The sequence below is a fragment of a genome, unplaced genomic scaffold (assembly GCF_019419815.1).
Source record: "Pyrus x bretschneideri cultivar Hongxiangsu unplaced genomic scaffold, Pyrus_bretschneideri_v1 Contig14, whole genome shotgun sequence".
In the NCBI taxonomy this organism is placed as follows: Eukaryota; Viridiplantae; Streptophyta; class Magnoliopsida; order Rosales; family Rosaceae; genus Pyrus; species Pyrus x bretschneideri.
This window is the reverse complement of record NW_025999435.1, coordinates 216,633-288,721: the sequence shown is the minus strand read 5'-3', so window position 1 is coordinate 288,721 and position 72,089 is coordinate 216,633. Positions and strand designations below refer to the sequence as shown.

Here is a 72,089-nt window from a genome sequence, read left to right as displayed (position 1 = left end):
CGAATTCCCATGCTCACCCCAAATAACCTTGCCTAGCGATCATAAAGCGCAATTTAAATGATCGCCCGGATTTTGGTGAATGTACCAAGTTTTCGGTTTCTACCTAGGGCTATGCAATATTGTATGCAATTATATTGGTCTACCTTGAGGCCTATTGCCACCTAACCATCTCAACGTTAAGTTGGTTATTGGGTACGAACCTGACGATTTTCGTATTTACGCATTTGGGTGTGCATTTCATGTGCCAAGTTGCGCCGCCACAATGTACCAATATAGGTCCTCAATGAAAGATGTGAATCTTTGTCGATTATGATTCTTCTTCACACTAGCTCTCTTAGAGCCCTTGCACACGATCTTTTTACCGCTCATTTGCGGGTTGTCACTTTAATAAGATAGTTTTCCCGCCATTAAGGGGAGATAAGAATGTTAACGTTTCTGTAGAATGGCACGAATTTGTGTGGATGTTGCCCGCTATGTCTTATCTCGATCCCCATACCGCACAAGTGTGATAAGCAAATACGATGAATTCTAGCTTCAGAATGTTGCTCTAAACACATTCCTTTGATCTAGCTAAAGTGACGAGATCATATACCAGCTGCAAACATGCTTATAAGGATAAATGTACTTAACAGACATCGAGTCAACATTCATGGAGGGTGTGCCGCCCCTGTTGGACGGTTTGGCCGTCGCTGTTGGATGGTCCGGTACACTGGCAGATAGTCAATCAATCTGTCTTAACCTGGAGTAGGACAGATCACTTGGTTCATAGGATTCACTTCCCTAGAAGAAGAAGAAGACACGGCACAAAATGAATCTACACTTGATCGTTGTCTCAAATCATTTCCATCTCATGAGATTAATCCGGATTACTCCCAAGACATGAAGTTCTTGGTCCAATATATTAGTTGGGGTGAGCTAAATGGAATTAAAATGAGATTGCCATCGATATTGTTTTCACTTATATGGTAGTTACGGATATAAATGAAAAGCGACGATATCGAACTGTGTTCTGTTTATTAAGTGACAACGTAGAACTAATTGGACAACCGAAATCATAATCCAAGTCAAATTCCTTACCAAAGTGTGTTTTGGACCTATCGTTCATACACTGCCCAAAGTAACCCTGTTGTGTTACAAGTGGGAAAGGAAGCATTATGAGATGAATGAAATAGTGCGATATGATGCATGCCTACGATGCAAGGTTTCTCTCAAAACGTCATGTAATTGATAACAACATTATGAAATGTGGTTAGTGTTTTCTCCATGGGGATATTGATACGGAGATTTACATGTAAGTTCCCAAATAATTACATAGACTGGTTCAAATAGTTCTAAACCACAAAACACCCTCTTGACTCGTTTGAGGCGTTCACCTATGGATTGAAGCAATCTGACGGATGCCAAGTGATTATTTGATCAATCATGGATATGAATGAATGCCTTTGCGTGTTAAACTATGAAGTCTTATTCCAAATTGCTAGAGTTACAGTTTATGTCGTTAACATGAGTCTCACTAAGACTCTAGAAGAGCTTGAGAAAATTGCCTTGCACCTGAAAATGGAATTTGAAATGAAGGATCTTAGGAAAACTCATTTATGCCTTGATCTAAAGTTGAAGCATTGTTCTGATAGTAGCTTGGTCTACTAGTCGAACTACACCCCGAAGATGTTACTTTTGAGTATACCTATGATTGTCCATATGTTATATGCAAATGAGACCCTTGAAGAGGTTATGAAATCCGAAATTCCATATCTGAGTTCAACTTTACGTTTCGTTGCATTGTATTAGACACGACATCTCATTCGTTGTTGAGATGTAGCATCACGCCTACACGCAACCACCGAATTGGTATTAAAGATGTACCCTGAAGGTACTACAAGGGCAAATCCCAACGCATCTTGAGTGGATCCAAACCCTTAATCCTCGAAATGATGCTTACCTTGTTTGTTATGCTGATGCTGGTTATTTATCAAAGCCACACAAGGCAAAATCTTCAAATGGTTATATCTTTACCATTAGCGATATCACAATATCTTGGAGGTCCACGATATGACCTTAGTTGCAACATCTTCGAATCATTCCAAGACTCACCTCACTTCACTACGCCACAAGTGATACATGGTTAAGAGTTCTTGTTGAGCATATTCGAAGTACTTGCTGTTTTTCATCCATCGTTGAGTCCTAACAACAATCCATGAAGATTATGCCTTATGTATCAACCCGACCAAGCCATGATACATCAAGGAAGTCAACGCCAAGACATATTGATTCCACATCTACATCAGCAAAGCATTAAGAGATTGAAGTCATGCAAGCTGGTCCCAGACAACCTTGTTGATCTCTACACAATGTCACTGTCGTAGTCAATCTTCCAGAAGCTTGTCCGAGGAATTGGTATACCTAACTATTCATATGCAATGCTTGTAGTTCTCATTTGGAAGTTATGTCAAACTCAGGGGGAGTATCCATAAGTATACTCACTTGATCATAATGTACTCTTTTTCCCTACGATTAGGAACATTTTTCCCACTAGGTTTTTGCTACCTAACTAGGTTTTAACGAGGCACCCATCCTGGGCTGATCATACCTTTGTGAGCTCTTCTACTTGCGTCCAGAAGACGTATAGTTTTAACTTAATGCAACTTCTCGCTTTTCTCCTTAGTCTATGGATTTTTCTCCCACCTTGGGTTTTACCATAGGGATGTTTTGTGAGTTTTACTTTTTATGCATTCTTCCATTGATCTGAGACTCGCATTCGCTCATTGTATCGACGACTTCATCAACTGTACTTACTTCATCGCTGAAGACTTGATGCGTCATTTACTTGAGTATTTACACACTCAAGATGAAGTGATGCAGTCCTATTAGATTAGGAATATGATTGTGTAAATCCTAGTAGATATAGGAATATCTCTCGTATTCCTATTAGGAGTTGATTACCTATTAAGAGTTGTAATCCTAAAAGGGTAAGGAATTAACCTTCCCTACTACTATAAATAAAGGCATAATGGGGTGGAATAGAACACACCTCACAATTACACATCTCTCTCTTCTCTCTATGCCGCACCATCTCTCTCTATATGGCCTCCATAATTGTTTAGTAAATTATGCTTGCAACAAAATTGAAATTTTTGAATCAAAGAAACATAATTAAAATTTAATGAAAATAATTTAAAATTCCGAATTTGAAAATGCGGCAATGAATAGTGAAATATAGATGGTATTTCACACAAATGCCATCATAATAGGAGCAGTTAAAGAAGAGATGATCGTGGGACTCAAAATATTAGAGTTACAAGAAGACATACGAATCCTACGTACCTTGGTAGCCAACCAATCTCTTATATCAAGCCAAAGAATAAAAGGGAATAATTTTATTGAATCATACCAGATTAGCTCAAGAAATTTCAAGTTTAGAGGCATGAAATGGCTGTCAAGAAGATCAAACTGAGGAGGAGAAATTTTGATGTGTTCTCGCCACTTGTGCCAAGTGGTATTTCCCACCTAAATTTAGATAATTGAAAAGAAAATAAATAATATCTAAGTGTGAAATTAGGAACACTACGTAGCACAAGTGTCGGCACTATTAAAATGACTTAACACTGAAAAGGCTATAAGAATGGCAGATTGAATACCTCGTATATCACATTGTTGTACAATATATACAACACAAGTCAACTATTCAATCCTACATTAAAGGCTAGGGAAAAGTGACCTATATTTAGTGGGATTTGACTCAAACCTATTTAGGTAAATATGATACAAGATATTTACATATAATATGTCCTAATACTCCCCCTCAAGTTGGAGAGTGAATATTACGAAGTCCCAACTTGTCGCGTAGTGTCACAAAGTAATCTTTCCCCAAGGCCTTAGTAAATAAATCTGCTAACTAGAAACGTGTAGGTATATGTGAATGACTAATCATTTCAGCTTGCAGTTTTTATCGAACAATGTGACAATCAATTTCAATAGGCTTCGTCCGCTCATGAAAAATAAGATTAGCTGCAATATACAGGGCATCTTGATTGTTGCAAAATAATGGTGCGAGAGCCTTTTACGGAACCTACAAATCTTGCAATATATAGCACAACCAAGTTAATTCTAAACATGTGTTCGCCATAGCTTGATATTTGGCTTCTACAGACAATCGAGAAACATTGTCTTGTTTCTTGGATTTCCATGAGATGAGAGAATTTCCAAGAAAAACACAAGACCCTATAACCGACCTTCTAGTGGCACAACAACCTCCCCAATCGGAATCACAAAAGGCCTTCAACTCAAGATTATCGGAGGCAGGGAATAACAAGCCTTGACCAGGAGTGCCTTTGATGTACCTGAGAATTCGTAAAGTTGCATCCTAATGAGATTTGCGAGGCTCATGCATAAATTGACTCAATGTGCGAATTGAAAATACTACGTCAGGGTTGGTGACAATAAGATAAATCAATCGTTCGACTAGTTTTTTGTACTTAGTGGGATCATCTAACAATGCTCCATCAATGGGAGTGAGTTTCAAATTTTGTTGCATTGGAAACTTGTCTGGACGTGCCCCCGTAAGTCCAAAATCCTGCAAAATATTATCTAGTGCATATTTTCTTTGAGACATGAAAATGCCTTTCTTAGAACGAGAGAATTCAATCCCCAAAAAATATTTTAAATCCCCAAGGTCTTTGATGCAAAAGCGTGTGAGAAGAAATGTTTTAAGTCATTCTATCTCTTGAAGATCATTTCTTGTAAAAAGTATGTCATCCACATAGATAAGGACAACAGTGACTGAAATACCTTGAGCCTTAGTAAAATGAGAATAATCAGCTTTTGATTATTGATAGCCAACATTCTGAATGATAGCTGAAAAGGTGGAAAACCAATTTCTAGAAGCCTGTTTGAGTCCGTAGAGATATTTGTCGAGCCGACACATAATGTTCTCTCCCTGTCGGCGAAGACCAGGAAGAGGTTCCATGAATACAAGCTCATGCAAATCACCATGTAAAAAGGCATTTTGAATTTCTAATTGATTGATGAACCAATGACGGGCAGCAGCTACCGTAAGCAGATAACGGAAAGTGGTGAGTTTGGATGTAGGAGAAAAAGTTTCCTGATAGTCAACGCCCTCAACTTGAGTGTATCCTTTTGCAACAAGATGAGCCTTGTGCCGTTCAATGGTACCATCAGACTTGTATTTGATTTTATAAACCTATTTGCATCCAATGGGTTTGTGACCAACAGGCAAAGGAACCATGCTTCAGGTATTACTGTGTTGTAAAGTCTCGAATTCAACATGCATAGCCTATCACCAATTGGGATCAAGGATAGCCTGAGCATAGGAAGTGGGTTTAGTGGGACCTGTAATCGTAGCTAGAAAAGCACACTATGTAGTAGAAAGACGTGAGTATGAAAGAAAATTAGAAAAATGATACCAAGTACCTGAGGTAAGATGAGGCTGCGAAGGAAAATGACTGACTTGGTTAGTCACGTGATATTCTTTATGCCAAACTGGAGGTTGCTTAGGATAATGGGACTGTCGTAGGGGTGGAGATGATGATGTGGCGAGATGAGAAGAGGTGTCTGACTGGATGGGGATGGAAGGGTGGGTAGGTTTAATGTAGATAAGGAAAGAGTCTGATGGGGGGTTAGAAAAGTGACGTGGGGGTGAAGAATGACTGATAGAGGGATAGGGTCCAGGGGAAGATGGGAAGGCTGGAGATGGCAAACTCATTTCAGAATGAGATAAAGTGTGTGAAGTGATGGGAGGTGAGATATTGATGTGGGTGGAGTCCATGGGTGGTGGAAGGGAGCGGATATGTGGTACCGTGTAAGAGAGGTCATATGTATCAGTTGAGATGGGAAGGGACGGTATGGTAGGGATGTCCTCCCGGGGGGCGGTAAAGGGGACACAGAGTGGAAAGGAAAGGTATTTTCAAAAAATTTAACATCACGACTGACAAATAAGGTTTTAGTCTCTAGATCATAAAGTTTGTAACCTTTCTGACCAATTGGGTAACCAACAAAAATACAACGCCTAGCACGAGGGTCAAATTTGTGTGTGGGGTGAACAACAATGGAGAAACACAAACAACCAAAAACTTTCAAGTGATCAAAAGACGATGAACGCTTGTATAATAATTCGAAATGAGCTCTATTGGATGACAAAGGGGATGGTAATCGACTAATGAGGTAGACAGCAGTGGAAACACATTCGCCCCAAAAAGAAAGGGGTAAGTGAGATTGGAATAGTAAGCTATGTGCAATGGTGAGATTGTGCCTATGCTTACGTTCGACAACCCCATTTTGTTGAAATGTGTAGACACAAGTGCGTTGATATTCAATGCCATTGGTTTGGAAAAAACTTTCATGGACAAAAATTCAAACCCATTGTCGACTCTTATGGATTTGATTTTGGCATGAAATTGAGTATGAGCAAAGGTAATAAACGGTTTTAAAAGGTCTTGAGTTTCATATTTATATTTCATCAAAAATATCCATTGCATCTTGTAAAATCATCCACAATGGTGAGAAAGAATCGAGCCCCTGAGTACAGTGCTCCCATAAGGAAGTTCCTAGGGCATGAAGAAAAAGCTCAACCAGTTCATCATGTTCTTAAACAAATACATGAACACTTAGACAATTCAACCAGAATGAAAGCATGTGATCGAATGGAGAAGATTACCAACCTGAAGATGATGCAAAGCAATGCCGGAATCCCTTTCAACTAGAGAACACTCTATCTTCCAAAATTACTACAAAATAAGCAAATGAAGGCAAGTTCAAGAGTGAAGACTTATCCTTCTTATATAAGTTCAACAAGACCAAACAAATTCAAAATTCAAATTCAAACCATGAGAAAGTCCCGCATGGAAAGTCTTCAAACTTCCACAAGCTAGGGAATTTCAAACTTCAAATTTTCTGTTCCCCCCATTCTCAAAAAAAATAAAAAATAAAAAATAAAAAAAAGGGAAACGCAACAACTTCATCAATGGAAGACAACAACAATTCTCAAAAGCTTCACACACTCTTGATCAAGATAGTGTGAAGCAAAATCAATTTATGGTGCCCAACAAAGCTTCAACACAAAAGCTTCACCTACAAAGTTTCAACATCAAACAAAGCTTCATCAATGGAGAGCAACTATAATTCTCAAAAGCTTCACACACTCTTGATCAAGATAGTGTGAAGGAAAATCAATTTATGGTGCCCAACAAAGCTTCAACACAAAAGCTTCACCTACAAAGTTTCAACATCAAACAAAGATTCATCAATGGAGAGCAACTATAATTCTCAAAAGCTTCGCACACTCTTGATCAAGATAGTGTGAAGCAAAATCAATTTATGGTGCCCAACAAAGCTTCAACACAAAAACTTCACCTACAAAGTTTCAACACAAGAGCTTCACCTACAAAGCTTCAATACAAAAGCTTCAACTACAAAGCTTCAACACAAAAGCTTCAACACCAAAGTTTCACTACAAAGGTTCAACTCTCAACTACAAAGCTTCAACACCCAAACTTCACCTACAAAACTTCAACATCAAAGCTTCACCCATTAAAAAATTAAAAAAATAAAAATAAAAATAAAAAAATAAAAAAGTAAATAATTTCGAAAATTCAAAAAATAAAAAATAAAAAAATTTCAAAAATTCAAAAAAAATAAAAAAATAAAAGAGCCTAGGCCTCCCTTTCATGCCAAATATATATGAATGAGAAGTTTTAGGCAACCACTTAGAAAGGAAAATGGTGAATTTTTTTTTTTTTTTTTGTGGAAAATTGCCTACTAGCAAGACACCTCCCTCGTCAACTCCCTCGACCGGAGACTTGGGGGACTCCTACCATATACCACTACACCTTGGTACTCAGAAATTTCGCGACTACTCAGTGCCTTGGATTTTTCAAGTCCCCAACCGAGAAGTTTTCCTCACTCAAGAAATTAAGGGAGCACTACTTTAACCCACACCACCCACGAAGTTTCAACATGCAAACTTCAACAAAATAAAAAATTCAAAGAACTTAGTGAAGGATACCTTAGTGTATTTAACACAACACGTTGAATGAAGTAAAGCTTATTTATTGATATCTTCGATAGATTACAAATACGTGCATACACATGAATCAAAATAAACAAACAGGAGGGCGCCTTCACAAAGGCTGCTCAGGAGAAGTCTCAACACTCGGCAAAGTCCCAGAAATAGGAAGCACCGGAGGGTGATTATTTAGAGCCTCAGTACTGGGCAGAACCCCATAAAGAGGAGGCACCAGAGGCTGATCATTTGGAGCTTCAGTATGTGGCACAGCCCCAGAGGACGAAGGCAACAAATGCTTTTCGAACAAACTCACAAACCTCTGATAATCATTTAAAATCTGACCCTTAGATTCCTGTAACTGGTCAAGCTTTCTTTTCATGGTTGTAGCATAGCTATGTGCGAGCATGTGCAACTGTCTATTCTCGTGCTTAAGCCCTCTGATCTCCTGTTTGAGACTTATCACTTCAGCCGCCAACGATTCAACTTGGCGGGTTCGAGCAAATAGGCGTTGGGCCATATTAGACACAGAACCTACACATTGAACACTGAAGGCCAAAGAATCCTTAACAGCCAACTCATCGGATCGTTTGGAAAGTAGTCTGTTGTCTTGGGGAGTAAGAAGATTCTTGGCCACCACCGCAGCGGTCATATCATTCTTCATCACAGAGTCCCTAATAGTAAGGGGACCAGTAGGAGATAAGAAGGATGAGCGCTATATGTTATCTTGAGGAGACATGGCTACCTCTTCTACAACATTCAAGTCCAAACGACGGTATGAGGGGCTAGACATTCTCAGAAAAGATGAAGAAAAAAATGAAGTACAGTAAGTCTCAGAAGTACGAAGATAAGGGAAAAATTCCTACAAGCAATAACTTTCAGAACATACTCCTTGAACTTAATTGGTGCTCCTATAAAAGAAAGAGCCAGATCTTTAATAGGGCTGCTTGTTCAAAAAACGAAGAGGCACCACTCTCCAAATTTCGAGAAGCAGATTTCCTGGGTTAAAATTTATTAGCAATCTCAACACGCGACATTAGTTCCTCGGATACCAAGGATAACTTTGCCAAAGAACTCTGACAAAGTTAAGACAGGTAAATGTTGAAGGCCCAGTTACCTTACTATTACCCACAAGGATAAAGGAATAGCACCACTACTTGATTATTGGAAAATCCTTATATGTGTCAACCTCTGTGCTCCGTGGCAAAGCAGACTTGCAAAAATGCCCAACCTTTCTTCACATTTGAGAAAACACTCCCAACAGGATTGCTTGCCTAGAAATCAAAGAGGCACCGCTCTCCGAATCTCGAGAACCATATCCCCAACAAGATTGTCTGCTCAGAAATCGAAGAGGCACCGCTCTCCGAACTTTGAGAAGTCGGATTTCATTGGATAAAATTTGTCCACAATTCTTACACGCAACATCAGCTTTCTGGATACCACAGAACACTTTTTCAAAGTGCTCTGACAAAGTTAAAACACGTGAACCTTGCAGCGACTACTACATTGCTTTGACCGAGAAGAGTAAAGGAACAGCATTACCACTCGCTATTGGGACAATTCCTATATATGTCGACCTTCATCCTCCACAGCCAGGCAGACCTGCCAAACAAAAAAAAAATGCTCAACCCTTCCCTACATCCGAAATGGCACTCCCAATCTAGCCTCTCGAAATACTTCGTTTTCTTCTCTTTCGATAATACCCATGCCAACCAGCCACATCAGAGCAAGAATATCTCATATCATCAGGGTTGAAAGCAAGAGTATCCCATATCATGCTTTTTCCCTGTCTTTTCCTTTGCCCTTGCTCTTACCTGCAGGACAAGGAGAAAGAATGCAATCAGTCGGAACCTGAAATCAAACTTCTGATCTAAAACTAATTGCCCGGAACCTTTGCCTGGTCACTTGCCTAGCATTGCTCTCGAGTACTCATCCTCAATTGTTGTCAAGGTCATGAATTCCTTCGGCAAATACCTCATAACAGTTGGTACGATATTGGCTCTTTACACTGAAGCTGCCAAGCATGGATGAGTCACTGAGAAGTAGTGCTCTGAATGACCATTTAAATGCAAAGGTTACGCACCATTTCTGCTATACAAAAGATTGAAGCAGAAGGTTCAACGGCGAGCTAGAACAGATCACTACAGCACAACACCCCTTCTTGTGGAACCGCACAATCCAGACGGAAGAGTCTAAGGACGGAAGAGTCTAAGTCAACTCCAAGCTTAGCATCATTGCTCTAATTGAAGAGATCAAGAAGCCTCAACAGCCTTTTACTAGCACCGTCGTCGAAGAACAAAGCTTTGCCATACCACACCTACTACTTTGTCAAACAGCAAAAGTATCCCATATCATCAGGATCGAACATACTCCAGGTTTGACGGACTTGTTTTGACCCTCAAATTCTGGAGTCGGCTCGCTCCTTTGGAGGAAACCAGAAAACCCTCCAGCCCAATTCAAGAATACACCTGTGGAAAGTCAAGTACAACAAAGCACATGCCGATTCGTCCGTCTTCTCCAAAAACAAGAGTACCTCATATCATCTCTTCTCCCTGTTTCTTCTCTTTATCCTTATTGCTGAATGAGAGACAGGGAAAATGGGTACAATCAGCCGGAACCCAAGATCAACCTACCGATCTGAGACTAATTGCTTGGAACCTTGATTGCTTACCTTGTCTGTCACCTCATTCGGCAGATCTCCTCGCTTAGAGACTTGGGGGACTCCTACTATATGGTTTTTATCGCACTTGACCAAACCCGAAACTACAAGTAAGCTTCAAATGGAAATGATATATTACCTTGTGCGTCAACGCCAACTAAAGATACCACTCCTAGATGAAGGAGAAGTACTTCCAAGAGAAGTTGCCACATCTACTTACAGGACAGAGAAGGTAAGTGAAAGTGACACCACACTTCGGTACTTGGAAATTTCATGATTACTCAATGGTTTGGATCTTGCAAGTCCCCAACTGAGGAGCTTCCCTCACTCAGGAACTTAGGGGAGCACTGTTTGTACCATACTTGACCAATCCCGAAACTACTAAGCACCGGTCAACAGCATACCGTCAAGGACGCACAAGACTTTTCCTCCAACCAGGAGGCCAATCACAACATGACACATGTCTGTATCAGAGGCTAATCACGGTGCAACACGTGTCGATATCGAGGCCAATCACAACACGACACGTGTCAATGTCAGAACAAAGCTAGAAACTCTCTTCTATAAAAGGGGATCATTCTCCCACAATAAGCCCTAATGTCATTTGTACTAAACTATTCACTAGAACTCACTAAAAGAGAGCTTGAACCTATGTATTTGTGTAAACCCTTCACAACTAATGAGAACTCCTCTACTCCGTGGACGTAGCCAATCTGGGTGAACCACGTACATCTTGTGTTGCTTGTTTCCCTGTCTCTATTCATTTACATACTTATCCACACTAATGAACAGAGCAATCTAGCGAAGGTCATAAACTCCACACTTTCTGTTGTACCAAAGTCCTCGTCGATTTTGTGCATCAACAAAATGGATTATGAGTTGATATAAAACTTGAAGGAAATGGAAGTCTAGTTTGTTTGGCTATAGGACAAACGTTACAATTATTATCAAAAGAAATATTATTCGAGAATAATGAAGGAAATACTAACTTAAGGCGAGTAGGCAAAAGATCTCCAAGTCGCATATGCCATAAATTGGAGGAGTGGGAAACTTGACAGGAGATGGGTGTCTGTTGCAATGGCGACATGTAATAAAGACCATCACGTTGCTTACCCGATCCAATCATCTTCCCCGTAGCCAAGTCCTGCAAGACATAAAAGGTGGGAAACAAAAAGGCACAACAATTTAGAGAATCAGTGACTTGGCTATCAGACATGAGATTTAAGTGAAAAGAAGGAACACACAAAACATTATCTAATGCGATATCAGAATTGAACGATATGGTGCTAGAGGAAGTGATTGTGGCGGAATAGCCAATGGGTAATTTGATAGTAGATATTGGTGAAGGTTCAGTTGTATTGAAAAGTGAGAAGTCTGAGGTGATGTGATTGGTGGCCCCGCTATCCAAAATCCAAGGCTTTATAAATATAGAATTAACAGAAGTAACAGTAAAATGGCACAGACCTTCAGCGTTTACATAAGCACTGTTATTACCAGGAGCATGGTTTCAATTTATCTTGGATACAGCTTGGGCCAATTGTCGAAGTTGTTATGCTAAAAGTCCTTGCATAACACTTTGATTGAGACATGTGTGGTTGAGAAAGGGCAACTAATGTATTAGCAGCAAGATGAGGACCATGTGCTGCGTTGGCAGCAAGAGAAGAGAATGTAGCAGCTGCATTTGCAGCACGTGAATTGCTGCTATGGGAGCCACGGGAGTGTGACTTGTTGATGTATTTCTTATCTTGGTTTCCCCCGTGACTAGAGCCCTCGGTCCCATTTCTTATTCAACATATGTCTTCAATGTGGCCTCTATTGTCACAAAACTTGTAATAATATTTTTGAGTCCTACAATTTTCAATTGTGTGCCCATCTTTATCATAGTATTTGCAGTGAAGATTCTTGAAACTATCAAAGGAATGGTTCGATCGACTTTGGACTGCAGTAGCGATTGAGAAATGTTCGGTTGGTCCCGATGTCAGTTGTCGTTGTGTTTCATCTTGAATGACAAGTGAATATGCTTGACGAACTTTAGGCAATGGTGTCATCAAAAAGATATTACTACAAACTCCATTATAGACATCGTTGAGACCCATAAGAAATTGCATCATCCGATCTTCTTTTATTTGCTCATTATGTGCCTTTGTCTAATCACAGATAAGAAGAGGTCGATATGTCTCTAAGTCATCCCAAAGGCCTTTAAGTTTTGTAAAATAAGCCGAGACTGTCATGAAGCCTTGTGAGAGAGATGCGATTGACTTCTGAATTTGATAGATTGTTGGTGCATTCTTCTGTGAAAACTAATCTTTGAAATCTTCCCACACCTTTTAGGCGTTTTCGGCATGAACAACTCCTTTAGATAAATCAGATGCAACTGATTAAGCAAGCCATGACAAAATCATACTGTTGCATTGATTCCAGAGAGTATATTCTTTTGGTTGGTCTGTTGCTAAAGGGGGCTGAATGGAGCCATCGATGAAACCAATTTTGTTTTTGGCTATGAGAGCATGTATCATGGATTTACTCCAAGATGGATAATTAGGTCCATTCAATTTTTCTAAAATGATCATATGACTGGGGTTATCTGAATGGTGAACATAGTATGGACTTGATGAATCCATGCCGATATTGCTATTATTTTGATTTTTTTTTTGTGTCTGACATGATGTTTGGAAATAGGATGAGAGTTGAAAACGTGGGCAATCAGGCACCTATATTTAGTGGGATTTGACTCAAACCTATTTAGGTAAATATGATACAAGATATTTACACATAATACTGTATAATATTTCCTAATAGGTACTCCTAAAATTTTCCCACTGCGAAGAGCCCAATACACGCCCCAGGAGCCACCTCGCTTTATCATGACATCAAGCTGGCATTAGGAAAAATATCCTTTATGAAAACTCTAATTCCAAGACTCACCACAAAGTATCCTTAGGCCCCCTCCATTGATCGCCTTTTACACATTACGATCAATTTCAACACGAGCAAAGACTTCCCGAATCCCAAATCAGGGGCAGGGCTTTACCACAATGTTTGAAATGGAGATGCAGCTAAGAGATTATACTACATGACAGATCAAAGAGTAGTATTATTCATCAATCAATATTTTACTCGATCGTTACATTCCCCAATCGGGCCCTTTTTTCATCAATATTGCAGTAAACAACATGAAAGTAAGGGTCCTTCCTTGCACCAAGTTAACCCCATGACGCCCACACACTTTTCAAACAAAAAAAAAATCCGAAAAGACAAATTATAACCAGAAAAGGCGGAAACAATACATATACGAAGCAGCAGATAGATAAATCAACACTGATTTTCATGTCATCAAGCACCCACACTGTGAAGCACAACAGTCTCGACAGTGAGGCCAGGCCCAAATCCGAAGAGTACACCCCACTCCAGTCCTTCTCCAGTTGTTTTGAGTCCTTTCTCAGCAGACTTCCTCCTCACTTCGTCCAAAATAAACAAGACACATGCACTCGACATGTTTCCGTAATCAGACAGCACTTTCCTTGTAGCTTCTAGTTTCTCCGGCTTAAGTGCCAACTTGGACTCTACTTGGTCCAGAATAGCAGGGCCACCTGGGTGTGCAATCCAGAAGAGCGAGTTCCAGTCCGAAATGCCTATAGGCTTGAAGGCCTCGTTAAGGCTCTTTTCGATATTCTTGGAAATAAGGCCGGGAACGTCCTTGAGAAGGTGAAATGTAAGTCCTACTTCACGGAGATGGCCGTCAATAGCCCCATCACTGTCGGGAAGAATGGTTTGTGCTGCTGACACCAATTCAAACAAGGGCTTCTCGACTTCGGGCACTGGATCCGAACCAATGATGACGGCCGCTGCACCGTCACCAAACAAGGCTTGACCCACAAGACTGTCAAGGTGGGTGTCACTAGGCCCACGGAAGGTGACCGCGGTGATCTCAGAGCACACAACAAGAACACGTGCACCCTTGTTGTTCTCGGCCAAGTCCTTGGCCAAACGGAGGACCGTCCCGCCGGCGAAGCAACCTTGTTGATACATCATGAGGCGCTTGACGGAGGGGCGGAGGCCCAAGAGCTTGGTGAGTTGGTAATCAGCGCCGGGCATGTCGACACCGCTGGTGGTGCAAAAGACCAAGTGGGTGATTTTGGACTTGGGCTGTCCCCATTCCTTAATGGCCTTGGTGGCAGCCTCTTTGCCAAGCCTTGGGACTTCAACAACCACCATGTCCTGCCGAGCATCGAGTGAGGGAGCCATGTACTCGCACACAGTTGGGTTCTCTTTCAGAATTTCTTCAGTCAAGTACATGTAACGGGTCTTGATCATAGATTTGTCACCTGAAAAGTTACATACCATTTGTTATTCAAGAATCAATTTTCTGGACCTTTAAGTATATTTATTGATTGCACGGAAAATAAATAAATAAATGCAATTATTAATTAGGTTTCCCCATAAGTCCTTTCTTACAGGCTGTTGTGCAGGGCAGCAAGGAGGTTTTGTTCGTCTTTAATTGGTCGTTTAATTCTTTTTCCAGCTACTAGATTCTTCATGCTATTTCGATGTTTGACCAGAAAATATTTTAATTTCAAGTACCAAAGAATACGATATAACAATTGAAGCGAACCACTGTCACAAATATGAAGTTTTCTAAGGGAGAAAAAAACATTTGTTTTTAAATTACTGTTGCAAATAATATTCATGTTTAATTAGTACTGTTTTCCCCTTTCAAAAATAAAAATAAAAGTACTGTTTTGTACTTGTATTAATTAACACAATTGCCCCCTCTTCAGATATAAGTAGTTTACAGAGAGAGAAGCCATGACCATTACTCTGAATTTTGTTTCTCTGTGGCTATATTCGCAGTTTTCATTATTTACAAATATGGAATTTGTATCATGAATAAACGCTAAAGAGAGAAATAAGAACAAAATGTAACAGATGATGACAAAACAAACAATTATTCAAAGAGAAATGAGAATTAAAAAAAAAAAATGGTACATACACATGCGCTGGAATTTTTCTTTGAGCTCAGTCTTGTGCTCACTGTTGGTGATACGGAAGTAGTAGTCGGGATATGTGGCTTGATCCACACAGTTGGGAGGAGTTGATGTCCCAATGGCCAAAACAGTGGCCGGACCCTCAGCCCGTTGAGCCTTGCGAACTTCCTCGACAGTCACCATTTTGATCGGGTCGTCAAGAAAGATCGAAGAGAGGAGTTAGTGGACGTTGCAAGGGTAAGTAAGATAGCAGGTAAAGGGTGTGACACAATGTTAAGGGAAGTGGATATATTTATATAACGCGCAAAAGAAGAGAGGGTAGATGAGGATCATGTGCCTGACCCATTACTTCGTTAGAAACCCTCAACTACCTAAGGGGATGGGGGCTTGTTGGCACGTGCAATTTGTGTGGTCAGCTTTGCCTACTAACCTCTGCATGATTTGGAATGTGTTTGTTCTCTCGTTTTACCTACCAAACAAAGGGTGGGAAAAAATCTACGTGGTATATTTATACATGATTTGGTAAGCTTAGAAATTCCAACGGAAACAAAACAACAAAACTGAAAATCATACATCTAATGTGCACTATTAATAATATAACGTAAAATTCCCTTAATTGGCTATTACTGTGAGTAAATTCTCATGATGTTGGTAACTCCCAAACACCATTAAACGGGAGGGCGGTGGTAATTCGGTGCATGCATGCTGGAGTAACAAATTTAAAGTTCGAGAAAAATTAATAACATAGTGCATTATTTTTTTAAACAATAAAACATGTGTTAAAATATTATTGGACAATATCAAAAAGTAAGTACTAATCAAGTATTACCCTTTTTTCCTGTGTTATCATTCTCCCTGCTGTCCCAAACTATTATTATGCGTAAAATTTATGATTTACTTCTCAAATTTAAGAATTTTCTGAAAGAAGACTAAAGAGAATTTGATGGTAACTGAAGCAATTGAAGAAATAGTCAGGAATTGAGGATCATCGATGGTTGTTTGCCTTCAATTCAAAGACTTGGCAACCACCACGGTCTCCGATTAACTGGATTTGGGATTTATCCCATCGTCTAGATGTCTTTCTTAATTATTGCACAGAAATTGCAGTTCCAAACGTAAAGAACTTGGTCACCACTCTCGCCACTGTCAGTCTGTCATTCAAGGCTTTGGTCGGCGGCAGGCATATGCTGGTGAACCTTGTTTTTGGTTTGTAACGTCAGAATTAACGGCATAAGCTTATGTACTAATGGGTAATGCTAAATTTGTAAATTAAATGACGTGTATCAATAATAAATAAATACATTAATCAACACTTAAGTAATTAATTCAATTTTTGTTCGAATAATCCAACGAGCGACTTCCATCAGATTTAATTTACAAAATTTAATCTATATATTTAAGGGAATTGTTATTAGCACTCCAAAAATCTCATTCTACACTCCAAACTTTCTATATTAGGAAAGAAAAATACACTTATGAGGAGTGTAAAATAAAATTTTTGAAATGCCAATAACACTTCCCTATATTTAATGTCCTAGCATTACCGTGTACTGATTGTAATAGTCAAAATTTGAACAGAGATGTACTACCTCTCAGTAATGCTAGCTGGTGGTACTGTATATAATTTTTTCGCACTGTGGTAAGATCAGAAAGATAAAATATTTACCGTCATTAAAAATTAATTTCTGAAAATCGCTTAACATTAAAACTCCATGGTAAACTATACTTAGCCGAAATATATTGATACTTGCAAATCGCTTATCCAACACATAGTTATAAGCAGTCAATCGTTTGTATTATGATCTAACGATATTTTTTTTTTACTTTTAAGTAAAAGGTCTTAGAGTCAAATTTTATAAGTATCGAATTTGTAACCAATTTATTCTCCTCGTCCCTTAATGTAAATATATATCGTTCCAGCTTAGCCCATAACCCTTTTAGTTTCCGTGTCATTAGTTCTCCTCTATCATTACGGCAGATTTACCAACCCTAGGCCCTAGCTAACTAACTAGCTAGTGAGCAACGTTCACCTCAAGGGAACTGGATCCCCTCTAGACCTAAAAAATATGAGTCAAATGATCAAATGATCCATTGAAATTTAATCTAACGGCTACAATTATTATAACTTTTAGAGGTGTTTTATGTTTGTAGCCGTTGGATCAAATTTCAACGGTCTGGATCATTTGATCTTTAGGCTTAGATTTTTGGGATCCATAGCGAATCTAGGTCCCACCTCAAGCACTGCATGTGTCCCAAAACGTGCTAGGTCTGGTGAGTCTGGTTCCAGGTATCTAGCTGCAGTTTGGTGACTTATTTTGATTGGTGCTATATGTACATAGAGTTGGTATTCCTAATTGCATATTGACTCGTATACACGTGTAGATAAGTCAAATATACATCTCCCAATAAGCAGTTACTACCGATCTCTCCGGTAGCATAGAGCTTTGGAAATTAATTTCATATAAAGCATCTTACTAGATTCATCAAAGCATTAGAGAGCCCTTGAGCCCTAGGATGTTAAAGCTTGAGTTTGTTCTACTTGCAAGTTTCTACTACAAATCTGCCAAATAAGATTTTTCACTTAGAATAATGAAGGGAGACTAAATCTGCAGATAAAATTTGCAAACTAAATTATATAACATCAATAAAAAAATGTGTATGTTTATCAACGTTTAAGTAATAATTCAATCTTCAACTTTTATATTATTTAGTTTACAAAATTTAGTCTACAAATTTAGTTTTCCTAACATTGCTCTTCCACTTTTATTATGGAAATTTCACTTTTATCCCCCCACCCCACTCCCACATTCGCTCTCACTCTCTTCCTCCCTCCCTTCACTTTAAAAACGACAATAAAAAATGTTTTCACACACTTTGGGTGTGGGCATATGCTAAAACTAATAATAATAATTGAATTTATTTTTTATTTTCCATCTTTCTTTCTTTTTTCCTTATGTGCTTTATTTCAATATTTGGAAAAAGGTAAGCTAAGGAGACCATCAATTTAAATCATTTTGTAAACTGTATGACGTAGTTGTTGATAATTGGATTATTACTTAAGGAGTAATACTAGGGAGACTAAATTTGTAGACAAAGTTTTGAAACTAAAAGACATAGAAGTTGATGATTGATTTATTACTTACACATTGATAAACGTGTTTATTCTTACTGGTGACGCATCATTTAGTTTGCAAATTTCGTCTCCAAATTTCGTCTCCCTAGAATTACCTATTGAGTAATGTTAGGAAGACTAAATTTGTAGATCACTAAATTTTGTAAACTAAATGACATAGAAGTTGATGATTGGATTATTACTTAAACGATGACAAACATGCTCATTTCTTGTTGGTGACACATCATTTAGTTTGCAATTTTAGTTTATAAATTTAGTCTCCCTAACATTACTCTTACCCATTACTTAAGTATTATTTAATGTGCTTATTTTCTATTAAGGACAAGCACATGCTTTGCCAAAGTCATCTAAAATTGTTCTACTTAGCATTCTCTTTGGAAAAAGAAAAGAACTGAAATAAGAAAAAGATAAAGCCAGTACTTGAGCGACAATTAATAGCCAGACTCGGATTCGGAGGATTCGGAGTTTCGAGCCCTCAATCCAACCCTATTAACCTTGTAAGCCCTTTACACCGCAGTAGCACCCCCTATTAACCTTCGTAACCCCACAATAACGGCTCCTCTATTAACCCTCGTAATCCCTTGAACCACAATAGCGCCCCCTCTATTAACCCTCGTTACGCCTTGACACCGCAATATCGAAATGCAAACAATAATTTGTCTTGTTCGTGTGAACCTAAGGGGGTTGCTGTATAATGGCGTAATTAGCGAGTAATTAGTGTAACAATGTTTTGTGTGTTTCTGATTAATGAAGACCAGTTACATCTTTTCATGCCCAAATTTGATTAGAACAGTACATGGGTCTCAATTTGTGTAATTAGTTGTGTTCTATTAATAAAGTAACCTTTGACCGGAAAAAAAAAATTTCCAAAAAGGAATCAAAGTAGCTAATTTTCCAAAATGAAAACCCAAAATAACTGTGTTAACTGAAAAGAAAATTCCAATCTAGGCCCAAAACCATACCAATGTTGGACCTTTCACAGTTTCACGACTTGTATCTTCAAACAGGCTAGAAACAAGCTTGTCATGTCCTCCAACTTGCCTCAAAATCCATCACTATGACGTAATACTACTATGCCTCCGGGATTCCAATATCCGAATGCGGTTGTGAGGCTGACCATCTTATATGGTTTGGCTGTTGGATATGTATTTCAAAAGAAAATTTAGAGGGCTTGTCTTTTTGTTCATCGTGAACAGTTCGTTCATGAATGCCTATGGATGAATGCTACAGCAGCATTTTATGTTGCAATATGTCGCTTAATATCTCGCAGGTTGATAAGGCTTGGGATAATATTTAACTTTTAACAATAATAACAGGTCTTGTTTAGTAGATATACAATACAACTTTTTTCTGTAGAGAATATTTAGCAAGATATTGACTCTTTGCCCCACTCTCTCTCTCTCTATGAATCAGTATGAGAGAGAGAACTGTATAATGCAGTTTTTTTTCTGATTTTCATGACGATGTTCTTCTTATTTGCAGGTCTATAATTAACGCTTTTACGTTTGAAGTTATAATGCCTTTTTTATATGTATATTAAATACTAGGTTGCTGATGCCCCGCAAAAACGCAAGGAATTGTGTGTCTGAGACTAAAGGTGGCGATAAGGGGTAAAATACATCTAGTCAAGTTTCGTTATCTTTTGCTGGTAAGCTTGCAATGGGGAATTTCAACCAGCTAAGAAAACATTGATTTGTTAATGTAGTTTAATCAGATATATCTTGCCTTGCATGATTGAGTGAATAGAACCTATGCCAGCAACTCAAATCTCTGCAATCTATCAAGTGTTAACTCTACAAACGCTTCATTTGAAGGACTTCTTACTAACAATCATGCTTAATTTGAATTGGCTTTAGCTTTCAGTGTTGTCTAAAATGTGGGAACATGACATGCCTGGAACCCCACGTCTGTGTCTTAATTTGACATTTGTGTTTATTGAAAGAACTTAAGCTAGGGTTGTAGAGACTGCAGGCGTGTGGATTGCTGACTTGTGCAACCATTGGGCTTGGATTGCTGACTCGGATTACATATAGGATAATTAGGTTTATCATTTATTACCGTTGTTAGATTTCCGGTTATTAGTTGCTAATCCATTGCATTAACTGCTTGAACCCTTATTTAAAAAATGAAAACTAGTTCTCTTGTTCTTTGTGAATTTTGTTGAGCATCTTTCTTAATTCTTACTGTCTTAGAGAGCAAACTGACTTTGGGCTATTGTCTTTTGTCGTTCTTTCCACTTTTTGGAAGGGGTCGGGTTGTTAACTTTACTTTTGATTCGAACTGATTACTTTCTTTTCTATAGTCTGATTTTGACAGTGCTGCCCCGCCAGAACATGCTGTTAGATTTTATGATTTTTGGTGTGATTCAATGGAGCTTTGAATAAATTTCTTAGAGAGAAGAATGGAGAATTTCAGAGAGAGTATTCACAGCAGTGGGAGCAAGAAGAATGATTTCATTGATTCACTTCTCTTTCTACAATTGCACTCGGAATATGACCGTTGCAACCGAAAGGGAATAATCTCTCCCTCTCTCTTCTAACAGAAAGAAATGATCCCAGCCCTCCATTTCATCTATCCTAGGGGTGGGCAAATGGGACCTGGACCCGCAGGTCGGGATGGGTCCTTGCAGTTCGGGGCAGGTTCGGGGTGGGTCTAAATATTTTGAAGAAGAAACGGGGCGGGACGGGGCAGATAAATTGATGGGGCAGGACGGATCCAAATATTAAGACGAACGAGCCCCCCGGCCCGAACCGTTTCTAACATGGGATATTGGATGAATTTAATGATTATTCCCACCTCCACTCTCCACCATTCAATTGGATAATTTGGATCTTCTTCACCAAGTCTAATCTTCTTCATCTACTCTTCACAGCAACCACCGCCAATTCTTCGTCTCTGTCTCCCTATCTCTGGTGACTTGCGAGGCCCTCACGGTTTTGTTTCTGAGAACTCACATGAGAACTTCCCAGTGGGTCGCCCATCCTAGGATTGCTCTGGCACGAACTCGCTTAACTTTGGAGTTTCTACGGAACTCGAAGCCAATGAACTCCCAAAAGGCCTCGTACTAGGTAAAGATGAGAATATACATATAAGGCTTACATGATCCATTCCCCTGGGCGATGTGAGATGTTACAATCCACCCCCTTAGGGGCCCGATGTTCTCGTCGACACACTTCCGGCCAGGGATTGGCTTTGATACCAAATTATCACACCCAAGCCCAGGCCCCCACCACATCTCGGACTCGACTCCACCATAACATGATATTGTCTACTTTGGGCCCTGCACCTAGTCCAATCCGAGACAGTCCCGTGCAACAAACGCACCCTTAAACACTAACACATGCCTGGAGGAGGAAGTTAAACAGCCATGCTAATCTTCTCCGAGACTTTACTTTTACATTTAGGGAAGCGATAAAAATGGTATGCAAGTTGTTTTCTTTCAGTGAATAATAAATTCGTCGTGTACGTTCCGAGATCTTTGGAACATTTTCATTTTCGCTCGGTTTTTCAGTATCCCCTGCACTGGTTTTCGTTCGCTGAGTAGCGTGGAAATTTTGAATACTAGCCTAGCTTAGGTTAGGTATACGCTTGTTGTCATACAGCAGGGAAGAAGCTTCTCACAGAAGGGTGAATTCTCTCAACCTTTTTATAGTCAACTGCTATTTTTTTCTTTCCCTTTTTTACAACAGGTATTTGTATGATTTATACCGACATGTCCAACGATTGGGTGAATATATCTCATCACAAAGGTTGTTGAAACTTGGCCACAATTTCTTTTGTAATCCATGCAGGAAGTTGCAAGGCATCTGCATCTCAGAGGATTCCACTTCCACTTGGAGGGATGGGGTATGTTGTGAATAATAGGTTGCCTCAGTTATTAATTGGACTATTATCTTTGTTAATCTAATATCGGACAATTATCTACATGTATTACAGAAGTGGCAGCGTATGTAGAGGTATTAGAGGCGAGTTCAGACAATGGCAAATCATTCCTGGTATATATATCTGAAGGTTCTTACCCCTGAATGGTGAATTTAAGATACCTATACAATTCTGCCTGCTTTTTACTATCGGTGACTGCAAGTGAGTCGATTTGTAATATGGAAGTCAGTTTCTTCCTTTTGTGGCATCAAGAGGAGTGCAAGAAGTCTCCCTAACTGGCAAGCGGCAAGCGAATTCTAGGCAGAATATGTTCCTTGGGTTACTGTTGGGTAGCTGGTCCCTGACAGATTTGGTGGCGTGCTTTGAAACACTTGTCCAGGAACATTACGAGTATCAAAGTTTATTGAGAATAACAAGTTACTACCACTTGGTACTATGGTCTAATGATATTATTTTTCACTTGTAAGTGAGAAGTCTTAGGTTTGATTCTCGCTAAAGGTGAATTGAAACCATATCTGTTGCTAACCTATTGTGAGGCTAAACATATTTCATCCCCTTAGTGTAGATAATATCGTTATTTTCAAAAAAAAAAAAAGGAGAAGTTATTGAAGCGACAATGAACAAAACACTTTAAGATGCACATAACAATGTGGCTTAATAGTAGTTACACTGACACACCCCGACCCAGAAAGTCCACTTGGACTCTGAATCGAGTTGTGCTGGCCGACACCTGGAAGGGGACGAAGCCATAAAATGTGATAGTGCATAAAAAGTGAATAAATTTGAATCTAAAAGTGTCTAAATACCAGAGTGTGCTACGAGTAGGAGTGAACCCATTTTACACGCGATGTCAGAGTATAAGTAAGGTGCAGTAATGTGGGTAAGAATCATACCCTCAAAAATATCCATCAATACTAAGATTCGCCATAGATTCTTGTCGATACAAACTCAGCAGCTAAAACCTGGAGGGCACCAAACAGAAGGTGTGAGTAAGCAATAAAACCAAGCTTCCCAAAGTTACTACCTCTCAAAAAGTAATGCCCCTAAATGTAAAACCCGTATCGTTTTCCATAAGACAATACAACATATATACATATATCCAAACCATACTCGGAAATGACCAAAACCACGGTTTGCCATCACATCCACCATACATTAATAAGTAGGCCAAATGAACTAAATCAATACAAAGTGATATATCAGTCATAGTCAGCTAAAATGACATGTACAACTTATCCATATCTCATCAATCATGGCTAGCATATAAGTCGGAGTCACCTATAGTGACATGTACGACTTATCCATATCTCGTCAATCCTGGCTAGCATATAAGTCGGAGTCACCTATAGTGACCTGTACGACTTATCCATATCTCGTCAATCCTGGCTAGCATATAAGTCGGAGTCACCTATAGTGACCTGTACGACTTATCCATATCTCATCAATCCTGGCTAGCATATAAGTCGGAGTCACCTATAGTGACCTGTACGACTTATCCATATCTCATCAATCCTGGCTAGCCAATAGCTTAATAAGTATACCTACACACGAGTCGGAACCACCTAAAGTGGTCTGTACGACAGGACTGGGTGTAAATAAATACGCTCAAGTGCTACGATCACGTGAAGACTGGGCGAATAATCGCGGGTCACCTACGAGTCGGAACCACCTAAAGTGGTCTGTATGACAGGACTGTGCACCTACCTTGAATCCAAGGTGAGCGTAAGGTGCGGGAGGTGAACATCACGTGAAGGACTGTGCCCTGGCCACGGACGGGAGCACTAACACCGAGGTGCAGGTTTATGAGCTCTCAATGCATCTCAATATAACATGTGCAACTCATGGCAACCAGTACGACTGTATCGAAGTTGCCTAACTCATAACTGTAGTCATACTATAACGCAATCGATTCAACTAGTACCATAAACTCACCTGAACTTACCTGGATGTCCTGAGTTCACCTTTGCACTTGAAAGCATTCCCAATAATTATATGCAAGTAATATACATATGGATATATCATGATGCAATCTACTACTCAACCATGTCGTAGCATTTTCAATTATAAACAATATAGTGTGAAGTGTACAATCAATAACGCCCTACTCCCAAACTACTTATTTTCAAGGATAATTATTCATGACAACCCAATTAACACTAATTTAACTAACTAATTCATAAAACTAAAACATGCCTTAACCAATTTCCTTCGCATTACTCAATTTCCCAAGCAAGGCTTTTGTCTCAAATATTTTATGGCTGCATCTAACGTCTCGTTAGACTGCCTACGTACCTTAAACAGGGATCAAGCCATTCGTAGTTCACATAGTACTTCAAGCATTCACAATAATTATATATGAAAGTAATATGCCTAATCAATTTAAAGGTGTCGATAGAACTCTCAATAATATGTACGATAAAAAGGAACAGATGCACTCACCTGGAGTCCACGCTATGATTCTCTAGCGCACGCATCGAGGCGTCCTGAATGATTGGTCCCTGTGACCAATTATCAAATCACATCTCAGAACTCTTATCCGTAGAATATGTAATTCACATAAAACACAACCTCAACGACATTCTAAAATAGTTTGAGACCCATTGACCACAAGTCAACCGTCGATCAAAGATCGACGATAGGATTTACAACCCTGTATAACTTGACCCGGAAGATCCGCATATCAGATTTCTAATCCGCAACTCCCAACGATCCACAATATGTTTCTAGAATAACATATTAAGATTTCATTACGATCCAACGATCAGATCTCCGCCAATTATTGTCACATCCCGGCCCGGGGCAGACCACTTCCCGGACCCGCTCCACCACCATAGCACGATATTGTCCGTTTTGGGCCCCGACCACGCCCTCACGGTTTTGTTTTTGTGAACTCACACAAGAACTTCCCGATGGGTCACCCATCCTGGGAATGCTCTTGCGCGCTACTCGCTTAACTTCGGAGTTCCCATGGAACCCGAAGCCAGTGAGCTCCCAAAAGGCCTCGTGCTAGGTAGGGATGGGAATATACATTTAAGGATCACTCCCCTGGACGATGTGGGATGTCACATACACCATTTGGAGGCATTAAGCGTGAAATAACAAAAATAATCTTAATGATGCACAAAGCATGCGGGATCGATGAAAATTCTTAATTTTAACGCTTGTAATTAAAAAAACAAATTCTCAAAAACTTTTAAAACGTGCATGATAAAGATAATGCATTTTGTATTTACAATACGATAAAAAGTATTTCTTTAAAATTATAATGAATAAAAAAACCCTAACGTAATATGTCTTTCAGGGCGCTATTGAAAAAAAAAAAAAAAAAAAAAAAGAACTCTCGCATTCATAGAGTGCGTATGAACAAACTATTTGTCTCCTAAGGAAATAAAATAATGAAAAAAGTGAAACAATCTACGTTGATAAATATATTTAAATATCTAAGTCGCGCATCTCACATTGTAATTAAAAAAAAAAAAAGCATTTTGCAAGCATGTGTAGAAAGACTAGCTGTAAATTTAAGCCGATGTTTAGAGAAAGGTGTGAATAAAAGATGAGGTGTTCAACAACAAAATATGGGTACAAATAGAATTTCTCAAATATCTTTTACAAATTAAAAACTATTCAATTTTGTATTAAAATAAAATAAAAAATGTGTCCCGTGTTTGAAACTCTTATTCTAAATTGATGTAGTAGTTTCAAACCTCCTCATCCCATAATAATAACTAGATGAAGTGCACATGTAAATATGAAAAATTTAAATATATATATGGAAGAGAGAGAAGTTTGAGAGCTATGTGAAAGAATGAGGGAAAGAAAGAACATTAAATTAGAGATATGATATGATGATATGTGAATGGAAAAAAAAGCAGTAAAATTTAGTTTGTGTAAAATTATATTACTGTCAATGATTTTATTTAGTGATAGGCGACCAAATTGATTTGTGGAGAATTACATTATTGCACTGTTGTGATCGACAAAGAGAATTTTGTTACTAAGTAGCTTAAATATGTATGTTATTTTAAAAAGGTTGATCCTACTACTCCGTATTCTACCGTTCAAAAAACTATTAAATTCTGTATCAAAATAAAAACCTATTTAATTAGAATTAACTAAATACCCAGATTTGGAGCTTTATAACATTTTTAATGTTGGATGGGGCTCTATAACATTAATTAAACAATACTAAATGAACATTTATATTATTAATGGAGAAACATAAATATTATTCTTTCTTTTTTTTTTTTTTGACTAAAGAGAGAGGAAAAATAATAATAAGAGGAAAGGGGAAAGCAAGTTCCCTCCCTTGTTCCTGGTCACATGCTGCCTTCCTCTTTTGATTTTGGACCCTCTCCCTCTCTCTCTCTCTCTCTCTCACCTGCGTTCTTCTTCTTATCTTTCTTTGTTTGTTTCAGTCAAATTGAATAACAAAATAATTAAAGAAAAATGACAGAGCCGCTGCTGCTGCTGCTGCTCTCTCTCTCTCCTCCAATTCCTCCTAAATCGTAATCATTTTCACAAAGGAAAAAAGCCTCATACTTTTACCAGGTAAACTCTCTCAACTCTCTCTCTCTCTCTCTCTCTCTCTCTCTCTCTCTAAAAAATTGGCTTTGATTCCCCTTTCTTGTTGTTTCCTTTGCTTCGCTGCTTTCCTCTATTCCTTTTGCCTTTTCCTTTCCCCAGATTCTTACTCTCTCCCCTTTATTCTTCTCCTTCTTGTTGGGGGAAATTAATAGCATTTTTGTTTGTTTGACGCAGACGCATTCATGTTCTGATCTGGATTGGATCACACTTTAACTTGCAGTGGAGCTCGTAAGAGAGAGAAAGCCTGAGGAAGAGAGAGGGAGAGAGAGTTGTGGTTTGTGGGGTTTAGTGGCCGAGTCTCTTTTTGTGCAATCTTGGTCTCTTTGGGGGGGTCACAAAAGACCATAAAGAATCGGCACAACAAGGTGAGATTTCTTACCCTTCTTTCATCTTTTCCTTGGGCCGCCTACCCCTGATTCTTTTCTTAGGCGTCAACTCTCTCTTTCGGTTTTCTTGTGCCATCTCTGTCTAATCTGATTTGGGTTCGCTTCGTTTCTGGAAAAATATTGCAGCGAATTCATCAATTTCTTAACCAATTCTGAACTGGGTCTGTTTCGTTTCTCGAATTTACTGCTTATAATTAACAATTGGGTTCTGGCTTCTGGACCTCTGGTTATACTGCAGGGTGTTTTTAAGTTCTAATTTGGGGCTTTGTTTTTAAGTTCTTATTGTGTTTCCGGTATCGTATAATTGATTGGGTTGCTGGCTCTGTGTGTTAGTGATCGCTGTTATATACTCCTGAGGCATGGCTGGAATCGATGTGTCCAAGTATGATCATAGCCCCGTGCACAAGGCCATAGTCACGAGGGATTATGCCGGTCTCAAGAGGATTCTATCTGGTCTCCCGCGGCTTTGTAACCCTGCTGAGATTCGAACTGAATCAGCTTCATTAGCTGAGGAAGAGAAGGCTGATGCCATTGCTGCTGTCATTGATCGGCGAGATGTCCCAAACCGTGAGACCCCTCTTCACTTGGCTGTAAAACTTGGTGACCAGACAGCAACCGAAATGCTTATGGTTGCCGGCGCGGATTGGAGCTTGCAGAATGAACATGGATGGAGTGCACTCCAGGAAGCAATTTGCAATAGAGAAGAAGCAATTTCGATGATCATAGTTAGGCACTACCAGCCACTGGCTTGGGCAAAATGGTGCAGAAGGTTACCTCGTTTAATTGGAACAATGCGGAGGATGAGGGATTTCTACATGGAAATTACATTCCGCTTTGAGAGTTCTGTTATACCTTTCATTTCAAGGATTGCCCCATCAGATACTTACAAGATCTGGAAAAAGGGTGCAAATTTGAGAGCAGATATGACATTGGCAGGTTTTGATGGTTTGCGAATTCAGCGTTCTGATCAGAGTGTTCTTTTCCTCGGTGATGGGTCTGAAGATGGTAAGGTGCCTCCTGGGTCACTTTGCATGATCTCACACAAGGATAAGGAGGTGATGAATGCTTTGGATGGTGCTGGATCTCAAGCAACTGAAGAGGAGGTTCGGCAAGAGGTGGTTGCAATGTCTCAGACTAATATATTCAGGCCTGGGGTTGATGTGACTCAAGCAGTACTTTTACCTCAAATGACCTGGAGGCGGCAGGAGAAAACAGAAATGGTTGGCCCATGGAAGGCTAAGGTATATGATATGCATAATGTGGTTGTGAGTATGAAATCTAGAAGGGTCCCCGGGGCTATGACAGATGACGAGCTCTTCTCAACCTGCAATGAAAATGAAACAGAAAGTGAGGAGTTTAATGATATTCTGACAGAGGATGAGAGGAAGCAACTTGAAAATGCACTTAAATTGGATTCGTCGGACTTGTCAAACGAAAATGGTGATGGGATTATTGAGCATCGTCGTAGTTGTTATGAGCACAGGGAGGTTCCCATTGAAAATGTTAGTAGTGATAGAAATGGAGAGAATAAGCAGGAAAAGAAAGGATGGTTTGGTGGATGGAGGAAACGGGATACTAAAAGTGAAGGGCAGAAAAAGATTGTGCCGCCTAGAAGTTCTCTCTGTGTAGATGAGAAGGTGAGTGATCTGCTAGGGGATTCTCCTTCAAGAAATCAAAGCAGACCTGGAAGAAATAGTGTGGACATTGTTGTGAAGGGGGATGATCATCGGAGAGGAAGGGATATGAAGGCGTCTTCTTCCACAAGTTCTGATAACAGGAATCGTCACAAGGATGCTAGCAAGGAGAATGAGTATAAGAAAGGATTAAGGCCAATCCTCTGGCTTTCCCCAAGCTTTCCATTACAAACAGAGGAACTGTTGCCATTACTTGATATTTTAGCAAACAAGGTTAAGGCAATTCGTCGTTTGAGGGAGCTGCTTACAACTAAGCTTCCAATGGGTACATTTCCAGTCAAGGTATGTCACCCTCCCATTGTCACTTTGTACCCTGTCTGGTTTATGGTTTATGTTATTTTCCTAGATGGCATTTGTTATCTTTTCCAATTTATCAAACTTGTTTGAAGAACATTTTGTTATTTCCTTTTTTACCCTGCCTGGTTCTGTTGTAACTGTAAGAGTATGATGTGCTCACATCGGACTGCTTAGCTTTTATAGGGCTTTTTGTTTGAGCCTGAGGCACCATGGAAACATGGTGATGTTTTAACCTACTTGGTTAACCTAACCGAGGAGAACGTGTCAACTTTTGAAGAAATGGGGAGTCGCATTGTAGTTATTGCATAATATGAGATCTGCATGTTGTAAACTTTAGTTAATATGTCTATATGTTGTCATAGACAATTGAACTTTATTGTCTGATTACCACCTGACCTTTATCAAATGAACCTAGTATGATTTTTGTGCTCTTGTTTATTTAAGTCCCCAATTGATGCTTTCATGAACTCAGTGGCTCTGCTGGATTTGTCATAATTAATTTCTTTTAGGTTTGAATTTGGTCTGCGATTGAGCAATATAATGGTAGACAATGTTTAATTGTTAAAGAATGATACTGCAAGTGACTTCCCTATAATTTCATATTTGAGCAATCAGAAAAATCAACTTATCGGAGCTGAAGTTTTAAATGAACCAATAACAGACTAAATTGACTTGTCAGGGCCCAAAATTTGTATTGGCCAGATCTATCTGCGACAAGATAAAGTTAGAGAGTCATCTTTAAGATAATAATATATCTAAAACAATGCAAATATTGTTCAGTAAAATGCAGATGTTTTGCAGAGGCATGAATGTTTTACTCAAAATGTAATTATTAAATGATAGCATATAGAATCCTGGAAGGCTGTAACCATATATTCGAGAGAAGAATAAATTAACGAACCCAATTCTATGAGGCTATCAAATCTTATCCTTCTTGTGAAAATTCTCTTTTGATAGTTTTTGAATACTCTCAACATGTACTGTACCTAAAATGTTAAATCACCAGTGTCTCCTAGAAATTTACCATATGTGTAATTGAAAATTGTGGAAGGGTGCATGAGGCATGCACTATGACTAATGCTGGAAACAGGGATCCTTATTTTTATAGATTAGTGAGTTATAATGAGATCATCTTCTATGTAATAAACACACTCAGAATATTTGTACTCAATAATTTAAGGTTTGATAGTTTAAGCCTTTAAGGCAAACCTTACTACCACTCCATTGCAGCTTCTTGTACTCAATAATATGAGTGTGTGAAAATCATAAACTGTTCATTTTGCATCGGAAAAGGCCAAATAAGTGCTATCAGAAGTATTAAGTTATATGAAGTTGTTGAGTTTACAGTGTGTTTTCTTCTCATTTTTAGTTATGAACAGGTCTAAAATAGTAGGTTCCATGTGAATATATGTGTAATGTATATCCATTACTGAGTGGTTTAGTGAAAAACGTATTGTTTCTCAAGTCGTTGGATGAAAATCGAACAACTAATAGGAAACATGCTGTTAACATACATACTGTTATGTGACAAGCTTAAGTTTTCTGGTAGAAAGAAGAGGGGGGTGGTGCTAGAAAGTGTGTCAGCGTGGCTATTTTTGGGTGCTATGGGGAGAGAGGAATAAGAGAGTTTTTTTAGAATGTTATGGATGAGGAGGTAAGTGCTTATGGGAAAATTTTGGGTTTCTCTGTGGGTATCAGTGGCTTCGGAAATTATAGAATTCTCTTTTTCTTTTTCTATCATTTGGTTTAAATGGGAAGCCTCTGTACTGTAGTTTTGTGTTTTAGGTTGTTTTCTTTGAAGTGGACATTTTGTTCACCAATGATGTTCTATTGTTTATTTAATTAAAAAGTACATACTGTTAAGTTTTATTCTATTAACCAAGGGATGTTCATCCAACAACTTTGAGCATGGTATGGGTCTTATTGGACTTCTTCGCGAACAAGCCATGTATGCATATGTAGAGTAGTAAGCTTCCTTGTGTAATTACTGCTTTTGATAAGCGATTGGAAACCACTTTAGGTAATTGTAGTTTGTATATGAAGGAAGATGAATTTTTATTTACATGCTTTGATGTGTTGGAAGAAAGATATTTACTGCAGTGTTTTCAAGCATGTGGCAAAATGATAGGAGCCTCTTGGCCGCCTGCTTTGTTGCATAAACCTATATTCGACTCTGCACTTATCTTTATCTTTGGACGATATTTAGAAATTTTGTTGCATAACTTATGAATCTTATACTCTTATGGTTACCTCATTTTTGTGGTGGTGGTTGTTGATTTTTGTGGATTTGATCGAACCGTATATTTTGGTCATTAAGTCTTTACTGAATCCATTTTCTGAGCATTCTCTTTGTGTTTGCATCTAGGTTGCTATCCCAGTGGTTCCTACTATCAGAGTAATTGTCACCTTCACAAAGCTTGAAGAATTACCACCAATGGATGAGTTTGCAACACCACCATCAAGCCCCCTTGGCAGGGAGAGCCCAAGTTCGATGCAATCATCAAGTTCATCTTGGTTTCAGTGGATAAGAGCTCCTTACCAGCGCCCTAGCACGTCCCCTACTGGTTCTTTCAGTAAGATAGAAAGTATTCAAGACCCGTTTGCAATTCCGTCAGAATATACATGGGTTTCTGTGGAAGCAAAGAAAAAGAAAATGCAGGAGAAGAACAAGTCAAAGAAAGGGAAAAGTCAGAGTCACCAAAAATGATGTCAGTGAAGGTGGAGACTAAGACCCAAATGTAAAGGATTGATTTAGCCCACCAAAAGGAACTCAGAAGATACCAAATAGAGAGAATAGTATTTCATGCCATACTGTAAGGAGAGAGAAAAGACTGATGTTAGAGAAGGCTTTGAGTTGGTATCCAAGTGAATCGTCGCCGTCATTTGACAAGTGAAAAGTTGTACTGGAATTATTGTGGGGGTGGGAACAAAATTTAGGAAAAATATTGTGATTCTTGCTACATACGGTTTCATTACCTTTATTCATTTGATTTGCATATATGGGGGTTGATTCAGAACATATTCAACAGTCAATAGTGGCTGCTTTATACTCTTGGAATGGAAGCAGAACCTTGTATTAATTCAGCTGATGGGTCATTTTTTTTGGTTTAGTCAATTGTTCTTTTTTTTCTCAGTTTTTACACTTTGGTTAAATTTCTTCTCAAGAGGTATGTGCAACTTAAAAACATAGTTAAGCCATCATCATAAGATGATCCATTGTATGAAAGAGAACGAGAAGTAATTTGGGAAGGCCATGCATCCCACTTTTTAGCTATGCATTCGAAACTCCAACTAGGGGTCTACAATATGGTTCAGAACTTCAAAAGATCTAATCTTTAAGAGACAAGCAAATATAACTAGCCAAACTAGGCTAGCTCTAGATCGACAAGAAATTTGAAGGTCATTCTGGTACTCATTCTAGAATGGTCATTCTGCAAAGATTGTCCATTAGTAAGCATTCATTCTTCAACAGAGTGTACTCTCAGAAACATAATTAGGGGCAAATGTGGGACTATAATTTTCTGGCACCAGAGCATGTGGCACTTTAAGTGGCAAGAATGTCCATAGTTCATGAAGCTTAGACAATCGGACTAATCAGACAGGGTGGTTGGTTAGAAGTGTAGTCCGACAACCCTAGTCTAACATACTAGACTCAAAGCCCATTGAAGATTAATTTCTCCATGTAAGGAAACTCGAATTCATGTTAAATTAGGATATCATGGTGATTGGGCAATGTAGCCATAATTCTACGAGAATTAGATATCTTATCCTAGATTTCCTTCTATATAGTCTCCAAATTTAGTAGGATTACTCTTCCTACAAGAACTCTTAAGATCCCTATAATTACTCTAACCTATGCGTAGACATGAAAGGGCATCCCCCACACGCCCCACCATATACTACCCATTAAGAATGTATTCCGATGTTGCACACATCATACATACTCCTACATTAGTGATTTGATTCTCCTCCCCGAAGATATGTAGGCAGCCAGATCGAGATTCAATCACACCTCCAATCAACCCTATTCAACCATTCACGTTGTTCATGGGCAGTTCTGACAAATTTGATCTTTCGTCCGCAAATGTGCACGAATTTGATTTCAACAACACAACGCAATGAACCAACGTCACCCTACCATGTGGTTCCGCAACACCTCACCTTCGCCGACCTCCATTTCTTCAAGCCCGTATCATGCCTCCCCACTCTTCTCCACGACAAGGCCATCGTCACTACTAACTCGTCATCCTCACTCGTCTCACCTACCAACATTTTCCCTACAGCCAAGGGATTGATCATCTCCTTCAATTCTTTCCTTCACCAAGGTTGGGTTTTTTTTTTTATCAATTTGAACAAAACTCAAATGGAATTTTATGCAGATTTTCAGAATCCAAAACGTTGAAAAAAAAAAAATGGAATTTGTGAAATTTATCATTTCAAAATCATGATTTTGGGATGAACAGATTACCATCTCCAACCGAAGGAGGGCCAAAAGGTCATGTTTAGCCCTATGGTCCTGCAAAAAATTATATTTAAATGAACAGTGTTAGACTATATTTTATATCATCTCTAGCCGAACGGGCCAAAGGACTATAGGCAAACATAACCCCCTTAGTAATTTAAACATAACCTCCTCAATAATTTCTTATTTTAATTGAATTAATATAGTTAATTAAATTAAACTACCATATTAAAATAAGATTTTCTGACGTATTTTGAGTGTCACTTGCCACAATAACGAAGAAAGCATGGCATTGTTGCACTTGCCACAAAGTTAAGCTTGACATTCTACCGCTAGAGGTTGGTTGGAAATGGCCAGCCCGCTGGCCTGATTTAGGGGTTTTGGCCCGATGGGGCCCACAAGTCCTTTGGCCTAACCTTTGGTTGGAAACGATTTTCGTGTCATTTCGAGCTATTTTTAGCCATTTGGCCGAGTCGGTTGGAGATGGTCTGATGTTATGTTAAAACAAATTTCTCACATGGAGATTTTGACAAAGAAACATGTCTCAACCTGACTGGAAAAGAGAAATGGAAAAATTGAAAAATTCATTGTATGAATTGAAGTAATCTCCAAGATAGTGATATTTGAAGTTTGATTAATTAATGAGAGGTCAACGCTATTTAAGAAGTAAGTATTATTGCATTTATTTCCACGAGTTACAAAATGGGTCTTTTATTTATTTATGACTTTTTAGCCAAAATGGTCGTTGAGATTTGTCTCACTCTTTATTTTGGTCTCTGAGATTTGAAATCAATAGAAGTAGTCCCTGAGATTGTCCACCATCAATCATTTTGGTCCTTCAGTGAAAAATTATGTTAAATAAAGATCAAAGTGACAAGATTACCCTCAATATAATAAACAATAGGCTAAAACGATTTGACAAAAATTGAGAGTATTTTTATTATTTTATTCTTATTTTATGGAAATTTTCACAGAATGACCAAAATGATTAATTGTGGACATACTCAGGAACCAATTCTATCGATTTCAAATCTCATGGACCAAAATGAGAAGTTATGCAAATCTCAGGGACTATTTTGGCTAAAAAGCCTATATTTATTATTGTATGTTGATGCTATGTTAATTGCATTGAAAAATGTTAAAAAGATTGACAAGTTGAGAGCATAGATGAATAACATGTGTTAAATATGAAGCAAAAAGGATACTCGGTATGGAAAGTACTTGTAATCGAGAGAAAGACTTGGTGTATCTCCCACAACAAAATATTTGTGTAAACTGCTTCAATGTTTTGATATTCATGGTGACACCAACCTTGTAAGTACTCCATTGGCTCTTCATTTTAAGTTGAGTGATGTGTTATCTTCGAAAACCAATTGCAGATGAAGAATACATTCTAATTTGGTTGGCGGCTTGATGTATAGTATGTTATGTTCTCGACTAGGTATCGCTCATGCTATTGATTTTGTTAGTTGCTAAGATATCTACATGGGACTAGAGATGTCGGCTTATGTTTTTAGCCAAGTGATATTAGTTTTGAGAGTTTTGTGGTTAGATACGTTGAGACTATGCTGAAGATTTGGATAAAAGAAAATCAGCTATTGGCAACTTATTTACTATGGCCAAAGAGCTAGTTAGTTGAGGTCCATGGTACAATTGACAATCGCTTTGTCAGCCATGGAGGCCCGAATTACTTTAGTCTAAAGTAGGAGGGGAAATCGCACTATTCATATGAACAGTGTTTTGGACCACATTTCAGTTTATTTACGAGGCTGCCACTGGCTCTCTCTGCCGCTGATCTTCATGCCACGTGTTGATAATCGTGGAAAGGCAGGGGTGCGATGGTCGTTTTAGTCTGTGGGGTTTCGAACAGATTGGGTGGGTTAGAGACTTTCATTTCCTTTCTTTCTGAGCTGAGAGAGAGAGAGAGCGAGCGAGCAGAGGGAGAAGAAAGAGAGGGAGGGAGGGGGAGAGAGATAGGGATTGGTGAGAGGAAGGCATGCGGCTTACAGGCAGACAGAGTCACGGGGGGTGTACGATTCGAGGGAGAGAAAGAGAGAGGATTGAGTGGTGATGCTCGATTTGGGAAGAGAAAGAGAGAGACAGGGAGAGCGCGATTTTGGGGTTATGCGACGGCGGGAGAGAGGGCGAGGATTGTTGCATCCGTGTCACTCAGAGTGGGTTGCGAGAGAGTGAGAGTTCTGCCTTCTAGGGTTTGAGAGTTGGTTTCGAGAAAGTGAGGGGGCCTAAGTGGGGGTAAGGCTCGGGCTGGGTTTATGGAATGGGGCTGGATTAGTTACAGACAGAGAAGCGGTGGAGGGTGTGGAATGTCAGGGAGAGGAAGGGAGAGGGAGGTCTGCCAAAAAACGTGGGTTGCAGAGCTACAACAAGGGAGATGGGCGTGGATTGGCAGGGATCGGAAGGGAGAGGGAGGAGTGAGGCTTGCAAAAAGGGGGTTGGATTGATTTTTCCTCCTCAAATCAATGGTTGGTGTCGGGATTGAGGGGTGGGTCGAAAGTGGGCATGGTTGTGAGGGAGAGAGGGATGGCAGAGACAGAGGTCATGGAGTTGGGCGTGGGAATTCCACAAATCAGTGGTGTTAATATCAGCAATGAGCATTACTGGGATGTGAGTTCTCTCAACCTTTTGATTAATTTTTTATATTTTGGCTTTTTATTAAGCTAAGTAAATGTTTAATTTCCATTTGAAAACTTGGGGAATTCTAGGTATATTGTTTATGGAAGAAGCTCTGTCTCAAACGATCCCTCGATCTCTTCTCCCCCGCATATGGCGAACTTCCACCTCCCTCCTCCCGACCCTGAGAGGTACTGTCGTTGCCTATACTTTCTGTAATTTTTGGGGTTCGTGAAATTATTGAGTTGAATGTAGTTTTTTTTTTGGTTTGAAAATTTGTGTTTTAATTGTTGCTCACTCCTTTTTTTTTTTCCTTGCAGTAAAAGACTTAGCATGAGCCACAAGGTTAGTGAAATTATAAAGTTGAAATTGTTAGTGTTTTTCTTTTGTTTTTTGTGAACTATAAGCTTTGTGAAATTATTGAGTTGAATGTCGTTTTTTTTGTTTGAAAATTTGTGCGTTAATTGTGCTCACTCTTTGTTTTTTCTTTGCAGTAAAACACTTCGCATGAGCCACAAGGTTACTGAAATTATAGATTTGAAATTGTTAGTGTTTTTCTTTTCTTTTGTTTTTTTTTTTTTTTTTTTGTTTTTTGTTTTTTGTTTTTTTAATTATAACCTTTGTGAAGTTATTGATTTGAAGAATGTTGTGTTCGAATGAAAATTTTGATTTGAATTATTAGATAAGCATGGAGTATGTAGGAATTCAACCCAAAGCTAGCCAAAAACTGCCTCGCCGGGCTGAGTCTGGTGCACCGGGAAGTGGTTCTGAATGACTTTCTGATGCCCTTGCCTTTACAGGTATTATTTGTTCTAATTGAAATTTCTAATAAGCAGTTAGAAGTAGGGAAGTTATACCTTATTGTTTTGTGGAAGTTAAGTCTATCTGGGTATTCTATATTGCCACTGTAACATGCTTAAGCTATTTTGTTAGTTGTAATATCATGTGTGTCATGAAGATTCTAAGGAAATGTAGATGGGTGGAGAACGCTTTGGTTGTTGGTCCATCTAGGAAACCGTGAGTAGTTTCTTGCTTGCAGGTGTATTAATGGTTGTTTTCGTGTTTATTTAATATATCTATGTTGCACATGTTTCAGCTTATGCCTTTTCCCATATATATTTGTGCCTATTGATTTGGTGACTCTAGCTTTGCAATTTGCAGGGATGACGAGTCTACACACAGGGACGAAGGCCGAGTCGACTCACCAATGACTCTACGAGTTCGAAAATCTGTGAAGGTACATATAGCATGATGTTAAATTTACGCAATTTTTTTATTTTGAATTAGTTCAGAGTTTTTGGGGTTTTTACTGTTCAATAGAGCGGTAGTTAAAGAAGACATCTTTGTGTCCGTACAGTTGGTTGGAAATGAAAATTGCCCTGCATTAGTTGTTAATTAAGCAAACTGTATGTAGGCTTTTAATCATATTGGTTGTTTTGGAATTTCGTAAAAGATTTTTTGTATTTTTATAGGTTGGAGCACCAGGAACGTGATACTCAGTCTAAAATCTGAACACAGTGAAGAACTAAAGCATATCTAACTGCAAGCTGAAAACGAATTGAGAGAGGTTCAAATAAATATCTTTGAATTAAGTTGGAACTGCTTATTTAACTAGAGTGTTATATGCTTACGTTACAAACCAGTTTATCATTTTCATAGAAAACAACTTCAATGAGGAGCGAACATGAGGCTGAGCTGACAGGTTTACGGCTTCAGCATGAAGATGAGTGTGAGAAGATGCAGGATGAATTAGATCTTCAAAAGTCTAAAGTACATATCTACCATTAAATAATTGATATTTTTGTACCTTTTACTTACGGAAGAGGGCATTACTGCAAATGCAGTGGAGAGTTTTGGTAATAAGCCACAAGAGGACCAAGAAGTGAATTCAAAGGTTGGCTTTATAATAGATAACTCTCTCTCTCTCTCTCTCTCTCTCATATCCACAAACACAGATTAAATTACTATAAGTTGTTTAGTTGCAGTTTATTTACTCCACTAATAAAGAATTTGTTAAATTACTATAAGCTATTTAAATTTTAAATGTTTTATTTCCATTTGAAAATTTGGGAAGTTCTAGGTATGTTGTTTATGGAAGAAGCTCAATCTCAAATCCTTCAAACGATCTCTCAGTTGCCACTTTGTTTTCGTAAGTTGTGGAACTTGATTTTCTCTATTCGTTGTTGTTGAAGTAGCTAAGTCTTGAAGGTAAAATGTTGAAAGCCAAAAACATGTAGACAGGGGCAAGATTTGTGTGAACTACTGATTGAGTCTGCATTCAATTGTAACTTTTCATGCAGTTACATGCTGATGAAATAGAATTCAATTTTTTTATTCCCTTTTTTTTTTTAAATGCAATTACATTTATATGATGATTTACAGCGTATATTCATCTTTTAGTTTCTAATTCTTCATGCAGTCTAAGCCATGAAGGATTTGATAAACCCACAATTGATAACAATGTGTAGTGGCACCAACGGTTTAGGAGATCTGGTTTAGGTTTTGCAGAGAGAGAGAGAGAGTGAGAGATAGGGAGTGTTCGAGAGAAATGTGGGAGGATTTAGGCGAGGGATTTCAGGGATTTGTTTAGGGTTTCTTTTCTGCGATTTGCAGACAGAGAGATGGGACAAGGGTAAGAGAGAGAGATGGGAGGATTTTCTGCGAGGGTAAAGGGAACAGAAAAAGCATTTCGTTTTCCATTTGTTTCCTCAAACCCTTGGGATTTCTGAGATTGCAAAGAGAGAGAAATGGGGGTGTCCGTTAGGTCCCCTTTAATTGTCACTTTTGTGATTTGTCCACCCTTGATTGTTGTGTGATTCATTCTCACAAACGTTCTATGCACAAGGTTTCGTATTCTTCCTTCCTTTTAATTTTGATACTTTTGTGCTTAATTTCTGTTTTATTATTTGGTGATTAGATTAACAGACCTTGGCTATTTTGGTATAATAATTTCACATCGCGTGTTACCCTTTTGCATCACCTTAATTGTTCATCAGATGCTAACTTTTAATTATGTCTTCTTTGAGTCAGTCTCCATCTGGTACATTTGTCCATCCTTCTGGAGTGGAGCACTATCTTTCTGACAGCATAAATGCTCTGAGAAACTGCTATGGAGACAAACAGTTGTTTACTCCGTTCTAGGTATGTTTTTCCTTAGTATTTTAGAGGGATTCTTAACTATTCCCCATTGTAATCTTTACCTTTGTATTTGTCTCTCTCAAAAGACGATGAGAGTAGCAACTGTTGCAAAGCAAATTCTCAGATGTATCTAAGCATATACATAGATTGGACAAAAACCGAATCTTAAATTGGGGCAGTGTATGTGAATGCATGCAGTGTGGTTAGGTTCATTCCCGCATGGGTTTTCGTCTTCTTTTCGTTAAATCGTTAGGTTCATTCCCACATGGGAGAGGTGTGTGTTTTTGCCATCAAACTGGTAGAGACGGATCTTAATCAAATACCATGCCGTAGTGTTATTTGGTTTGCATCTATGGAACTATATATTTACTTTGTTGTTGTTGACGGCTTCGCATGTTCTTTCCAGATAATGCTGCCTTTTTGGATTTCGTATGAGTGTCCTGCGTCGGTTCTAGACGATCAAAAGAGGGATGATCGCTGTCATTCGGACTGCGGGCGTCCACTTCAAAATCCTGGTAAACACGTCATTTTCTTGATTTTAGGCCATGCAAAATTCATGGTGAAAAAACTGAGCTCATGTCGTTGGTTTGTGCCTCTGTCCTATTTCTTATTTATTTATTTTATCAATCCTTTTCCTTCTTGGTTCTATTTGTAGCTGCTGGTTCCGATATTTCGTTGTCCTATCTGTGCATGATATCAGTGCTGCCACTTTTCATATTCTTATCAATGCTTACATCTTCACTCTTTTCCTTCTGTTTCGTTTGCTTAACATGGTTTCGGCTTTCTGAGATTGTGTGTTTGATTAACATTTGATCGTATGGTGTTAGAATTTAAATTTGATTGGTTTTTTAAACCAAGATTGTGCGTCCTTTGATGTGGATAAATTCTGCCGCCCAAGATTTTGGTCTCTGGATTTTTCATGGTGTTATTTTTATGGCATAATCCATTGGTGTCGTGTGCATTTTTTATCAACAATAATAAGCTTTTTCTTAGTATTGCAAACAAGTTTTCTTATAATTGAAATATTTGAAATCCCTGGTCTATAATCCTCTTGATTCATGGTTTTAACGCCTCCTGATAAAATAACCACAACGTTATCACTTCTTTCATCAGATAGATTTAAACATTCTATCCATTATTGAGTTTCTTTAACGAGTCTCACCCATTTGTCATAAAATTAGATGAGGTGACTTCATACCATCTCAGAGTATTGTCGGAATATAATATGATATTTGATTGTTTCTATTTTTTTTTCCCACGAGTCCCAATTTGTATTTGAAACAATGTCTAATAAACTTACCAGATCTTCATCGCTTATCATACTATTACAGGTTTTGTTTTAAGGTTCTGATGGATAAAGCAAAAGCTCCTACCAATTTAGCAGTGAACCAAGAATTCAGGGCTTTTATTAATGACATATCACATGCCATTTTAAAGGTAAATCTAGATGCCAATCGCTATGCAATTTAGTTTTACTTTTAGCATGTTCCGAGGGACCTTTGAATTTAAATGTTTAGTTGTTTTCATTTTACTATCTTGATAGGTATGTGTGTATTACCATTCTGTTTATCCCCATTCTCTGGTGGTGATTACTGCATTGTTTCTACACAATCTTTATTGGTTCCATTGCTGGACATAAAAGAAATTTCGACTTTTTTTTTTTCCTCCTTTTTTTTTTTTTTTTTTCTGCATTTTCGATTATAGTTTGCTTTGTGCTGGATGTAAAAGGTTTTTCTTCAATGATTATATATAGCTTCAATACATGGTGGTTTACTGCATTGTTTCTACACAATCTCTATTGGTTCCATTGCTGGACATAAAAGAAATTTCGACTATTTTTTTTCTCCTTCCTTTTTTTTTTTTCTCTATTTATTTATCTGCATTTTCGATTATAGTTTGCTTTGTGCTGGATGTAAAAGGTTTTCTTCAATGATTATATATAGCTTCAATACATGGTGGTTAACCATGTTTTTTACGGTGGATCACTTTCGTTGATTTCAGGTTCGACAGACAGTTGAAGAACACATATGATCACCTACTTTTTACGAGGTCCTGCTCATACTTAGTTGTTTATTTTAGCGTAGATTTTACACTCTTACTTTTAGGGTACGTGTGTGTGTAAAGATCATGCAAAACAATGTGACATTGCCTCTCCGTTTTTGGTATCTTTGTTTATCTCTCTGAGATGAGTGCATGGTGCATGTGTCTTAATTTATTCAGGTTAAATGTGTCTTATTCATGCAGTTAAGGTGAGTGCGTTCAAGTCCCGCAGCAACGCGCGGGCATATTTTCTCGTATATGACTATTACAAAAGCCTTAAAGGTGGCAATTTGGATACATGGGCTGATAAAGAATTAGGGATTTATCATGAGCAAGTTGAGCTACATTGTGATAGTCAAAGTGCTATTCACTTGTGTAAATGCCAAGTTTATCATTCGAGGTCGAAACATATTGATCTTTGGTTTCATTTTATTCGTGACCTTTCATCAACAAAAATAAATAAATAAATAAAAATTTCTTTAGCAAATTTTAACTGTGGATAATCCAGTTGATATGTTAACGAAAACACAAATTTGAATATGAACATAGCTCATACGTGCCTGAATATACACGTAACTATGAATCTCGCTCAATTCTTTCATGCTTGATGTCTTGCTTGCATGCATGAGGTTAATCCTTAATTTTCTCGTTAACAACAATTTGTTAATAGTTATTCCTTGATTTTCTCATTAATATTAATTTGTTAATGGTTTACCTCAAAGAAGGGAAAGCCATTAGTATCTGGTATATACATGGCTCTCGTAAGGTGTTTGCAATTGTAGAGAGAGAAAGAGTGAGGAAGAGAGAGAGTTGTGGGCGGTGGGTTTTGTGGCTCTCTCATTTGGGGGGGGTCACTGTCACGGAAGAACCAAAAAGCAGCATAAGAAGTTGAGATTTCTTGCCCTCCTTTCATCTTTGCCTTTGGCCGCCCACCCCTGATTTTTTTTCTTAGGCGTCTACTATCTCTTTCGATTTTCTTGTGCCATCTCTGTTTAATGTGGTTCGATTCGTTTCTGGAAAAAACTTTCTGCAACGAATTCGTTAATTTCTTGACCAACTCTGAACTGGGTCTGCTTCATTTTTAGAATTTACTGCTTATAATCAACAATTAGGTTCTGGGTTATGGTTATACTGTAGGGTATTTTTAAGTTTTGAATGTGCTTCCGGTATTGGATAATTGATTGGGTTACTGGCTCTGTGTATTAGTTCGGATTGCTGTTATATACTCCTGAGGCATGGCTGGAATCCATGTGTCCAAGTATGATCATAGCCCTGTGCACAAGGCCATAGTCACGAGGGATTATGCCGGTCTCAGGAGGATTCTATCTGATCTCCCGCGGCTTTGTAAGCCTGCAGAGATTCGATCTGAATTAGTTTCATTAGCTGAGGAAGAGAAGGCTGATGCCATTGCTGCCGTCATTGATCGGCGAGATGTCCCAAACCGTGAGACCCCTCTTCACTTGGCTGTAAAACTTGGTGACCAGACAGCGGTCGAAATGCTTATGGTTGCCGGGGCAGATGTGAACTTGGTAAATAAAGATGGATGGAGTGCACTCCAGGAAGCAATTTGCAATAGAGAAGAAGCAATTGCCATGATCATAGTTAGGCACTCCCGGGCACTGTCTTGGGCAAAATGGTGCAGAAGGTTACCTCGTTTAGTTGGAACAATGCGGAGGATGAGGGATTTCTACATGGAAATTACATTCCACTTTGAGAGTTCTGTTGTACCTTTCATTTCGAGGATTGCCCCATCAGATACTTACAAGATCTGGAAAAAGGGTGCAAATTTGAGAGCAGATATGTCGTTGGCTGGTTATGAAGGTTTGCAAATTAAGCGTCATGATAAGAGTGTTCTTTTCCTGGGCGATGGGTCTGAGGATGGTAAGGTGCCTCCCGGGTCACTTTGCATGGCCTCACACAAGGATAAGGAAGTGGTGAATGCTTTGGCCGGTTTTAGTTCTCAACCAACTGAAGAAAAGGTTCGGCAAAAGGTGGTTGCAATGTCTCGGACTGTGATGTCCAGGGGTAGGATTGATGTGACTCAGGCAGTACTTTTTCCTCAAATGACCTGGAAGCGGCAGAAGAAAACAGAAATGGTTGGCGCGTGGAAGGCTGTGGCATACGACATGCGTAATGTGGTTGTGAGTATGAAATCTAGAAGGGTTCTCGGGGCTATGACAGATGACAAGCTCGTCTCATCCTGCAATGAAAATGAAACAGAGAGCGAGGAGTTTAAGGATATTCTGACAGAGGATGAGATGAGGCAACTTGAAAATGCACTTTCGTCAGAATTATCAAACGAAAATGGTGATGGGAGTATTGAAGGTGGTTGTTATGAGCACAGGGAGATTCCTATTGAAGATGTTAGTAGTGATAGAAATGGAGAGAATAAGCAGGAAAAGAAAGGATGGTTTGGTGGACGGAGGAAGGGGGGTGATCACCGGAGAGGAAGGGATATGAAAGCATCTTCTTCCGCAAGTCCCGATAATGAGAATCGTCGCAAGGATGCTAGCAAGGAGAACGAGTGTAAGAAAGGATTAAGGCCAGTACTGTGGCTTTCCCCAAGCTTTCCATTACAAACAGAGGAACTGTTACCGTTACTTGATATTTTATCAAACAAGATCAAGGCAATTCGTCGTTTGAGGGAGCTGCTTACAACCAAACTTCCGAGGGGTACATTTCCAGTCAAGGTATGCCAGTGCCACCTTCCCATTATCACTTTGTTGCCCTGTCTGGTTTACGGTTTATGTTATTATTCCCAGTTGATTTTTGTACTCGTGTTTATTTAAGTCATCAAGTGATGCTTTCTTGAACTAACTCGGTGGCTCTGCTTAATTCTGTGTGTGTTTACATCTAGGTTGCTATCCCAGTGGTTCCTACTGTCAGACTAATTGTCACCTTCGTAAAACTTGAAGAATTGCCTTCAACGGATGAGTTTGCAACACCGCCATCAAGCCCCACTGGCAGGGAGAGCCCAGGTTCGACAAGAGCTCCTTGCCAGCGCCCTATTCAAGACCCGTTTGCCATTCCGTCAGAATATAGATGGGTTACCAAATTAAAGAAAGGGAAGAGTCAGAGTCACCAAAAATGAGGTCAGTGAGGGCGGAGACAGAGATCTAATGTAAGGAGGATTGATTTAGCTCACCAAAAGGAACTCGGCAGATACCAAAATAGAGAGAATAGTATTTCATTACTGTAAGGAGAAAAAAAACACTCCATGTTAGGCAAGGCCATTGCTGTGGTCGTCGTCGTCCTTTCTAATAGGAGAATTATATGGATCAATTGTCTATATAAATAGTGGCCATTGTTCTCCTTAGAAAAAGAAAAACCCTCATTAGACCATCTCCAACCTTTAGGCTAAAAGCCAAATTTTTTAGTTTGGAAAATTTATCTTTTAGCCCAGAAACAGTTTTTCTGTTCTAACCCTTCTAGCCTAAAATTTTAGCCCGAGATTATTAAAGAATGAACTTAAACTAATTTTTTTCTTAAATCAATTTTAAAATAAATAAATAAATAAATATGTAGACTATCGTAAATTAATTTTATGAACATTTTAATCTAAAAATATTTAAATTCCGATAAATATTGAAAAATAACTAAATTCTCCACAAAGCAAGCCTTCAACTTTCACCAAACTTTCAACTTTCACCAACCGTTCAACTTTCATCAATCATCTTCTATATAAACACAGGTCCAAATATTAGTTGATCACACAATCTTTCAACCTTCAATCATCTTCTATATTCACCAGTCTTTCAACTTTCAAAAAGTTTTTGTTTCCTAAAAATCCTCAATATCTCATCAACACCTTCATCTCTAGCATTTCTCGGTCCGGCTTCACGTTGAAATAATCTTCCCCATTGTTGGTCCGCATCGATTTCCCACCTCAGACAATCCTTGAGGACGTCCCAAACATGTTGCAACTTAAAAACTTGATTTTTTGGTGTTACTCTTGTCTTGTAAATTTTCATTGTTTTGTCACCCTATGTAAAAAAATACATAAAAATAATTAGTTGCAAAATAATATTATGTACATGACAAATAAAGGGAAGTGTTATTGACACTCCAAAAATCTCATTCTACACTCCTCACAAGTGTATTTTTCTTACCCAATACAGAAAGTTTGGAGTGTAGAATGAGATTTTTGGAGTGCTAATAGCAATTCCCCAAATAAAATATCAAGAAAAAAACTCACAATTTATGTGGTGCTCCTTCCACTAGGCATGCCAACCACGGCTCTCTCCAAGCTTCCCTTCCATAAAATACATGCTTTGTTGATAGTCTTCCACCGATCATAAACACCACCACTGTCCAGCCCCCCACCGTTGCAGTTTTCTTGAAACTTTGCAATGATTTTATTCCACAAAACCTTTTTATTTTGATTTGTGCCAACTGCACCATCTTCGCTAATCGAAACCCATGTCAAGCATAAGGCAACATCTTCCTCACATGTCCAATTACAACCTCCAGTATGCTCTTTTGCCATGTTGAACAATTTGAAAATGGAAAGAGATGGTAGAAAGATAAATTGGAAGAATTGTAGGAGAAATTTGAGTTTTGTGTGGATGTTTGAACAAATACATAGGTATTTATAGAGTTTTTGGGTGAATTTTGAGTTAAATAATTTTTTTTAATTATTTTAGCCGTTGGATTTAAATTTGAGCCGTTAGATCTTTTTTTTTACCGTTAGATTTTATTATATTCGATCTCAGCCGTTGGATTCAATATTTTTAATTAAAAATAAAATTTGAATCTGGACCGTTTGACCAACCAACGGTCCTTAAATGCTGGCCGTTCGATCCGAAAAAGAGTCGTTAGGCTCGGGGAAGTGGCCGACAGGGGCCCTAACAGTGGGCCCCCCGCTGTCGGGAGCTGAACGGAGGCTGGCTGCGTGGGGCACGTTGATGAGTGGGCGGGCCGAGATTGGCCCAAATTTTAGCAAGTCCACGCATTTTGTTTTTGTTTTTTTTTTTTTGGGGGGGGGGGGGGGTGGTGGTGGGGTTGGGTGGGGTGGGCGCTGAGCGTTGCGTATTCGACAGAGAGGAGAAGCTTACAATTGAAGTCGGCTATGACTCCCATCTTTTTTTACTTTGCTTAGAGACTTTTTTCAAATAGATTAACGACCTGAACACCAGACTCACGTGAAAAATAACGAGGAGAAAAGCGGTTGCTGTCACTCGGTTATACATGAAGAGGATGCAAATATTAGTTCATCACTAGTTACGGACGGGACAAGTGTTTGTTGTCTATGGGAAGGAAAGCATCCTCAGAACCTCCTACTTTTCATTTTTTGAGGTATCACGGCCTTTTTTCAGCATTTCAACTGTCGAATGGAAAGACTTGGGTTGAAAAAACAAATCTTGAATATATTGCATTCAACTTCTACTTTTCTTGTTCTTTTCAACTATCACACAGAAACTTGTCCTTCGGCTTCAACCCGACTTTTAGTATGCCTTCATTTCTTCCAAAAATATTATATACAACATCAATTTCGGTGTTTGGCAACTGTTGTGCATAAGAAATGCACCTAAGACAAGGTTAGACTAGACATTCGACTTGTACCTTATACATTTTAATATATGCACAATTGAGGTGTTCAAGCTGGTAGCCTACAAAAAGTTTGTTACCAAATTGTATCTCGAATCACGCGTGCTATTACCCGTGAAGACAATCGACTGAGCACTTCAGGGAGCACTTTGGAAGAGATGCTCGGCAAAACTGGAAGAAGCTCTTGGATAACCTGGGACACATTCAAACCCTGCACACGTCCCCAAAACCACATAAATGCACCACAAAATAAAAATTAGTATCCTGAAGGAACGTCATATGCGACAAGCTGTTGACAGGTGTTGAGTATAAGGGTTGTAATTAAGCACCTGATTTGATATCCTTGACATGGAACTTCCCGCAGTCAGGAACTCGAGTATTGTTTGGACGTTGTTCAATATAACTCTATCCTCTTCGGTTATTGTTGGTACAAGTCCTGCTGGCTTGAACAGCCCAAAGGTAGGAACCATGCCGAAAACTGGGGTAGGATTCCCCAATCCAAGAATAGCCATTGTACGAACCAATTGTTCCCTCGTAACTGCATCAATGCCTTTCACAATCTGCATTGCAGGTGAAATATAATACTTTATACAGATAGTATGCTTAGTATGCTTTACAAGCATTTTATGCAAACTAAATTCTAATTCAAACCATGCACAGTGCTCATTAGATGTGCATACTACTAAGAGACCGCAGCTATAGACCTCTAGTTTGTCAGAGCATTGGACAAGATAGCTGTTAACTAAAGGAAATACATGCAGTTAGACAGATTAGTGAAATCCCATATGTTTTAGGACAGCAAGACAGAAGCCGAGGGAGTGAAAAGAGAAACACTTCTTATGCGGTACCAGTAAAATTTCACTAAACTATCAGGTGATACATACAATAACAAATTTCAGTCCCTAAGACTTGATTTGTTAACATTCTCCATTGCATATTGTCGCAAAAAGGGAAACAACTCTGCAATCAATGTCAGAAAGTAACACCACCATTTCCACAGTCTAAGGATAGGATAGGATAGTAAGCTAATCAAATAATACTTGTTTGTTTTAAAAGTATCTTCTAGAAGTACCTCATCCAGAAGAAATTCTCTGAAAAAGCTCCCTTTATCAGACAGTAAAAATGCTAAAGCCGTCCTTGTTTGTATTGGTTGGCCATTTGACATAAATCCGGGAAAGGGTGACGCGGTTTGACCTTGCAGAATACCAAGTTCAGCCATTTCACCATTCAGTTCCTCTCCACCTCCACTTTTAGCTGCAGTTATGAAAGTTTCAAAGGCTTGCATCACATCAATAAATCTCTCCGCATCAAACAATCCAGATTTCCCATATATTGTATAACGCAACGCACTCCTTAGCCGTGGGGATTCATCAGTCAGGAGCCTCTAACAATGAAACAAAAAGAACGTAAAATCAGAAAAAGATGGAGCATTTCATTAGCATAAAACAACAAAAGATAAAATGATGGAGCATTTCTCAGGTATCCCTAGAGGTTTTTCATACAATCGCATGGTCCAACGAACACTCATTTATGACATAAACGCAAATTAAAATATGGAAGAGCGAATAATTTTATTACCGACCAAGAGACCATTTACACCACCATTAGCATATTTAATCCATGTGATATCAAAGCTAAATGCCAAAAAAGAATCAGATACATGAGCAATACCTGGGCAATATACGGATAGGCCTCATCCACAATGGCAAAATCAGGATTTCCTACTAAAGCTATGCCTTCCAGGACCCCAATTGCCCTAATTATAAGAGCAAAATAAGGGGGTATCCTAAATGGATAGTCGAATGTGATTTGAGCCAAATCTGATGCCAACTCCTGGAAGTTGATATTTTTTGCTCCTCCACCTTCAAGAGCCTGATCAAAAACCTTGGCCAGAACTGGCAAAATAGGTTCTAGATTAACCCCCTCTGAAATGAATTCAAGCTTGACAAAGTCTTTAACTATGGCAGCATAGTCACGATGGATAAGGTGAGCAATTGCCTCGATCATTCCATACTTCTGATCATCAGTTAATTTAGTGACGAGACCTATTACAACAAAAGTGATATTTAGGAAACATGAATTCTGCTTGATAGCTAGAAGTTAGTAACATTTCTGTACAACGTTTCATTTGGAGTGTTCAAGATAGGCAATGTCAAGGAACCAACAGGATTTCCTTAGAGTTATGCAACTTATGCTCATAGGGCACACAAATGTGTCGGACCTGTACATGTGGAGTGCCATTTCTATATTAAGATAAATACCCCACCAATGACGATGAACTGAAGAAAAAGCATACATAATAGGTGATCACAGTCACAAATTGGAATGAATCCTTTGTTATAGAACGTATGCGCATATTAGGTCAGCACGCTGCATTTTAAGGAGACACAGTTTTACAAGCAATGAGGGAATTTGTGAATCTATCATTCAATTTTTTATTTAGTGGTCCCATGTCTATTTTCCTGCTAGTTCATGACTTCAATTGCAAGATTAATGGACCTCACAGTCAGCATACTTTGACTTTTCTCAAGTCAAAGTTTCGAAATTTATTGTAATAGGATACCTAGTTTAAGGTTAACAGTTGTAGGGTTCGGTCTACTTTGACTTAAGATTGGATCTGAGTTTTATTATAGTAAGATGAAATCATGATAAACCAAAGTAGAAGAAACTCCACTGGATGGAAGAAAACTGATGTGGTATCTTTTACCATAATTTTTTTTTTCTATCTATTGATATGCGACATAGGTATATTCTTTAATCATATATTTCTTTTACTTATAAAAGTTTAAACATAGTTCACAGAAGCACATGAAACCAATTTGCACCAAATAATTTAATACTGTATGCAGGTGATGTTTCAAACCAAATGGAAACATGACCCTTGGGAAAATACTGCAATGAGTAGAATATTACCAAAGTCAAGAATGGCAAGCTTCCCATCTGGAGTACGAATCATATTCCCAGGATGAGGATCAGCATGAAACATTCCAGTATCAAGCAACTGTAGAAGAATGACAATTTAAAAAACTTGGCTAGAAGACGTAAAGGGTGCTAATTATCATTTACATTAATTTAGCCCATCCAAAAAAGAGTAGCATGCAATTGCATTTCCTTGCCCAAAAATTACTCTAAAAAGTGAAAAAGGAAACGCGAGACGTAAAGGGTGCTAATTATCATTTACATTAATTTAGCCCATCCAAAAAAGAGTAGCATGCAATTGCATTTCCTTGCCCAAAAATTACTCTAAAAAGTGAAAAAGGAAACGCGAAGCCACACTGGAGCGGTATTTCTAAACAAATACAACAACAAAACCTTAACTTATGAAAATCATCACTGTGTAAACAGCACGATAAAGCGGACTTTCACATGCCAAATACGTAGAAAAACAATTTTCAAAAGTTAATTGTATGTTAATCAAGCAGGAAAGAATATTGCCAGATCTGCAGGAAGAATGCAACTGTTTCATGACCATGCTTAACTATGAAGTATAAAAGGTCAACCGAAACTGAAAGTCTGTTTATAATTATCTGCCTCCAGAAATACAAAAGCGGCAAATCTAATAATAGTACTTTACCTGCTTCAGGTAACATATGACTCCAACATTAACCAGTTCTCCAACATCACTTTCAGTACTCTGAGATAACTTTTCTCCATCTATCCATCCTGTAGTAAGAACCTTTCTTGAAGTATATTTCTGGTAGGTTTTTGGTATAACTACCTGAAAAACATGAATGCATAATAGTTTACACATTCTTAAGCAGATACTATTACACATAAGAAGAATCACAACTAGATAGGGGAGATAAATTTTGTTTGGAAAAGGTTCTGAAGTGCTATTTATGGAAGCCAGCTCACACATTTGCACATTTTAAGGGATTCTAAAGCCATCTCTTAGCATATAAAGTGAAGATGCAAGTGCAAGAATATACAGAGACTACGATTCCACCCTTCTGTGGAAGAAAGTGCTATTTATTTAGTCAAGACAGTAGCGTATGTCTGTTTGCGTGCATGTATTGAGATGGGGGGAAGAGGGGTGTATAACAAAACGATGTTCGAGCTTATCAGACTCACCTGTGGAAGGTCCTTCCTCATCAATTCAGCAAAGATTGTTCCATTTTCACCCTCATTAACATAATCCAGCTCTTCAAAAAAACGAGCTGCCCATTCATCAACTAATCCAACCACATCTATCGAGATCTGGCAAGATAAGGGAAGGAGGAAATCACACAGCCTTAGAAAGAAAGTTATGAAATCAACAGAAGAAGCAACAACACCATAAGTTGGAGATGTACCTGAGGAAACTTCCTGAGAACCAAACCCAAGTTGCGTATGACAAACAAATCAACAGTCACTGTTTCAAGAACAAAAGGCCGTTGCACTTTAACAGCCACGAGATCTCCATTTTCTTTCAGCCGTCCCTTATATACTTGCCCGAGAGATGCTGCAACAGATATTCCACAAGAAGATAAAATCTATTAGAGCATGGAACTTCAGAAGCTAGATGTTGTAGATATAATCACCAGAAGAAGAAAAAAAAGTGTCTTTATGATTAAATAGTATCATGATTCCTACCAGCAGCAATTGGAGAAGGAGAAAGCTCAGAGTAGATGTTAGGCCATGGCTGACCAAGCTCCTCCTCAATGAGAGCCATAGCTATATCATCTGGAAATGAAGGAACCTTCATGTATCATCAATTGGACATATCAGCTATGAAAAAGATACCATGAACTATATATATGATGACATTGCTAAATGTATCGCATTCACATTCACCTATGCACCGACAGAAACTTTGTGAAAAGTAACAATGCCAACTCCAAATATTAAAATGGTATAAGAAGAAATGCCTTTACCTTATCACAAAGCTTTTGTAGCTCAGTCATTGCAGCAGGTGACAGTATATCAGGTCGAATGCTCAAAGCTTGCCCAAGTTTGATATATGCGGGACCCAAAGAGGTTACAATTTCCCTTAATTCAATGGCTCCAGCAACTTCATTCTGATCAAGAAAATATTGATAAATCAAGGTAAAGATTGAACATTCACAACACAGGCAAACTAAAATTTTACAAAAGGCAAGTAACAGTATCTGAAAGGAGAGCTGCAAGACTCACCTCCTTGACCTTCTTGTTTATAATATCCCACACAAGACGCGAGAGAAAACCCCCAGCAACAGAGAGTAATTGGGTTACACGTGTCAAAACAGCACGTGGCCGTTTTCCCCAATAAGCAGAGATACTATCAGGATCATACACCAAAGGCAAAAACTCACTGCTTTCATCTACCTATAGATGCAAAAAGAAATTACATAGCATAAAAAACCAACATATAGCAATACAACAGCTACACCAAGTTTCCAAAAATAAAGCCTCGGTAATTTATGGCTTCAGTTGGAAAGAGCATTAAGGAACAGAAAAGTGATTACATCCATTGATAGTAAGTGATGACTCAAAAACACCTGCAGTTTTCCACTAAGTATCCAGCTGTTGTATTATTCTTATGACTTTTTTCAGCACCATTTCAAGAGTATGATGTTGTTTAAGTACAACGGGCATCAACACTTACCATTTTCAACCAATTTCATATAAAACACACAGAAAAAGAAATAAATAAATAAATAAAATTGAGAATAATAATACCTCAACAAGGCGAAGCTCAACGTCATCCTGAGCGAACTGTGAGTCGCTTAGATTTTGTCCCCGAAGACCTCTCATGAGTATTGCCAAGTCTTCATTTTCTTCCATCTGTGCCCTCACTCTCTTGATTTCAGTTGAAACATCTCCAATTCTCTGCCAATTTCCAAAATCAATCATCTATCAGTAAGGAATTAAACAAACTTTAGAATTAAATCCAGAGTTTTCATTTTCTTTTCCACTTTCTCATCAACCAAACAGACATTTGAATGACTGAATATCACCGACCAACTCGATCAAGAAACGAAAGAGAAAATTACAACAAAGCAAAGACAAGATTTGACCGCTGATTAATACCGTGGAAACTCCAACTCCATTGATAGGTTTGGAGCCGTTGACGGAGTTTGGAGGCGGAGATTTGGGCAGCGAGCCGTTGGAAACCCTGTTGAGAGATTTCGATGGCGGAGTGCGTGAGGAGCCATTGGAGGAGCCTGGCGACCCGGAGCCAGTGGGTTTGGGGTCGGTGGCAACCGCTAAAATACGGTGAAGTCGTTTGGGAATGCGAATTCTAGTGTTTGTGTTTGGAAATGAATGTTGGGAGGTGGAGATGCCGATTCCGCTGCAGACCAGCTGTGGCGCTGCGCCCATCGGGCGGAGCCGATTTGAGACGCTTTCTTTTTCTTTCTTTCTTTCTTTCTTTCTTGAGAGAGAGAGAGAGTGCGCGTGTCTGTGTCAGTGTGTGTGGAAGCAGAGCAGAAAAGAAAGAAGGGGACTCAGAAAATGTGGGTTGGCAGATTAAAATATTGAGAGGCGTTGGAAGGACCTACTCATTACTGGCCGTTGGAGGAAGACGTGGCAGGATGCCAAGCCAAGGGAAGCTATTTTTTAACTTTTATTGCTTGCTTGGTTGGCAAACCTTTCCTTTCCATTCATTTCCACTTCGACCATAAGCCTAAGAGATTGCCTGGATTATCGTTTGATGGAATCTATCGCCGACCGGACAACCATGAAAACTTGGTTTCAATTCGAGTTGGCCGGATTTGCAGGTTACCAATGAATTAGAGTTTTAAAAACTTTGTGTCCTGCCAAACTCTCATTTTATCTAGTATAAAAATATCGATGTACTAAAAAAATTAAAAAATTAAAAAAATAAAAAACAAACCTTATGACCTTGATTTTCGGGGACTAAAAAATTGAAGACTATGCAACTAAAACTTGGAAAAGAAATAGGGATACTGGATTTGGAGCGAGTTGAACATGAGGCTAGAGCAGCATCTTACAAAACTTTACAAAGAAAAGCTAAAACAAAGAAAAACGAGAGAGATTGTGGGAAAAAAATAAAATCTGAGAAACGGAAAAAGACAGATTTTTACGATCCAATAAAAATATGAATTGATTCTAACATTAGTGAGTTTGGGCAGGTCAGTTTTCCACGAGTTAAGTGTTTTAACACCGCTCACTGAATATTTATAGGCAGCTAGGTGGGTGGATTATAACTCGTAATACAATAAATTATAAGAAAAACTAATGAAAAATGTTTAAAAATTATAAGTTTTAACGATAAAAACAAAATAAAGGTAAAGTGAATAGTACTATAATTGATTTTTTAATATAAAAATATAATTTTTTATTAAAATAAACAGTATCGAGAATTTTTTATTAAAATTCCCTGCTTTATAAGATCAAAACCGACCCAACATGTCCTGTCATCGGTCGATACCGTGGATTTGGCGGTTTGTTGAGCTAAATGACAAATCAAGTTCAAGTGTGTAAATTGTAAGAAATAATAATGACATGAAAATTATTTTGCGAGTGGCATTCGTTTTATTGTCGCAAGTGAAAGTTTCATTTTATTTGGTAAATCTTTTTTGTTTTAGGACACACTAGAAAATATGTCCGCACGATGGTGCGGGATTTGAATGCATCACGTTGAATTGTATAAATAAGACACATTTTACCTGAATAAATTCAATATAATCATGAATAAAGAGAATGATAGATGAGTAAATGGGATCGGTAAGATATGCAGCTTTGTTTTTATATACATTCAACTTAATTGACATGAAAAGACATTGTACAATTAACAGGACGAAACTGAACATTTTGGTTCCCTAATAAACAGAAGTAACATTTAGCACACACAAATCTTGCCCCTGCAGTCAATGTGGCAAAATATATATCCTATAGGTTAGGCACATGTTTGAGCAGTTGACAAAAAACATACAAATTGTTTCGTTCTTATTCTAGCATCTAAGTTTTCAAGCACAAACGTGCAAAGTAAAAAACATGCAGGACGCCTGTTTCCATAAGAATCTAAGATATAATTGACTTGCAATTCCATTATAATCTCTCACACACACACACACACACACACACACAAAAAAAAAAAAATAAAATAAAATAAAAAAAAGAGAAGAAGATCAAATTTTGATTGAAACATCAAACAAAACAATCTCATCCGTTACAGATTGGACCAATAAATAAAGAATCTATGGATATGATTTTCAATCAAACTATAAAAAAGAGCTTTATAACAGCGCAATCAACATCATTTGAACTCAACTAAAAAGAAACTGATAGCATGTTATAAATTCCATAGGTAATTTGATTTTGCAGATTAAAAAGAGTCGAAGAATATTGAAAATTACTAAACCCCATCACAACAAATCCATACCCATACCTCCCTTACCCGTTCCCTTCAACCCTTGCAGAACATGCTCCCATCTCTCTCACCCTGCTCCCATCTCTCTGTCTGTGCAAATCGCAGAAAACAAATCCTAAACCAAATCCCTGAAATCCCTCGCCTAAATCCTCCCACATCTCTCTTGGACACCCCCGATCTCTGACTCTGCAAACCCTAAACCAAATCTCCTAATCCTATCTTGAACCCCCCTCATCTCTCGGCCAATCACACAAACAAAAACCCAAACCTAATCATTCAAATCCCACCAAAACCTAATCCTTGAAATCCTACCCAAACCTAATCCTGAAACCCCTTGTCTCTCAGACACCCAACACCTCTCTCCCTCAGATAGCCCTAAACGAAGAGCCTCGTAGCATCGAATCAGCCTGCAACACCCACGGGCGAGATTGAGACTACCTTTCATATTTTCATTTTAATGTACCAACAAGGAAACTATAGTATATTCCAAAATTTGTAGTTTACAGAGAAATATAAATATTGTTTTCAAGGAATTAATATGATTGCAAATGTAATAGCTTCATACATTACTTAGTGAGGTAGGATAAATGATGGAAGATGCCCTGAAATTTGAGGTCCATGTCCATAGCATTGATCCATATATGGATATGTTGCACAGATCTACAATTCAAGTTCCGAACAAAGTATCAATTTATCAGCAATTGTGACATTCATTATTCCTAAAAATGTTGTGGATTCACAAATAAACAAATAAAGTAATCGGAAAAGAAACGCTTACCACATGCTGGTTGAATCCGAACTCAAAATGACCATGATATTTTCCCGACGATCATCACTAAGAGATTGCTGCCTGGGACTTCTGTCCATCCCCTGAAAACAATGTCATTAAGTTATTTATTGGATAAATGTGTGTGTACCCAAGAACTACACTGAAACAACCACAAAGATTCAAACTTCCACAGTAAATATGATCTGCAACTAATAAAAAAATAATCGACTGGAAATCAGATATATACCCAAATGAATTTGAACCCACCAAGCAAAACTTAAAAACACACGGGTTCAGATAAATTTTTGGTTATTGTTTCTCTTTCAAGCAACCTTACATCAGTAAAGGAAGCCAGAGATTTAACCTTTTACCTTTTACCTTGGGTCTGAGATCCTCAGGTCATGCACTCTCCAAATGGTTCCAGAAAACAAAAAGCACTGTTTCCTGGAAAAGCACCAATATTCAGACATTTGCACAACTAATGGTGCACTAATTGAGTTCCCAACCTTATATGCACCAATCCAAATAAACATATTTTACCAGAATAAATCCAACAAAATCACAAATCAACATAGGCATCTCTTAAGAATTTAAATAACCAAGATTTGGACGAACCGAATGTAAGCATTTGTGCATAGATGTGAAACTATTTACATAAAACATGTGAAGGACAATCAGTTTAGAGTTTCAAAATATAAAATATTAAAATTTCCATAAACGATAAGTATTGGGAAACAAAGTTGGCATCTCACCTTCCACAATAGGTCGACAAATCCTTTGATTACGCTTTAGCTTCTTGTTTACCAGAAAACACAAATTCATTGTTCAGAATATCATAATTTCATGAAATGGTTCACCTTTGAATCAAGAAGAGCACCTCTGTTTTATGTATGGTACTGATAATCAACTTATAATATTGGATCTCAATTTATTTCAAACTTTTATGCATTTTTTACTAGGGGTGTGATATCCACACACCCCATTTTACTTCTCACACCTTTTTAATTTTCGACCGTCGGATCAGATGAATTGAAGAAGATCAACGGATAAAAATTATCAAGGGGTGTGTGAGGTAAAATGGGGTGTGTGGATAGCACAACCCTTTTACTATTCTAGGATCCATTTAGGCAATCTCTTAGACCATTAGTTTGTTCCCTTTGACTAAAATAAAAAACAGCACATCCGCTTGCTGCTTAGTGACTTGATAAGTCAGTCACAAAAATAACATGTAGAATGCAAATATGGATCAGGAAAAAAAACAGCTATAGAATTGATTATACAGAGGAAGAATACGTACTTATTGTGAGGTTATCCCAGATATCCACTATGACCCAGTATACATAGCAAGTAAAAACTACAGCAGCAAAGATCTCACGTATATAAATCTTACATAAACTTTGTTTTTGCACAGTGTCTTCTCCCTTCAATGACTGTTTGTTTCTTATCCAGAAAAATAAAATGAGCAGGTTAATGATACTCACGTGTAAAATGCTAATCCTACAGTCTAAAGTTAACTGAGTTTTTTAGTGTAAAATCCCTAATTTCACTGCATTTCGATTGATCACAGTTTGTGACTTGTTAAACTTGATAAATCCTTAGACATTTTGGGAACTTGACAGCTTAAATTTTCTTTAGTCACAGATGTGCTCATAAAAGCAAATTACAGCAACCCAATATATACTAAAAACTTGGAGAAGGGACTCAATTAGTCAACGAACAGGTGTCTCACCTTTCATGTTAAAGACCAAACAGAGAAAACCAAGCTGAACTCTTCAAAATTCGTTGGCACACATGCATCATCAGCTCAATTGAATGTATAATGCATACTTAGATACAACCATTCAAAAAATTGTTATAGATTGACATAAGCCTCCAAACTTCAAAAAAATTGAAACCTTAAAAAAGCAAAGCCTTTTTTCCTTCATATTTGTATTGTTTCGATTAGCTTATCTCTCTATCACTTGATTCATTATTTCTAAAGGAAGTTCTAATCACTACCAAAAGAGCTTAATAACAGTTGATTATCTCTAAAAAAAAGAGGGAAAACATGAAATACTAACTGTACTGAAATCCCAAATGCGTAACACATGGTTCTAATCTAAACCCTAATTCTAAAATTTAGAATTCGGCACAAAAATGAAAATTGGAATGATTAGCATGGAAATGAAGGAGGAGAAGTGTGAGGGAATCTACACATGAGGGCTTCAGATCCGAGTCCGGAGCTGGAAGCGGTGGAGGTTGCGAACTTAAGAGTATGGAAAAGGCGGGAAGGATTTCCTCTGCTGCCTCATGGCCTTTCCCGTCGCTGGATCTGCTCTGGTTCCTTGCAAAAACAACGAAAATTAAATAAGAAACTCACCAGAAACTCAGAAAACCTCGTCGAAAAAACTGGACAGCAACTTACCTCGGATTCACCTTTAACCCGTAACAAATCTTTTCACATTATTCTCTATTGCCACTCGTACTTCACTCAGTACTAATCGATATAGCTGAAAGTCTGAATCATGAAGAACGAGAAGTTGAAGTATATCAAATGATAAAGTTGTCAACAATGAAGAATGGGACATTGACCATGGAGACACTGCAAGAAGCAAAAGTGAGCAAATTAAATAAATACCAGCATCGACCTTTAGAAAAAAGTAAGAGCAGCAACTATAAATGAAGAATGTGCAATCAACATTAAAAGTGCATTATAGGAACATAGATCTCATAACTAGAAGACACTTTCTCACCAAACAATGGAAAATAATCGGAGATGCAATTCAATAAAAAAAAGAAGTTAGCACTTGCTTATTGCCTTCCAAAGAAGCTAATGGGTCTATCTGGTTGAAGTTTTTAGCATTGCCAATAAAAACAACAAAACTCACATCAAATTTCAAATTAATCAACTCAATAGCATGCGCACCTTAACCGCTAGATGACGAAACATTGGTTACTCAAACAAATCGCAAAGATCACAAACACAAATCATGAATTAGAGTTTGAATACGCATCTCCCGATTTGAAACCCTAACGTAATTCCCCAATTGTCGAAATTATTCGAAAAAGAAAGAAAATTTCCAAAACATTAAACCCAAAATCCCGAGATTTATAGCCAAAAAAGAAAGAAAATTTCCAAAAAATAAACCCTAAAAACCAAAAACCCACAAATATGCCCTCTTGAGGAATCATCCAAGAATCAAATCGGAGAAATCGCACAGAAGAGATTGAAGATTGTCACATACCGACTTGGAAGATGCAACCTTTGGGGTTCTAGCTGCTAGGGTTGAGATGTTAAACCTTCTACTAAGAAAATGACATTGGACAGCGTAGGATACATACTGCTCCCCCAGACAGACCTGCATGAAGTTTTATCCACATCAAATGCGAAAAGAAGGATGGTCAGTATATGTGTTTTAGTAATCAATCTATATTTGAAGCAATGAAAAAATAGCATAGGACATGAGCTATCATAAATTAAAATTATCAACAATCTCTTCTATCTTGCCCAAATAATATGTATCTAATAACTTTAGAATACGTATTCCGATTACGAAACATAGCGAAACTACAGACCAAAATAAATACATTGAAATATGCAAATATGCAGCAAATCCCTCAAGCAATTTTAAGAAAAAAAATGCCTCTTAAATCAGCCACCAAATTCAAATTAACAATTGTCTCCATAAAAGAAGTAAAATGGATAAAAAGATACCTGGTTTTGTTCAAAACAATACAAATTCCACAGCATTTTGTTCAAAACAGTTCAAAATCCACAACCCCTGGAGCAATTGGGGCTGTAATCAGATGGCTGCAACCAAACGAAGAGCTTCAATCAATTAAAGTCAACAAAATATCAATAATTAATCTAAAAAACAAAAAAACAAAAAAAAATCAAATAAATGAACACCAGGGGACTGAGGAATGCTACTAAACATCAGTAAGAATAGAAACGAATAATTAAATGCTTGAGCTTCAATGAAAGCATTTTACCCTTGCAATTTTCCAAGATAGTGGAGAGGCAAGATGCTCATGTATCAGTGAGGGGATTTTCAAAGATATTGAGCCCTTCCAATCGAGCAAATAGCAAAGGGCATTCGCAAATCTGAAGATTGAAACACAGAAAATGGTTGTGGACTGATAGTGAGTACAAAAAGGCCTTACCATTGTCCTGCTAATAGCAAATTTAAATATATAGTTCCTGACTGAAATAATCATCACTGCATATAATAAACCTACAAAAATCCATGATCCAATAGACTTCGCATGATGAGTATTGTTGCTAAATTTCAATAAGATAAAGACACAATCGGGAAGAAAGACCAAAAAATAACAGAATACTCAGTAGAAAAAGGCAAAGGCTTGAATTTTATATTAATCTACTTGGAAACTTTCTTCTTAACCAAACAGAAGATCAAGAAGTTAATGAAGCAAAGCACCTGAAACGCCTGACTGGTTTCTGGAAAACGGTGGAGAAAAGTAGAGGAACTACGTTTTTAGATGATCGGAAAAAACGATGAAACAAAATGGAAGATACTGGAAGGGTCTTCCTTACCAACGACGATGAAATCCGATTGCCATTTCAAGCTCCCTCAATCACGACCTATAGGAAAATATCAAACCCAAACAGTCCACTGAAATCCGAATTCAATATAATCAAACACAAACAAAATACCAAAATTATAAATAAAATAAAAAAACTAAACTAAACTATAAGTTAAAACTTTCAATTGAATATCCCCAGAATTTAAATTACTTACCAGTAACAGATTTCTCTGAGTAATCAACTTCTCGATTATGGTCATCGAACACAACATTCTCCAAAACTGCCAAACACATGCAACCATATTTGATAAGAATTTGAAATATCACTCCAATCATGACACAGAACATAAACATTTCGCGCTGACTGTCATTTTTAAAGTAGAATGTTTAATTATATCATGATGTTAAGTACCAGTCCCAAATATGATAGCATTCCAAATATCTGGTTCCTTGTCCCTTGACAAATCAATACACTTGGCATAGCAACCACCTTCAATGTTTGATACACCATTGTTGCTCCAGCAGTGATCATCATCTCCAATTAGATACCGATTATGATCCGTAGACAGAGTCGTCTTTCCAATGCTTGCAACAAACATCCCAGGATCAGTTACACAAACACGAAAGAAGCTGAAACACAAAAGATTGATGTATCCATCGCCAATTGATCATTGCACACATAAAATTATCAAGATTTATACCTCTGCGTCGATATTGAATTTTATAAACTGGACAAATGGAACCCGATTTCATCGACTTCACAGTGCAAGTGCTGTAAAAAATAAGCAAACACTACCAATATGATCAAGCACATTCCAAGTATTAATACATTCAAATAAAACCTAACATTCACATGCGAATAACAATGAAGGTAGAGATTACTTGCAGAAGAGATGATTGCAATTGAGTGAATCCGTAGAACTCAGTGGACTCAAACTGCAAAACAGATGGGGAAAATCAAACCCATTAACAGAGTGAAGAGAGATTTTAAATCTTTAAACGAATTCTAGACAAAATCATGTAAAGGGTCTGTTTTGGCTACCGAGAAACTTAGTATACATTTGAATATTATTACATTTTAATACAAAAAATTTAGCTTTATTCAGATGGGAGAGATCAAAGGTTGCATCATTCAGCTTCACACATGGCCAGAACACAATTTCAAAAACTAAGTCATCTCAAAGTCACATTCTTTATCAAACTCCCACTCCGGAATTGAACAAAGGTTGATAAGGGGCAAAAAGAAATACAAAGTACGAAATATAATCAATATCATCAGTCAAAACTTGCTGCAAAGGGTGAGGGGTCAACCATCTGATTTTTGCCCCTCAACCTCGGCCTGCATGGACAAACAACGGAATAATTCATACCCAAATAACCCAATAACATAAAATGCACAGTAGAAGATTTGATAAGCAGTGTACAGTACATAACCAAACCTGATAATATATGCCTTTAACAGATACAAAGACTTTACGCAATTTATGAGTCTGAGATATGTAAGCTTGCCATTCATGACTCAACCTGGTACGAAAGCATCAACAATATTAAGGGAACATTCCATAAAATGATTAACTCCTAGAAGTAACTAAGCATCATTTCATACTTCAGAACTCCTTTTATTTAGAAAAATTCAAACATCTACCTTCGACAGTTATGAATGCGTTTGACATCAATTCTGTCCTCAATAGCAGGTAATGCCGCAAAAAGGTGAACCATGGTGAGGCAGTCGTCTATATCTCTGAGTCAATCAATGAATTTTGGATATCTGCAGTTCCAAACATACCAAACAACTGTCAGAAGCTCTACATACAATAACAGACACGCAACTAACTTTTTAACGGTAAGAAAAACCCAACAAACCTCTGCAAAATAATTCTATCTAATCTGTAAGTGGGTCTTCTCTCTTTCAGGAGAGCAGCCGGTTCCTTGTTCTTCTTCTCATCGGCTTTCTTTACTTTTCTTTCGTATGCTCTTATCTCTCTCAACCGCTCGAGTAGCGGTTCATGCTGAATGAAAGAAACATCTTTCAAGTGATAATAGGTATGGTGATTTCCTTTCACCTTTTTCTTCGGCTCCCGAGGGAACACACCCTTTAGAATACACAATTTCCTATAATTTCCAACAGCATGCACATGTATTAAGCAATCATACAATAATTTAACCGATAAATCCGAATAATGCACAAACCCTAAACCCTAGATAAACATAAATTACGTAAATCATGTGAAAATACAGAAATTACAACTTGAATACCAGAGACAGACCTGAAGGAAGACTGACTTGAAGTTGCTTGACAGCTTGTGACCTGGTGACGTACCTCGCGGCATTTCCCTCCTCTTCTTTCCCTGCAAATTCGAGGGACAATCAATGGGAAGTGTGAAAAAATGGTGAAATTAAATATTGGAAATTGTTCTTTTAATACTAATGTATATAGGAGAGCTCATCGGAGACGGAGGATGTGACCTAGAACTTACCGCAAGCCTGTAATGCTTATGCTTCACCAGGGCCTCAATTTGCAGATAGAGGCTCGACCCGATTGAAACCTCTTTCCCCCTTGAAATCTGGAATCCCCACCCAAAACACCACGCACGGGCCTTCCTGACGCAAACGGTGGAGTAAGACGACATAGGCGAAAGTAGGGATCGGCGAGGGATATAAGGGAAATTACAGAGTGAGAAAATATTTCTTGGGATTTTAATTGTGTCATTTGAGTAACTAAAAGAGGACTACAACAGTTAAATATAGTGAAAGAATAATTAAGGTTAAGCTGATTGTATGATTAAAGAAATCTCATACCTTCCATAAAAAATCAAAGCGAAAACCAGAGACGTGTGAGGATAGGAAGAGATTGATAACTTACCGGACGTTGGGGGTAGCCCAAGTTGACCGAAATCGACGAAACCTTGCTCGACCTCTCTCTCTCTCTCTCTCTCTCTCTCTCTCTCTGTCCACATGAGAAAACAACATCACCCAAAAGGTCAGAGATTTCCAAAACCAAAAGGAAATTAAGAGAGAAACGGAGGAGGAGAGAGAGAGAGAGAGATCGGAGTACCGTTAGTTAAAGCATGGACGGCGTCGGTTCTCCGACCACTGCAATCCCTGAAGATCTCTTCTGCCGTTCGCGGACTTGAGCCCACCTCCCTACTCCTTCCCTTCATCTCACCGAAGCTCTCGAGTTACAGAAATGAAGGCCAGTATTAGGAAGAAGGCTAAAAGCACCTGAGTGGCAATCTTGTAAATAAACTGAAATGTTGTCCAAAACACTGTTCATTTGTACAGTGCAATTCCCCCTCCTCCTTTAGACTAGGTCTATAAATGCCATGCCATCTTTTGAATTCAGAGGTTATAAAACCTAGATACAGCCGATCCGAACGTTGTCGCCGGAGCGGTCCACTGCACAGTCGTCTGGAAAGAGAGAGAAACTACACATGGATGATTTTTCAACAACTACCCTAATTCGAAGTCAAAGTTGCAAAAAAATAAATAAATAAATAAATGATATTATCTATACTAAGGGGTGAGAGAATGAGCTAAGCCTCACATCATAATAATGTGTGATGTGATCCAAATTCACTTTTGACAAACATCGAACTTAAGACGTTTACTTACAAATGTAAAGAAATATTATGAGACCGTACTATTGGAAGCCGAAAGTTGCAATTAAAGAGTGGGGACATAAATTGCACCTTCAAAGTATTCAACATGCATGCTTAATTGGAGTGGAAATTCATTTTCAAAATAATCCAGTGAAGGGAAACCTTATTTATTTTCTTGTTGACAAAGGTAAACATTATTTTACAAACTATGCTCTTTATCCCTCGATCAATTAGCTAAAAGATTTATCAAGTAAAATTGGTCGGTGATTATTGTCCGAGAGCCCATATGGGAAAAGACATTTCGATAAACTCCGTAATTTAGTATACAGTACCTCATAAATATATTAAAAACGTACATGAAATTTATCTATATAAACAGAAACTTGGTGTTCAAAAGCTTTATTTCATTCTACAAAGTGTTTGTGCAATCCCTGGTCTGATGGGCCGTTGGTAAGCAGAGTTGTGCGGTGGAGATAGAAAAACCGTTGGGTGTTTCTTTTGATGTCTAGTTTGTGTCATGTATATACCCTAAAGTTTGGTTTCGTGTGTCTTTTTCTGGAAGTTTATTCTATAGGCCCACTTGTTTTTTGGTTGGTTGTTTCGGCAGCGTATTTTTTTTTTGTAAGATGTAACCTTTGTTTCCGATATTCACATTGTATTTTGAATCGTCTTTTTCGGCCATCAATTGCACTATTCTATGATGTTTTTGATAAATATATATATATATATATATCTAAGAAGGGTGTAGTCAAATTAGGATTTGATATGATTTCAATAGAGTTTAAAATCGGGTTATGGTCAATTAAGATTTTAAATGATAGACTTTAAAAATTTTGAAATCATCGTGTAGTTATATTAGGATATTAATGGATTTTAAAGAATATATCCAAATCCATAGGTAGTCGATTATGATTTAAATTAGTCCACACAAGTCTAGGTGTAGTAAAAATTTCAAAGATTTGCTAGGATATTATTGGAAGATGAATTTTGATGGATTTGAGAGCACCAAGTGTAACAACCTGGTCCAGATTTTACGGAACATGAGGGTATTTTGGTAAATTCGTTTGGATTATGGGATATTTGTTTAAAATATTGTTTTTGGATCTTAATAGGCGTGCCCAAGAGGGCCCACTTGTTTTTGGGGTTGTCCCTCATCCCACTCTCCTTACTCATCTTCCCTTCTGTGAGTCTCACTATCCGTCTCACTTCATCTCTCTCCTCCTTTCTACACTCTCCTTTTCCCTCCCGAACTACACACACGGACGACACCACGACCCACACCACCTCACCATCTGTTGCGAGCCCTCGAACCACACCCCCAGATCACCACCATCTTTTCTCCCACATTTCTCTCTCCTTCTAGTTATGGTAACACAGTGACTGTGCTTGGACTTCCCGGCGAGCTTCACCGACTTCGACCAAGAAACCAACTCGAGGAGACTCTCCGCAGTTTTTCGGCGAAGACTGAAGGTTTGCAGGCATCTTCTAACCATCTTCCAGCCATGGCTAGCCACGAGGAAGGTATGGTTCGATTCCTTGCTTCATGGGTTTCATTTTGGTATATTATATGGTGACTTTTAGTTGAGATTTGATCTCCGTCAGAGCTCCGGAAATTCCGGCCGAAATCCGGCCTTCTTCTTTAATAGGGTTCGGTGACCCGCAAGTGTAACGAGCCAGACCTGGCCTGAGGTAACCCAAACCCCAACCCAGGCCTTTGGGCCATGGAACCGACCCTTTTGGCAAACCCAAACCCATTGCCCAAAAACCCAAGTAGAACCAGCCCAACCCAGATGGAATATTATGTTAGGGAATATTCTGTGAAATATTCCATTAAGGAACATTCTCTGGAATATTCTTTTTGTTGACTCTTACAAAGTTTGCCCAGGACCCGTCTTAGGATCATTCGACGTCCTGAATCCATTTCCGATGTCTGTTTTCCCAAATTCAATAGTTATGATAGAGTTTTATTAATTGGTACCTTTATGTGCTTAGGTGCATTTATTATGGCGTTTCCATCTTCGTTAGTTTGCGTGGCTCTTCGACAGCGAAGTATCTGTGAGTGAAACCCTTCTAAAATGCATATTTTTCTATTAGAAATGCATACATGAAAAACATGATTTAATGGTTACGTTTTATGAAACGTTTATAAGTAAATTGGATTTACGCTTTATGATATTCATGCTTTATCAATTTTACGTTCTTAGTAGTATATATGATTGATGACTATTTACTACGAATAGGTTTTACGATATGACGTTTTACCTACTAAACTCCGATCAAGATAGATAGATAGATAGATAGATAGATAGATATATTAGAAATATTATGTTAATGTCCTTACGTACTTAGTGGTTATTCGAATGTCCTGCCTACAAGTGATGATACTGTCTACGGGCAAACGGTGTTGCCTACGGGCGAATAATACTACTTACGGGCAAATGAATGATACTGCCTACGGGCAAATGATACTTCTATATATGCCTTCGGACGAATGAAATATTATATATATGTATACGCCTTATATATACAACACTACTAAGCATTCTATGTATGATATATGTTTTATGAAAGGTTTTATGGCATGCTAGGGTTTTTGGAAAACCTATTACATATTATACTATTGAGTTTTCATAAACTTTGGGGGTTAGTACGTTGATGAATAACTGTTTCAATATTACTTATATGTATAACTTGGTCCACTCATGTTTTGTTTTGCACCTCCTCAGGACTTAGAATCGAGGTGTACAATCTCGGCGTGAAGACATTCACACATCGGCATCTTCGAGTCCTCTCGGTGTAGGACCCATCTTTTGTTCATTCAATTTTATATTATTCCTTTTTAGTGTCTCATTTTAGTTGTATGCTATGAACACGTTCCATAATTGCATATTCATTATAATTAAATTTACAAGTTTTAGTTATGTCGGTTAATTATTTCTAGTTCTCATGCATCCTAATACGGCTTCGTCACTTTCGGGTGTTGGCCAGCACGTGCCCACCCTAGTGTTTAGAGAATATCAGGGTCAGGTGTGTCAACAAGTATATATAACCAAGATAAAAAAGAATCATACATCACCCCTAGAATTTCAAATCCAACAATTGCTTTCAGTTTTATGGCACCAAGTTGCTTGTTCCCATTGTTGTCCTCATCATAGCCTTCCTTTTTCTCCTTGTGACGGTTCTTATCGGGTAGCCACATGAGCCCTGTTTTCACATTTATAGTTGCCCTCAAGCGTGCCATAACCCTAGCTTGTGCTTCCGTCTACATTTTGGCACGATGTTTTAGCTCAGATTTACGGTTTTCCATAATGAAGACTGATAGACCAACATGAAGTGCTCCTTAGGTGGCTGCACAATCACTGGAAATGGGGCTCACGTTTGAGGTGGAGACACAAACAGCTTCGGTACTTATCCAACACCTACATGTTTCAAATCCAGTGGCAAAACAAACAACTTATGCATCAAGCTCTCATTTTGTGGGTTGAAGTTTTTTCTTGAGGTTTGTGGAATCATGTTTTGGGGACGATGGGCAGAGGTAGGAGGAGAAGAGAGAAAGTTTCTGACTTTTGTTTTGTTATTAAAAAACAAAATTGCATGTACAAATAAAAAGAGTCTCACAATCTATAAATAAAGTTCACACAACTCTTATAAAATTCGTATAAAATCCTTTCAAATCCTTAAGATTTAACAAAACCTATCAAATCTATCACTTACAAAAATCTTTTAAAATCCTTCCAAATCCTTATTTGACTAAAAGTTTTAAATTAATTTTTTATTTTATGAAAAGTTTTAAATTAGCTAAAGGCTATAGTTGGTAATGTGAAATCTCGTTCCCAAATTACACTGTTATAATCTACGTATTTGTATTATTGAGATTTTGTATTATTTTTCGAGAAAGTATACTAATTTATTTAAAACTAGACTTCAATTGAACTAGTTACGAAGAGTGAAGTTTGGAAAATTATTATTTACTCGTGGACCTTTTGAGGTCACAAGTAACGTTTTCGAATAGATCTCGAACCCACGAATGTATAGGCGAAAGTCGTTTGTAAGTCCGAATTCTAACGGTATAGTTACAGACGTTTGAAATTGTGAACTATAGATTGTGGGAATTATCTAATTCCCACATGTGGGTTAAAGGGAAGGGAAAAAGGGAACCAATCGGATTTTTATGGAAGGGGAAACAACTCAATCAGAGGAGGGCAAGGAGGGGGAAGGAGAGAGACCCGAGTTGGGTCATTTTTTACCCGCGAAACTTCAATTTTGACCCGCCCATATCTCCTTCATCCGAACTCCGCTTTGGGTGATCTTGGTGTTCATGGAAAGCCCTTGATGAGCCCTACATATTTGTAGTGTTAGATTTCCCAATTTCTTTCCCATTTTTCCAGTTCGAAGCCACAAACCCACGGGTGTTCCTGCGGCTTTATCCCTTTTCCCGGTGGCTCCGGCAAGTTTCACCGTCCATGACCACCACCAAAAGACTCCCCTCAACCCCAGGAACAAAGCCCAAGTGGTGTTGGAGGCATTGGAGTTGATTGGAAGCTGAATTTGAAGCACACTCACCTTAGGGTTCCGGCGGTTCGTGGCCAGTTTGGGGTGTTTTCCGGCCAAATTGGCCTTGGCCGCAGGTATAAAGTTTACTCTACTCATTGGGATCTTCATTCTTATAAATTTTGGTAATTTTTGGAAATAGTTGGATTTTTCCAGTGAGTCGATGCGGCCGACCGCCACCCGTGGTGGCGCGTGGCCAAGGAACCGTCGATGTCACTCTTAGGCTAAATTAGATGCCTTGAACTCAGTTTTGGTAATTGTATGACATAAGTTGATGGTTGGAATCTAAATTCTCTACGATACGTTAATTGGTAAAAGTGTGAATCGACGATCCGACTGTTGGAACGTCACCAAACTTTAACATATGTGATATGGTTATTATCTTAATTTCTTATATTAGTATCATTTACGAATATGAATTGGTATTATAATTATGATTTCTATTGAAATATGAATTTTATATATTTAGCCATAGACCTATGCTAATTAACTATGATTTGGCTTGTGTATTAATGTTGTGATATATATATATATGTGTGTGTGTGTGTGTGTGTGTGTGTTTGATTAACTTTTTAATAATGTGAATGATAATTATGATGAATGTTATGACAATTATGAGATCTAAATATTGTTTGATAATGATTTGGATATGCTTGCCAACTGAATACCTATGTGAACTTGGCATTACTACCTAGCATAAGATGAAGATGGAAGTCAGGAGATGAGTTGGGTACTTTATTAGATTTTTAGTAGAATTAGTAATTAAGGGAATTCCTTGTGTTGTGTTCCATATAGTTGGATGTTGGTTGATATGTGGAATCAATAGCAGGTATGCGTATAATTATGTTTAATATGTGATGATGAGATTGCACCACATAGTTGTGGTACATGGATGGTCTTACTGGGTATGTCCGCAATGGGGGACCATACACATTCTAGAGGCATTGATGATTGGTTGTACATGGTACATTTTTAGGCGATCATATTTGGTTTGGTTCCGTTGAGTGGTCTGGAACCCAAGAGTGTTGAATTTCGTCGAGTGGCCTAAAATCCCATTGTTTGGAGAAGTAGGCTTGGCCTAACTATGTAACTCTAGCCTTAGTTTTATATATATATATATATATATATATATATTTGTGTCAATGGTTTCGAGAGTCTTGTGAATTGAGTTAGAAAAGATGTTGGACGTCTAAGTGACTCCTTCGGGATTTTTCATGATTCGATTATGATTTCATAAGGTATGAATTTAGAAGATATGGGAATGATTGTTATTACTTTAATCAAATTAATCAATTAATTAATGTGGCTAGAGAATGGTTTTGTGTTTCGTCGATTCTTAAATATGATGTATGTTGTGAATTGTGATATCATGATGAGACATAATGATTTATATGTTGGATGGGAGAGAAATCATGGTTTTATGGAGGTTGGTTATGTAGCCTGAGTCCAGGAATTACATGTTGTCAGGTTATAATAAATGATTGAGGAATGTTATGCTTCTCTGCTTGAACTTAGTAGAATAAACATCTAGTTTTGTGGAAATGAACTACGAATAGCTTGATCTCTATTTGAGGGTATGTAGGCAATCTAACGAGGAGGTTAGATGCAGCCATAAGGCAAACGAAAGATTTCTTTGCAATTTGATTCTCGAATTGTGATTGTCATATTCCTGAGATAGGGTATGTGAGTTATACGGGTATTTGGATGACGTCGCGTGTCGATCCTGGACGTATGTCGAGATCGGGCCGTGACAGGTAATATGAAAAGTAATTTATGGGTTTCCAAAGACTTTCCAAATAAAGAGTAGGGCATGTTCAAAGAAATCGAGTATCCAGAAATATTTTTGAGTGTCAAATAGAATTTTCCTTGCTTGTAAGCGAAAGTAGTTTGAAGTTCCTAAATTTCAAATTCTCAGGGGTAGCCAAATTCTCAAGATGCCAACCGTGGATCTTCCAAACCTGTCGAAATAATCCCAAATGGCTGTCTCTCGTGTACGCAATGCCAACCATGCATGACATGAAGGAAGCTTTGTTTTACAAAATTTGTATGTTTGACTTATTGCATTGCACCAACCTCTTGCATGTCGTTTAGCTCTACCTACTTTGTACTTTTTACTGATTAAGTTAGTTTCACACTACATATATCATTGCCAACTTACAAATAAAATGAGTCTACATCTAGTGAGTCAAATATGTACTCTTGACTTCACGCGTTTCTTTCTTTTCGAGTAATTAATCTACATCATTTAGCTATTAAGTTATCATTTGGTGTCTATATATATATATATATATATATACATATATATATACACACATATATATATATATAGGGTGAACTACTGATTTAGTCATGAACTATCACCTTCGTAAAAATTAGGTTCATAAATTTTTTTTTTTGATAAAATAAATCCCTAAATTCATTAAAAATTGCTAATTTCATCCCTAGTATTATATCCAAAACTATTTTACCAATTTTTCGTTAACTTAAATCACTTGACACACTTTCAAGTGTAATACCATCATTTTTTCGCCTATAAGCCATAACATTTCATGTAGGTTGTGAATCTAATATCGAATTTACCATCCGAAGTTAACTTACACTATTTCTTATGAAAAACTACCAATTTACCCTTCAAAATTAACTCCATACACTATTTTTTTATGAAAAACTACCAATCTACCCTTCAATGTGTATCACATGCAAGTAATGTCACAAATTGACGAAAAATTGAATATAGTAGCTTCGAATATAATATTAGGGATGTAATTGACAGATTTTTATAATTCAAGGACTGATTTTTCTGAAGGAAAAAAAAAAGTTTAGCAACCTAATTTTCAATGAGGTGATAATTCAGAGACTAAATTGGCAATTCGCCTATATATATTAGGGTTTTCTTTTTCA

The 72,089-nt window shown here is 38.1% G+C and overlaps 4 protein-coding genes, 1 long non-coding RNA gene and 1 pseudogene across 8 annotated transcripts; 2 read left to right on the top strand and 4 right to left on the bottom strand.

Annotated features, from left to right (window-relative positions):
- Positions 1-14,006: 14,006 nt before the first annotated feature.
- Positions 14,007-15,841, bottom strand: LOC103965055 (chalcone synthase-like). Its single transcript, NM_001319814.1, is given in 2 exon segments — positions 14,007-14,998; positions 15,664-15,841. Coding segments are annotated over 2 exon segments (1,170 nt in total).
- Positions 15,842-26,973: 11,132 nt separating this feature from the next.
- Positions 26,974-32,744, top strand: LOC103965054. Of its 2 annotated transcripts, XM_048579549.1 has the most exons (4): positions 26,974-27,221; positions 27,432-27,622; positions 27,977-29,619; positions 32,000-32,744. In XM_048579549.1, the coding sequence occupies exons 3-4, from the start codon at positions 28,003-28,005 to the stop codon at positions 32,339-32,341; spliced, it is 1,959 nt and encodes a 652-aa protein (XP_048435506.1). In that variant the 5' UTR covers positions 26,974-27,221; positions 27,432-27,622; positions 27,977-28,002; the 3' UTR covers positions 32,342-32,744. The 2 variants fall into 2 exon arrangements, with proteins under 2 accessions (XP_048435506.1, XP_009376343.1); XM_009378068.3 differs by lacking the exon at positions 27,432-27,622.
- Positions 32,745-42,671: 9,927 nt separating this feature from the next.
- On the top strand, positions 42,672-45,216 carry LOC108865449 (ankyrin repeat domain-containing protein 13B). Its single transcript, XM_018651853.2, has 2 exons — positions 42,672-44,595; positions 44,763-45,216. Exons 1-2 carry the CDS (start codon positions 43,141-43,143, stop codon positions 44,994-44,996), a joined length of 1,689 nt encoding a protein of 562 aa, XP_018507369.2. The 5' UTR covers positions 42,672-43,140; the 3' UTR covers positions 44,997-45,216.
- Positions 45,217-47,332: 2,116 nt separating this feature from the next.
- Positions 47,333-53,799, bottom strand: LOC103965053 (uncharacterized protein sll0005). 3 transcript variants are annotated; one of them, XM_048579547.1, is made up of 13 exons: positions 53,441-53,799; positions 53,090-53,263; positions 52,565-52,735; positions 52,306-52,449; positions 52,025-52,130; positions 51,745-51,893; positions 51,524-51,649; positions 51,027-51,170; positions 50,366-50,453; positions 49,124-49,497; positions 48,525-48,836; positions 47,782-48,012; positions 47,333-47,663 (listed from the first exon to the last, which is right to left on the bottom strand). In XM_048579547.1, the coding sequence occupies exons 1-13, from the start codon at positions 53,729-53,731 to the stop codon at positions 47,529-47,531; spliced, it is 2,445 nt and encodes an 814-aa protein (XP_048435504.1). In that variant the 5' UTR covers positions 53,732-53,799; the 3' UTR covers positions 47,333-47,528. The 3 variants fall into 3 exon arrangements, with proteins under 3 accessions (XP_048435504.1, XP_009376341.2, XP_048435505.1); XM_009378066.3 differs by having other exon boundaries at positions 53,090-53,239; XM_048579548.1 differs by having other exon boundaries at positions 53,090-53,239; positions 53,428-53,568.
- Positions 53,800-56,205: 2,406 nt separating this feature from the next.
- LOC125475169 lies at positions 56,206-57,805 on the bottom strand. The gene is made up of 4 exons (XR_007256525.1): positions 57,267-57,805; positions 56,886-56,958; positions 56,524-56,615; positions 56,206-56,405 (listed from the first exon to the last, which is right to left on the bottom strand). It is a non-coding gene; the product is annotated as an uncharacterized LOC125475169 (long non-coding RNA).
- Positions 57,806-62,387: 4,582 nt separating this feature from the next.
- LOC103965051 lies at positions 62,388-64,199 on the bottom strand (annotated as a pseudogene).
- Positions 64,200-72,089: the final 7,890 nt, after the last annotated feature.

What these genes read in the sequence shown, in the direction of transcription:
- LOC103965053 (XM_048579547.1), bottom strand. Translation starts at nt 53,731, where the DNA reads ATGGGCGCAGCGCCACAGCTGGTCTGCAGCGGAATCGGCATCTCCACC. An exon ending in TGAGGAAGGACCTTCCACAG is followed by an intron (nt 51,171 to 51,523) that starts GTGAGTCTGATA and finishes CATGTTTTTCAG; the next exon opens with GTAGTTATACCAAAAACCTA. An exon ending in GCTTGCCATTCTTGACTTTG is followed by an intron (nt 49,498 to 50,365) that starts GTAATATTCTAC and finishes TTGTTGTAATAG; the next exon opens with GTCTCGTCACTAAATTAACT.
- LOC108865449 (XM_018651853.2), top strand. Translation starts at nt 43,141, where the DNA reads ATGGCTGGAATCCATGTGTCCAAGTATGATCATAGCCCTGTGCACAAG. An exon ending in GGGGTACATTTCCAGTCAAG is followed by an intron (nt 44,596 to 44,762) that starts GTATGCCAGTGC and finishes GTTTACATCTAG; the next exon opens with GTTGCTATCCCAGTGGTTCC.
- LOC103965054 (XM_009378068.3), top strand. Translation starts at nt 28,003, where the DNA reads ATGGCTGGAATCGATGTGTCCAAGTATGATCATAGCCCCGTGCACAAG. An exon ending in TGGGTACATTTCCAGTCAAG is followed by an intron (nt 29,620 to 31,999) that starts GTATGTCACCCT and finishes GTTTGCATCTAG; the next exon opens with GTTGCTATCCCAGTGGTTCC.